The 71229-nt window shown below is 46.7% G+C and overlaps 2 protein-coding genes and 1 pseudogene across 29 annotated transcripts; 2 read left to right on the plus strand and 1 right to left on the minus strand.

Moving 5' to 3' along the window:
• Positions 1 to 20586: 20586 nt before the first annotated feature.
• On the plus strand, positions 20587 to 25399 carry LOC113247361 (cationic amino acid transporter 3-like). Its single transcript, XM_026488365.4, has 11 exons — positions 20587 to 20959; positions 21689 to 21847; positions 22619 to 22796; positions 22985 to 23097; positions 23262 to 23484; positions 23636 to 23775; positions 23875 to 23977; positions 24153 to 24355; positions 24534 to 24700; positions 25004 to 25112; positions 25278 to 25399. The coding sequence occupies exons 1-11, from the start codon at positions 20587 to 20589 to the stop codon at positions 25397 to 25399; spliced, it is 1890 nt and encodes a 629-aa protein (XP_026344150.1).
• Positions 25400 to 35948: 10549 nt separating this feature from the next.
• On the minus strand, positions 35949 to 49612 carry ZNF331 (zinc finger protein 331). 28 transcript variants are annotated; one of them, XM_044380068.3, is made up of 7 exons: positions 49399 to 49574; positions 48655 to 48720; positions 47467 to 47580; positions 46708 to 46807; positions 41664 to 41711; positions 40304 to 40430; positions 35949 to 37751 (listed from the first exon to the last, which is right to left on the minus strand). In XM_044380068.3, exons 5-7 carry the CDS (start codon positions 41670 to 41672, stop codon positions 36415 to 36417), a joined length of 1473 nt encoding a protein of 490 aa, XP_044236003.3. In that variant the 5' UTR covers positions 41673 to 41711; positions 46708 to 46807; positions 47467 to 47580; positions 48655 to 48720; positions 49399 to 49574; the 3' UTR covers positions 35949 to 36414. The 28 variants fall into 28 exon arrangements, with proteins under 28 accessions (XP_044236003.3, XP_044236008.3, XP_057170025.1 ...); XM_044380073.3 differs by having other exon boundaries at positions 46729 to 46807; positions 49399 to 49561; XM_057314042.1 differs by having other exon boundaries at positions 41664 to 46047; positions 46729 to 46807; positions 49399 to 49561.
• An 18529-nt stretch (positions 49613 to 68141) lies between these two features.
• LOC113247415 (vomeronasal type-1 receptor 2-like) lies at positions 68142 to 69087 on the plus strand (annotated as a pseudogene).
• Positions 69088 to 71229: the final 2142 nt, after the last annotated feature.

The following is a 71229-nucleotide window of genomic DNA, read 5'->3' on the forward strand; positions in this document are numbered from 1 at the left end:
CCATTAGAACTATTGAGAGGTAAGCAGTTTTGCTAGTTGTAACACCTACATTTCTCTGTACAAGCCATGTTAACTAGAAAGAAAAGAAGAAAAGAGACATTCACAAAACTCCAAGATATCTACGAATGAAATTAACCAAGAGGACCGAAGACCCCAGGGGCTTCAGTGAGAAAGTCACAGCTTAAAACCGTTCGAGGACATCTTTTTGGATAACATCTTTATGACCTCTGACTAGGGAAGGGTTTTGAAATTAGACACAATGTGAGCAAACCATGGAAGAGAAAAGGATACATTTGACTGCCTTATAATTAAGAAATTCTCTTCCAAGTTTCCTTAAGGGAGCAAAACAAACTGGAAGATCTTGTAATGAGTAGAACTAACAAAGCTATCTTAGCTGTGGTCTTGTGAGTGAAACCAGACGTGTGAATCTGTGAGAAAAAGGCAGGAGTTTCCTCAGAAAAATAAAAAATAGAACTGCGATACCCAGCTGTTGAACTTCTACGAATATCTCCGAGGGAAAGAGACACTATGTCAGAGAGAAGTCTGCACCCCGTGTTCACTGCAGCCTTATTCACGCGGTCAAGACACGGAAACAACCTAAGTGTGTCGACAGATACACGGATACAGAGGTATATGAATATGTATATACAACGCATCAATGGAATGAAGTATTCGTCCAAGAGAAAGGAGGAAATCCCGCCATTTGCAACAACACGAATGGATCTTGAGGGCATTATGCTAAGTGAAGTAAATCAGAAAGACAAAATACTGTATGGTACGACTTATACACGGGATCTAAAAAAGCCGAACTTGTAGAAACGGAATGGGGGTTCCCAGGCACAGGGGGTGGTGGGTGGTGTTGTAACAGGGTACAGACTGGCAACTAGGAGATGAGTCCTGGAGATCGAATGCCCAGTACAGTGATTATAGTCAACAATACTCTAGTATAAACTTCAGAATTGCTAAGTGACTAGATCTGAAATGTTCTCACCCCCTCAAAAAAGGGTAATTATGTGTTGGGATAGAGGTGTTGCTAACCTGAGGTGGTGGTAATCATATCAAATATATAAACGTATCAAATCAATGCATTGTATACCTTAAACTTATACAGTGTTATACGTCCATTATTCCTGAAAAAGAGATCCAAAGCTTCGCTCATGCTGGGCACTTTTCTAAGAGCTTTGTGAATATTTACTGACTCAATTCTCATCGTTCCCCATGGGGTTGGTACAGATGTGTAAACTGAGGCACGGGGAGATTAAGTGACGGGTTTGAGGCTGTGCTATGGCCCATCTCTCGGGAACCAGTGGCCCACCCATACTTAACAGTGTAGTTTATTGAACTGGGCTCCAGGGTTCATGACCGAGTCCTAGCGTTCCTGTTTACCTGCTGTGTGGCTTTGGGGCAAGCACATCATCTCCCTCAATGTTCTCTGTAAAATTGAGACTTCCGGCCATAACTGCTTTATTATTTTAAAAAATATTTTATTTGCAAGTAATCTCTACACCCAGCGTGGGGCTGGAACTCGTGACCCTGAGATCAAGAGTCGCACGCTCCGCTGCACGGACCGAGCCAGCCAGGGGCCCCTAGTTGTAACCACTTTAAAGGGTTTTTTTTTTTTTTAAAGATTTTATTTATTTATTCGACAGAGACAGCCAGCAAGAGAGGGAACACAAGCAGGGGGAGTGGGAGAGGAAGAAGCAGGCTCACAGCGGAGGAGCCTGATGTGGGGCTCGATCCCACAACGCCGGGATCACGCCCCGGGCCGAAGGCAGACGCCCAACCACTGTGCCACCCAGGCGCCCCCACTTTAAAGGGTTTTAACGGTTGATTGTGTGAAAGTGGTTTAGCACGAGCCTGGGAATCAGGTATGTGCTTGGTGAAATGATAAGATTTCCAGAAATCTTAACCAGATTTCTTGGTTAAGCCTCCATTCTATGACTTAATCACCCCATAGGGATCAGAGGCCCCATTTCTGAAGATCAGTGGAAATGTGACACAGCTAACAAGGGGAAGATTTGGAATTCAAAGACAGAATTGGGTTTCCCTCTACTGGGTTTGCCCTTGGAGGACAGCCTCGTCTCCACCACCTGCATCAGCGGCTCTCCACGCCTTCACATGATGTCCTTCAGTTCCCATCCCTGGGCTTACCTTTAGGAAGGTCCCCTGCGCCTGACATCCTGAGATCTGGCTGGTCCTGGGTCAAGAGCGGGCGAAGGTGGCATCACAACTTAAAAACATCCCTCGGCAGCCACACCCAGTCCCACCCCTCCGCCTTTTGTTTTGTTTTGTTTTGTTTTGTTTTGTTTTCCCCAATCCATTAATCTGATCCCTGGGTCCTCAAGCCCCTGGTTGTCTGCTATTTGTCTGATGTGAAGTCCACACCCAGCAGCGTCAGTGTCACCTGGGCGTTTGCTAAATGCAGAATCTCCACGTACTGGTCAAAGGGTGCAAACTTCCCGTTATAAGATGGACAAGTTCTGGTAATCTAATGCACAGCATGGTGACTAGAGCTAGTAATGTTGTATTATAGACTTGATAGTTGCTGAGCCAGTAGATAGATCTTAAATGTTCCCACTGCAAAAAAAGAAGTGGTATGTGAAGGGATGGAGGGTTTAGCTGCTAGGATGGCTAAGCTCTCATGTGGCAACTTGTTGCAACTTGTATATGTGTTAGATCACATCTCACTGCAACCGGAAACAAATGCAGATTGCACAGAGCTGCTGAGACTGAGTCGGCCTTTCCCAAGAGCCCAGGTGGTTGGAGTGCCCAGCAGAGACTGAGCAGCACGGCCCTGCCTCAGGTCAGGGCCTCAGAGCGGCAGGGAGCTCAGGATCACCTGGAGTGCTCGCTGAAACACGGGTTGCTGGGGCCTGAGGATTATGCTACCTGAGGAGGTCCCAGGTGATGGAGCTCGGTGATGGGGACTGGTTGGGTGGCTGTCAATAACAGAGTCACTCTGGCAGCATGCGGAGTGCTTAGTGTATGCCTGACATTGTTCTAAGCACCTACAGGTATGAATTTATTTAATCCACTGAAATCGCATTTTGCAGAGGAGGAAACTGATAAAAAGGTAAATTTAATTGACTTGGCCAGTGTCCCATAACCACTAAATGACAGAGGCAGTATTTTTCCCAGGCCACCTTGCTCTGGTCACCCTGCTTTAATCGCTGAGGTGCTATTGCCCCTAAGTTGAGTTGGGGGAGCCGGGGGACCCACAGGTAAGCAAAGAACAGTGATTTAACACGCATAATTGCATGGAAGGAAACACGCTAAAATAAAGGCGCTGAAGACATGTGAGAAATAGCATTTCTAGTAAGCCTGCTTCTTGTAACTAGATTTCTGCCTCCCTTCTGTCTTGGGCTTCGTGTTTTGGACCAGAAAGCATCCGGCCAGTTCACCTATCATCTCAGCAAGTAAAAAATAATCGCATAATGAGACATGATGATCGGACAATGAGAAACAATCATACTGTTATCACCGTCAGAAAATTAGCCTCATCTGCTGTTAAACGGATTAACGAATAGTGTATCTGAGAGGCAATGAAAACCTCTTTAGTGGAGAATCAGACGCACCAAGCAACAGTGTATGAGCCATAATTTCATCTTCTGGTCGTGTTACACCAATTTTAAAAGAGCCACCATTCTGCTTTGTTTTTCTGGATTTACCTGTTAGGGGTATTTCGCATAAATGGGATCGGACAGCATGTGACCTCTTGCGTCCTGGCTTTCACTGGGCATACTGTTTTCAAGGGGAATCCTTCATTCCTTTTTGGGGCTGAATTATACTCCGTTGTATGGATCGACCATAATTTGCTTCTTTATTCATCTGTTGATGGATGGGCTGTACCTGCTTAACGAGCACATGGATTCTTTTGGGGTAGTGAAAGCATTTTCAAGCTGGATATAGGTGCTTGCACTAAATGCTGCTGAATTGTGACTTTAAAATGGTTAACTTGGGGGCGCCTGGGTGGCTCTGTTGGTTAAGCGTCTGCCTGTGGCTCAGGTCATGATCCCGGGGTCCTGGGATCGAGTTCCGCATCGGGCTCCCTGCTCAGTGGGGAGTCTGCTTGTCCCTTTCCCTCTGCCCCTCCACCCTGCTCGTGCTCTCTCTCTGTCAAATAAATAAATAAAATCTCAAAAAGTCATTAAAAAAATTAATGAAATGGTTAACTTGGGGGCACCTGGATGGCTCAGTCAGTTAAATGTCTGCCTTCGGCTTGGGTCGTGATCTCCAGGTCTTAGGATCAAGCCCAGAGTCGGGGCTCCCTGCTCAGCCAGGAGTCTGCTTGTCCCTCTCCCTCTGCCGTCCCTCCCACCTCGTGCTCTCTTTCAAATAAATAAATAAAATATTTAAAATAAAATGGTTAGGGGCGCCTGGGTGGCGCAGTTGTTAAGCGTCTGCTTTCGGCTCAGGGCGTGGTCCTGGTGTTCTGGGATCGAGCCCCACATCAGGCTCTTCCGCTATGAGCCTGCTTCTTCCTCACCCACTCCCCCTGCTTGTGTTCCCTCTCTCGCTGGCGGTCTCTCTCTGTGTCAAATAAATAAATAAAATCTTAGAAAAAAATAAAATGGTTAATTTTACTTTAAGTGCAGTTCACCTCCATGAAAAAAGCCACTAAGAAAGTGTCCCTTAGGGATGCCTGGCTGTGTCAGTTGGAGGGGTGTGCTGCTCGATCTCGGGGTTGTGAGGTCAAGCCCCATGTCAGGTGTAGAGATTATTTAAATTAATAAACCAAAAAAAAAAGTGTCACATCAAGTCCAGTTATTGGAGGTACAAAGGCCTGCTTTCCCTCAAGCTGTTACCATCAGTCCAAAGGGGCTAAACCCATGGCTTGCTTGTTTCTGTCTTTGGGTAAAGTTTCTCCCCCTTTCTTGGGAAAGGACCAATTGCTGTAGGTTGGCCTCAGGAGAACCTAAATGGTATAGAAAACTTGCTTTTTTAAAAAAAGGAAAGGGGTGCCTGACTGGCTCAGTCAGAAAAGCATGCAACTCATGATCTCAGGGTTGTGAATTTGAGCCCCACGTTGGCTGTAGAGATTACTGAAAACATAAACTTAAAAAAAAAAAAGACGAAAGATAATCTTTATATTCCAAGTTTTTCTCGAAGTAGTTCACTCCTCTTTTCCAAGGTTTCACTGCCCTTTTTATTTATTTATTTCACTTCATATTTTATATTTTATTTATGGTATTTTAAATTTTGTTTTATCTTGAATTTAATTTTCTATTTTATTTATTGTCTTTTATATTTAAAAAAATTTTGTATTTTAATTTTGTGTTTGGTTTATTTACTTGGGCTGCGTACCATGCACTTTATTGACGGCAGTGACAAGGTGCCACTCCCTAAGCCCTCCCCCGCTCCAGGGGGTCTGGCATGGGCGCGGTCAAGGATTGAGATTCTCTGTGTGTTGGGGACTGAACTGGGCCAAGGACTTCCCAGCAGCCGAGGGCCTCTGTCTTCCTTTTGAGCTCTTGCTAGGGCCAGTGGTGCGGGGCTCTTACGCCTTAGAGGCCACACTGTAGTCAAATTCGTTGTCATACCAGGAAATGAGCTTAACAGGTGCCAGACCCGGCCGCAGATGCGGAAGAGTGGGCGTCCCTGTTAAAGACGCAGGAGACCAGCTGGTCCTCCGTGTGACCCAGGATGCCCCTGCGGGGGCTTGCTGATGCTGAGCCCACCACCTTCTTTCTTCAGATGGCAGGGCAGATCCAGGACCCATGTTGACTGGCCGTGAGCCAGCGTCCCATTCAACTCAGGGATGACCTTGCCAACAGCCTTGGCAGTGCTGGTGGACACAGGAGGGTATTCTGGGGAGCCCTTTGCTCCTTATGCACGCAGCTTCCCAGAGGGGCCATCCACGGTCTTCTGAGTGGCAGTGATGGCATAGACCGTGGTCAGTCGAGTCCTGCCGTGATGCCAGAGTTGTCATGGATGACGTTGGCCTGGGGGGCCAACTTGTTGGTGCAGGAGGCATTGCTGACAGTCCTCAGGGAGCTGTCCTACTTCTCACGGTTCACGCCCATCACCAACATGGGGCATCAGCAGATGGGGCAGAGGATGAGAGAGGATGAGCCTCTTGGCTGCACACTTCAAGTGAGCCCCAGCCTTCTCCAGGGCAGTGAGGACTCTGGCCGACTCCACAGTTTGTTCGGGCCCAGATTCACCCCACATGATGCCCTTGATCCTGGAAGATGAAGATGGGCTGTTCATTGATGAGAAGCCTTGACTGTGCCGTTGAGCTTGCGGTGGGTGGAATCACAGTGCAACGTGTGGCCCGTGTAGCTGGGGTCAGTGAAGGGGTCACTGGTGGTGACGGTATCCCCCTTGCCAGAGTTAAGAGCAGAGCTGGCGACCAGACACCCAATACGGTCAAATCCATGTACTCTGACCTTCACCATTGTGCAAAAGTCACACGTCTCAGAGACGGCCACTGACAACACAAGAAGATCTGGTGGCCTGTCGAATGGAAGGAGCAAAGGGCCGGCCTAAACTTTTAAAATTCAATGGTTTCAGAAATTCCACCTGAGTCTGAAAAAGCACCCCTCAAGGATAAGCCTGCAGCTTCAGGGGGACAGGAAGACATTAATGACGTGGAGTTAGTGGTGTTTTCACCCATGCCCGTATATCGTCAGCCTCTGTGGACTTTTAAAAAATGCCTGGGGCTCCACCGCAGGTCAGTAACCCAATCTCTGCAGGTGGGGCCTGAGCATAAAGATTTGCCTGCAGTCTTCCAGCCGTTCTAGAGCCCAGGTAGGGCTGGAAATTGCTTCATCATCAGAATTATTAAGCTGGTGTCTCCAGGAATTCACCTTGGAGCCTGGGGGATCAGGTGTGCCGCAGAGTACTCGGGACATCCGGTGACAGCAGCACTCTTTAGCTAACACTCATTTTTGTTTTTTAATTTTTTTTTAAAGATTTTATTTATTTATTAGACAGAGAGAGACACAGCGAGAGAGGGAACACAAGCAGGGGGAGCAGCAGGCAGAGGGAGAAGCAGGCTTCCCGCTGAGCAAGGAGCCCATGTGGGACTCGATCCCAGCACCCTGGGATCATGACCCGAGGCAAAGGCCTACGCTTAACCGACTGAGCCACGCAGGCGTCCCCCTAGCTAACACTTATTGCCAGTCCCAGGAAAGGAGGCTGGACACTACCCCCCCAAATCAATGGGATTAACCTCTTATCAGTGCCTGGCTCAGCCTCTAATCTTATCATGGCTCTCAGATCTTTTATAATCTGAGGCAATCCCCGGCCCACCTTTCCCTGTAAACCGTTTTCCCGCTCCTGCTGGAATCAGCGGTCTGACTTCAGCTACTCCCGCTGGCATTTTTCTTTTTCTTTTTTTTTTTTAAAGATTTTATTTATTTATTTGACAGAGATAGAGACAGCCAGCGAGAGAGGGAACACAAGCAGGGGGAGTGGGAGAGGAAGAAGCAGGCTCATAGCGAAAGAGCCTGATGTGGGGCTCGATCCCACAACGCTGGGATCACGCCCTGAGCCGAAGGCAGGCGCCTAACCGCTGTGCCACCCAGGCGCCCCAGCCGCTGGCATTTTTCAGTGCTCTTCTCTGACTAATCTTTCACACTCTTGCTCTAAAATTCCTGAGGATTTGGTTTTCCCTCCCGCGTGAGTGGAGGGTATTTACCCATCCACATCCCGTTGGTGGGTGGGATATGTATTCACTGCTCTTCAGTGCTGAACGTTGACTATTGTTCACCCTTCGTCCTTAAACAGAGACATGAATTTGAAACATCCATTAGATGCAGCGTCTGCTGCCTAGACCCATGCCTCTTGACTAGGTCTTGTCCTTGGGTAGACCTTTGGTGATGTCTGGAGACATGTTTGGCTGTGACGCCCAGGGAGGGGAGGATTCGACTGCCATCTAGTGGGTTAGAAGCCAAGGATGATGCGAAAAGTCCCGCAGGGCACAGTACAGCCCCCATGGGGAACACTCATCAGTCCCCAAGCGTCAGGAGTAACAAGGTTGAGAAACCCTGCCTTAGACTGTCCCATCCGCTGTAATTCCTTAGTGAGGTTATCTAGCCTCGTCTTGATTCCCCCTGTCTGTAGACTGAAGACTAGAATGTTCTACCGGAGAGTCACATGGCTTCCTTCACCTTCCTCTAAATCTCTGTCACCTCCGCAAAGTAGAAATAAGCACAACAGATCCCCCTCCATCTCAAAATTAAAACAAGTAAATGCTGTCCCTACGTATCCTATCTTAATGGCATCCATCAGGCTTCATCCCTCTGCACTGCCTCATTTTTCTTTAGCACACTTATCATTTCTTGGCATTACATTTCCTCTCTCTTCATTGCCTCTCTTCTTTACCTGAACGTAATATCTATGAAATCAGGGCTTCTGTCGTTCCCCACTGGATTCACCCATTTGCTCAACAGGTATTAACTGGCTGATGATACCAGTCACTGTTGTAGACACCAGAGATCCAGGACGTACAGACAAACCCACATCCGTTTATGGTTGAAGGAGATTGCATCATGTTTTAGGGGAGAGTGCAGCTAAAGGACCGGAATGTTCTGAGCTGATCAAGCAGTCAGTTAACGGTCCATGTGCTCTTCAGTAATGAAGGAGCTCCAGATGCAAGTATCTAGGGAGACAGGAAGGATCAGAGTCATTGCCCTCATGGAGGCTTTTTATTTCCCGGCGGGGCACTCTGCTGATAAGTTAACAAACGTAGGGCAGTTCATATTTTGAGAAAGCAATGAGTGCCGGAGGGAACAGAGCAGGATGAAGCTATGGAGTATGCCCGGGGAGGAGTGCGGGGTCAGAGCAGTATTCTGCTCTCATCAAGGACGCCCCTCATTTTCACGGGAGGGAATCGAAGGTTGAGAAGGATATATCCCGATGCATATACGAGGGTCCTAATCTTCCCCAAATAATTGTCTCGAAAGACCCCTCAAGATGGTTCCATTTGGAAAGTCTCCCCCAGTTCATTTCCAGGGTGACGCAAAGGCTGCTGGTTTTGGGCGGACGCTGCCCAGTGTCCCGGCTGGTGGTACGAGCTCCTTGCTGCTTCTGTGCTCCAGCAGCCCCAGCCACGTCCAGTGGTGTCTGTGGTCGTGAGGACACTCCCGGCCTCTCTGGCAAGCGTCGGTTACAGAGCGCTTACACAGGGATTCTAGGTTCCGCAGCAAGGCCACGCCTTCCACGACGGAACTGCTTACTGTTGGGGACGCGGCTCCTGGAATGCTGAGTCCTGATCAGTCTTGCGCCTCTGAACGTGGGACATCAAGGGGCCACCCAGACAGCAATGCCCATCATGATTGGGGTGCGGTTAGAACCCCGAGGACTGGGTCCCATACCGGGATGGGCGCGGCAGCTGTTGCTTGCGTGTGGAAGACGTGCCTGGAGGAACTGAGCTGAGAATCTGGTCCAGAGAGCACGGGTAAGTCACACGAAAAACTGGCATCGGATCCCGGTGTTTCCAACGCAGTTTCATTGGTGCTTCTTCCTCAGGGCACACCACGGTCTCCCGGGGTTTCTTGAGGGCAGCTGAGAGAGGGGAGACCTGCAGCCTGGCTCACAGGGTCCATGGGTCCACGCGGGTGCTCCTCAGAGGTGGCCCTGCGGTCGTCGCGATTGGGAATTCTGGTCGTCCCAGCGACCAGAGCTGTGAGCGGTACCCACGGCTTCCCACTCTGCACGGAGGGAGACCTGGCCTGAAATCAGGTTGTATATGGACTTCTGGGGCCTGGAAAATTGAGTGGCTTATTAGTCAGGGAAAGGAAGAAGGTTGAAAGATGGGCGTCAGAGCGATGTGTGGACAAGGCAGCTCCGTGCCCAGTGAAAAAGCACACCGAGCGTGTAGAACTTTGTGTCTGCTGTGCATGCCCTTCAGGGAGCATTCAGCACAGAGAAGGCCCTCGCCAGCTAGGTAGAGGTGCTCTGTCTAGTGGACGTGAGGTCTCAGAGCCGTGCTTGCGTCTTGAGCCCTGACGTGGGCTCTTATAAACCACCAGCTCACACCGAGGGTTCGTGTTGTGCTGCAGAGGGCGTCGATCCGCGCGTGACTGCGAATCCGTTCGTATCCTGGAGCGCGTTCTGCAGAGCCAGCTGCCACAGCGGGGTGGCCCGTGAAGGGCTCTGGATGACATCCCGTGGGGGTGGGGTGCGCCGGGCCTCGAACCGACAAGGCTCAGTGTAAGGTGCTGTGTCCCTAGTAGCTGGAACACACGACTCTCGCCCTCGAGGGGTGACGATGGGATTGGCTTTCATCACTGTCATTTCTGAGGACTCACTTGAAGAATTTGTGCTTCCTGTCCCTCAACCTCAGCAGCTGTTGGTTTTGAGGTGTCTTCATTTTCAGAAGGGCGACACTTCTACTGGGAACCAGGAAGGTTCCTGCCTGGTTACTCTGGGCTTTCTGTGCTAATTAACCAGTGAGCACAGAAATGAGTTACCTGACGGGCATGGATAGTGAACCATGACGACTACCGGGGACTAGGGTTACTGCTACATAATGGGGTCAGGAGCTCCTGTGTCTGGCACCCAGAGGATGCCCTGTGCCCTACAGTCATGGGGACAAGGAAACTGCACGTCTGCGACCCAATAAAAGCAGAGTTACTGAGATAACCCCGAGGGATGGTGAAATAAGACTCAGTCGAATCAGGGATTTTTGATACCCGGCATCAAACTTTATTAATAATTCCAAGGGTACAGATAATTGCAAGACATAAGCAAAGCATGGAGAAAGTCAGAGGTCACCAACACGGCTGCTCTGACCCTTCGTCGTCACATTAGAACGACCCTCGATTTAAGATAGGAGGTCCTCATGTAAGTGATGTGTATTGGGGCCTCACGTACACAGAGGAGTTCCTTTGATTAATGACTTTCTCTCCCGCTGCTCCCATTCTCTGATTAAATTGGAGCACATTTTCCAAAGATCGCTGCCCTTGTAAACCCACACATCCTGGGTGTGTTTACTATGTGTCTAGAAAGCCCAGGTATGTCCTGTGAAAAGCATTTCATAGATAAGGAATCTAGTTTGGTTTCCTCGGATACCACAAGAAGGTCTAATTAGTGTGTTTACAAGCCAGGATAGGAAGAGTGGATTATAGACCAGCTGCTAACTCTCATTTCTAGCAGCCCACGATTCAGACCTTTCAGAAAGGAAGGCCCATAGCCAAACTACGGAAAGAGCCCAGATAATCCATCGACAGATGAATGGATAAAGATGTGTATGCACAATGGAACATTACTCCAATTATATGATCTCACTCATATGTGGAATTTAAGAAACAAAACAGGATCATAGGGAAAGGGAAGGAAAAATAAGACAAAATCAGAGGGAAACAAACCATAAGGGACTCTTACCTATAGGAAACAAATTGAGGCTTGCTGGAGGGGAATTGGGGTGGGGAGGTGGGGTACCTGGGTGATGGGCATTAAGGAGAGCACGTGACGGAATGAGCACTAGTTGTTATATGTAACAGATGAATCACTGACCTCTACCCCTGAAACTAATAATACGCTACATGTTAATTAATTGAATTTAAACCAAATAAAATAATTAAATAAATAACATCAAATTAAAAAAAAAAAAGGAAGGCCCAAATCACCCCACCAAACGACTTAGACAAAAATACAGTGCTGACCCACCACAAAAGAGAGAGGTGAGTAACCCTAGTGGTCTGGGGTCCAAGGTGCGGTGGGAACTGTGGCGTGTTCCACTAAGCATGTTGAAGTAGGAATTCCGTGTAGTCTGTGGCCGGATCCCAAAGGACTCGACGACTGTGTGGGCTTAAGGTGGGAAGGAGTATACTTGAGAAGTGCAAGGCTTGTGCAGTCGCTCACGTCGCATCGTATCCCCTTGGTGCACCTGGAACGTCGGTCTGGGCTTCGATGTGCAGTCTCATGCAAACACGGACTCCCCTTATTCTGCCATAATCTTACCTCAAGCCTGGGCCATTCATCCTTCTGTGTTCATCCCCGGCGTCTTCTCTGGGGCTCTTTACCCCATAGAAAATATTAACCCAGAACTGCAGGACGTCGGTGCCTCTGAGGAAAACTAGCCAGTGGGGGAGGGGTTAAACTTGGTACATAAATACCCCAAGCCCCCATCTTTCCTGCAGGGGATTATACGAGGCATCATGTATGCTCCTCAGTAGAGTTCAAAGGCAAGAACCGCCCAGCATCGCTCACACCATGGATCCCAGTCACTTACCCTTATGTCGGCTCCCTTCCTGCCCCCATCTTACTCTCCTTGCTACCTCCTCCTCGTTTGGGGGGGATCATTTTCCAAACAGACATCTTGAACTCAAGTCCCTGTATCAGGCTCTGATCTGGGGAATCCAGATTAAGGCAAAGAGGCAGAAGTGAAAGATCTCCATCTCCCTTAAAAAAAGTCAGTTATGGATAAAATCACGAGAGTACAAAAGACTCAGGGACAGAAAAACGTAAAGAAATGTTAGTGCCATTGCTTTTGCAACTCTTTTCTCTCTCCCCAGTTCATACCGCCTCCAAATTCTTACACTACACTTAAAATAATTCCTCTAGGGGAAAGGTTTGGTGCATCAGAAGTCTATCGACGTGTATATGGTGAAGACAAGAGCTGCTCATTTGGAAATAAGTCCCTCCAGTGACCCCAGGTCGTCCCACGTCCTTCTGCAAGTCAGTTCAGGAAAACCTATCTGTGGTGATCCCTGTTCCGATCCAAGACTATGCAGTTCATGGGTGAGGTCGCAAGTCAGTAGTAGAACTTGGGAGTTCAAAGTGCCAGGGCTGAAAGAAAATAATAATAATTAGAAAATAAAAATGAAAAAAAAAAAAAAAAAGCCAGGGCTAGGGTGTGACATACCTTGGAACTGGGAACCAAACGTGAGCTCTGGTAGTTCCCAGGCTGGCCTGCAGGGATCCCGTGGCCACGAAACAGACTGCAGCGTCCACAGAAGGGGAGGCAGAAAAGGCACGTGTGCACGTGGAACAGAATGTGTGGCGGGGGGATGTTTCGGGGGCAGGAGGTGTAGACTACGTGGGTGAAAGATTTGCCTCGATCTTGGTCATACTGGCCTTGACTTACCATCTAAGAGTTTACTGCTGTTCTTCCTGCGACAACTTTTGTCTATCTGGATGGAGTCCGTCCCCTCTTAGACCAGGACTGGAGAATGTGCGGAGGGTGGGCTGCACCTGGAGAGTTCTCCTCATCCTTCAGGAGGCAGCTGCTGCCTCCGGGCACTGACATTTGGTGCACATCTCTTCATCCCAGATGAAATGAAGAGGACCCCCCACATTTGCTCCTAGCTAGGTATTTCCAGATGGAGTAAAGGAGACGTGAAGTAGAAGTGAAGAGATTGCAAGAAAGAGGAAAGATCAGGAGCTCTGCAGAGGGTGGAAAGGAATGAATCCATCCTGGAGGCTCTTCTGCGGAGTTCCATAAGGGCCTTGTGGTGTGGTCAGCAAGATCCAGCTTAGAGAACTCTGAATATGATCTGGAGTATGGGTCCTCAGGGATTATCTTAAAGGGTTTTTGGGCCTTGGAGACGCTGAGGAAATCCCTGGGTTGGGGTCAAGAGTGCATTCAATAGACCCATAGTGGGGACGGGTTCTGTACTCAAGAAAGCATCTTGGTCGTTGGAAGCACCTGGTTGAATAGATTCCACGGGAGCACAGAACACATAACTGGTGGGTCTATATATCAGTGGCTTTCCAACATGACCCAGTACACAGACGTATGCATAACCACCCATTTGGACAATTGTGCTTTGATGTTTCTGATTGGCTCTTGGTCTGTGTTTTAAAAAATCTGAATATAACACGCTGATTTCATCATCCACTAATTTGTCATGGTGAGCAGTTTGACAACCACTGCCGGAGTGGGGAAGGACTGTCTTTCCAGTAGGTGGCGCTGGGACCACTGAATATGCATACGGGGAGGGGGGAAGGTTTTGGACCTCTACCTCACCCTATACACAGCATTAATTCTAGTTGGTTGTAGGACTTAAATGTGAAAGGCAGGGCATGAAAGCTTACAGAAGATCATCATGACTTCCGGACTAGGAAATCCTCTCTTAAACGGAAGACAAAAATATTAACCATAAAGGAAAAAGACTGAAATATTTTCTTATATTAAAATTAAGGATTTGTGTTAATCAAGACTATTTAAGACATTCCCTATAGCATAATTCTGAATCTCCATGCATCCTTTAAAAATCAGATCAACAGAACAAATAAAATCACCCATTGCCACACGTTAGGGCATAACAGAGGGATCTTGACCCTATCTTTCCCCATACACAATAATCCAATATGAATGGTTTACAAACCTAAAGTCAGAGGGCAGGACAGTATGTTTTTAGAAGACAACATACAAGAACATTTTGCTCATCTAGGAGTAAGCTAAGATTTACTGAAAAGGACATAACAGAGTTTTATAGTGAAGATACATTAATTAGACTATATTAAGGACTTCTGTTCTTAAAAAAAAAAAAAACAACCAACCTTGAGAAAGGGGAAAGGCAGTCCACGGCGTGGGAAAACATAGGCAACAGCATATAAAGAACTTGCAAATGGGGTGCCTGGGTGGCTCAGTCGGCTAAGTGTCTGCCTTCAGCTTGGGTCGTGATCCCAGGGTCCTGGGATTGAGTCCCACATCCCGGGCTCGGCGGGGAGCCTGCTTCTCCCTCTCCCTCTGCCTGCCTCTTTCTCTCTGTCAAATAAATAAAATCTTTTAAAAAAGCCTTGCAAATCAGTACAGAAAAAGAAAAGGTAATTCAGTACAAGAATGAGCGAAAGACATGGGCAGAGAAAAAGAAGGCAAGAGTGGGTGGCATCATGGCATTACGGCAGCGAAAGCCGTGTATCTGAGCTCCAGGGTGCAGAATTCTGTGACCCCCCGATAAAGAATTCAAGATTGCAGTATACAGATGGATCAGATCAACACCTGAAATTGCACACCTCAAATTCACACAATGCTAATGTGTAAGTTATATCACAGTAAAAAATGAGAACAAAAATTGCCCAAGACCAACCACTGTAGGTATTTAAGAGAATTTCAGGAATTAAATGGGAATTGTATACAATGGATGCTAAGCTTTTCTGAATGAGGAAAGTGTGTGTCATTTGACTAACACCATTCAGAACCACTCCCATGGAACCCAACCTGGGAAAGTCTACAGTAATCTAAAAATATCTCTTTCAGTACCGCTTACACAGCTGTCCTGAGTATCATAAACCTTTCTTTTTGTATATGCGTGAAAGACTTGCCCGTGATCTTGGGGTGTAAACTCCATGTCATGGCACACATCAAGGACCTGTTATAGCCACTCCCTGATCTCTATCCAAACTGATCCTCATTGCTCAGCAATTGGAGGTCGTTGGAAGCATCTTTGGATCTTGTACGAGGATAACAAGTTTACCCAATGGTACCATACCAGAAGAGCATTATATTATAGAGTGTTCTGCGTTGAGTCAGATAAGGCAAGTGCCAAGAAGCCTTCTTTCTGCGTCTGCTGAGTCTCAGAAGGCTTCCCTTTAAAATAATCCTTGACCCTGGGCTTCTGAGTTGGTTTCCACACAACCAAGCACAACTCTCCACAACAGCTTGTATGGCTGGCTTTTTGAAAGTTAGTGGAAGAGTTACTGCATTTAAATCCCATTTTGGTGACTCGTACCCCGCATTTCAGCATGTTGGGGATTTGATTTTTCAACACGTTGGGGATGTCGTAATCTGGTCTGTCAGTCCTTCACCAGCAGCGTCGGCTGCACCGTGACCCTTCCTGCACCCAGGTCTCTCCTTCTTTCTGGGTCTGGATGCTCTGTATGCTCTGCTTTCCCAGCAAACTGAGCTCCTTGAAGAACGGGATCGGGTCACCCTCATCTGTCTTTTCCCGTCCCCACGTGCTAGGTGAGCGATGCTCATTACATGCTTTGGTTGTATGAATTAACAAACATCAGAGCTCCCCTTCTTCTGGTCGGAGCCCAGCTCGGCTTGGAGGTCTCCTGCACTCGAGTGTCCCAGGCATGGGCAGACGGTGGACAGTCAAGGAGCCTAAGAAGACTGGGAGGGAGGAGGGTTGTGAGTGGGTCCCATGTTATATAGCTGCTACTTCTCAGGGGCTTTGATGATCAAATGGATTCAAGCTTTTAAACATCTTAGGAATATATTGAAGGGGTCCAGGACAGCACCCCCCACCCTAGCCAAATGTGCCATATTGTGTGTAGATTTTAAGCTAAAGGCAGTTGAGACCCTGAGGGCTCAAGAGAAACTTTTACTCTTCCCTTAACTACATAGAAGAATCTAAATTGGAGGGTATTTTTTTTTTTTTTAAGATTTTATTTATTCATGAGACATAGAGGGAGAAGCAGCAGGCAGCCCATTGGGGGACTCAATCCCAGGACTCCAGGATCACAACCTGAGCTGAATGCAGACACTTCACTGACTGAGCCACCCACGCACCCCGGAGGGTCTTTCTAGAGTAAAGGTTATTAGCAAAGATAAATTTTGTCTGAGTGATCCAGCCGGATGGCAAGGCAAACATTTAGTTACCAGCTTTTTTTTCGGGGGCGGGGGCAGGGGAGAAAGAGCACGTGTGAGCAGGGTCGGGGCAGAGAGAAAGAGAGTCTTTTTTTTTTTTTTAAAAGATTTTATTTATTTATTTGACAGAGATAGAGACAGCCAGCAAGAGAGGGAACACAAGCAGGGGGAGTGGGAGAGGAAGAAGCAGGCTCATAGCGGAGGAGCCTGATGTGGGGCTCGATCCCATAATGCCAGGATCACGCCCTGAGCTGAAGGCAGACGCTTAACCGCTGTGCCACCCAGGCGCCCCAGAGAGAGAGAGTCTTAAGCAGACTCCCTGCTCAGTGTGGAGCCCAGTGCAGGGCTCGATTTCATGACTCCGAGATCATGACCTGAGCCGATATCAAGAGTCAGGTGCTTAACCGACTGAGCCACCCAGGCACCCCAAAACATCTGCTCATATTGCCCTGTGAACTATATCCCTTCCCTCTGAAATCCCAGACTCCAACCCCCTTCTCCTTCATTCAGGATGACACATATGCCTCATCTTGCCTGACTGTCTTTGGAATTTCCACGTGTATGTGGATTCCCCAGACATACCCTATTAAATTTGATTTTGTCCTGTTAATCTGTCTCATGTCAATTTGGTTCTGCATCCAGCTAGAAGGACCCTTGAAGGGGACAGGAGTTCTTGCTCCCCAACATTATGACCCAGGAATTCCACTTCTGGTTACATATCTTAAAGAATGGAAATCAGGGTCTGGAAAAGATATCTGTACACTTGAGTTCATAGTAGCATTATTGACAGTAGCTAAAACACGAAAGCTCCTCACATGCCCATTGACCATTGAATGGATAAGCAAAATGTGGTATGCACACACAAAGGAGTATTACACAGCACTGAAAAGGAAGGAACACCTAACACACGGTAAAACACGCATGAACCTTGAGGACATTCTACTAAGTGAAAGAGGCCAGACACGACAGGACGGCTATTGCCTGATTCCACTTCTGTGAAGTGCCTAGAGGTCAACCTCATAGAACAGAAACTTGAATAAGTTGAAGGCTGACAGCCAGGGGCTGGGGGAGGGGGACGTGTGAATTGTTGCTTAATGGGGACAGAGTTTCAGTTTTGCAGGATGAAGAGTTCTGGACATGGATGGTGGGGACGGTTGTACAAAATATGAATGTATGTAATATGACTGAACTTTACGCTTAGAAATGGTTCAGGGGCGCCTGGGTGGCACAGTGGTTAAGCATCTGCCTTGGGCTCAGGGCGTGATCCCGGCGTTACGGGATCGAGCCCCACATCAGGCTCCTCTGCTATGAGCCTGCTTCTTCCTTTCCCACTCCCCCTGCTTGTGTTCCCTCTCTCACTGGCTGTCTCTATATCTGTCAAATAAATATGTAAAAATAAAATCTAAAAAAAAGAAATGGTTTAGATGGCAAATTTTATGTTACGCGTATTTGACCGCAATTGAAAAAAAAGGCTTAAAACTCTGTGGAACCACGGGAGCGTCCCTGTCGGACAGCATTGTTGCAGAAGGGCCCTGCCCCACCCGTCCCCACCCCACCGACCCAGCAGTCAGAGTTGCCTTGCGTGCCTGTGGGCTCCCAGCTTTGGTGTTAGAGCTGGATGAGCTCCCGCCCGGCTCGGCGGAACTCCGCTCTGCTGACTGACCCCGCACGCGCTCCAGGGTCTGCTCCCACCCCCCGGTAAGCTTTGGGTGACCCCTCTTCTGTAGGAGACCGGGGGCACAGTGCAGACACTCCTAAAGAGAGCTGCAACCCAATTGTGGGGTGGAGGATGGGAGAGCCCGTCTTCTGCATAGAGGGAGCTGGGAGCTGTGTGTAAGGGGTGGGGGTGGGGAGGCTGGATATTGTCCAGGGGCTCAAAGACTCGGTTTCTTTGACTTGTGTTCAAACGGTAGTGAAGATTAAACCTTACAGGGGGTTTGTGATCTTAGCCTCGCATTTGGTCATCCGTTTGGTACCCGTGGCAACGCAGTGAGGCTGCTTGCATTATTAACACCGGCAGCATTTTATTTTATTATTTTACTTATTTAGATTGTATTTATTTGTTTGAGAGAGCGAGCACAAGCAGATGGAGGGGCAGAGGGAGAGGGAGAAGCTGACTCCCTGCTGAGCAGGGAGCCTGATGCAGGACTCGATCCCAGGACCCTGAGATCATGACCAGAGCTGAGGGCAGACGCTTCACCAACTGAACCACATAAACGCCCTATTGGCAGGATTTCAAAAAAAATGGTGGTAAAATACACATAAAATTTATCTCCTTAAGCCATTTCTTGAATGTACATTGTGCAGCCGATCTCCAGGACTCTTTCAATCCTGCGAAATGAAGCTCTGTACCCATTAAACAAGGCCTCCCCCCCCATCCCCGTAACCTGTGGCAACCACGGTTCCACTTTCCGTCACCATGAATTTGACGACTCTCAGTCCTTCTAGAAGTGGAACTTCACAGCGGCCTTTTCGTGATTGGCTTATTTCAGTTACCATGACGTCTTCAAGATTCATTTTTTTTTTTTTTCTGGCGAAAGAGAGAGCGAGTGAGCGAGCGAGCACAAGCAAGGGTAGGGGCAGAGGGAGAAGCAGGCTCCCCTCTGGGCAAGGATCCCGATGCAGGACTCGATCCCAGGACCCTGGGACCATAACCTGAGCTGAAGGCAGACGCTTCACCGACTGAGCCATCTGGGTGCCCCAAGATTCATCCATTTTGTAGCATGCATCAGAATTTCCTGTCTTTTAAAGGCTGAGTAATATTCCGTTGGGGGCGCCCAGCTGGCTCCGTCGGGACAACATGCAGCTAGCTCTTGAGCTCGGGGTTGTGAGTTCAAGCCCCATATTGGGCGTAGAGCTTACATTAAAAAAAAAAAGTAAAAAAAAAATTCTTTGTATGTATACACCACGTGGTTTATCCCTTGCTGGTGGGTGGGCGTCTGGGATGCTCCCACCTTTTGGCTCTTGTGAATAATGCTATGAAGAGGGATGTACACAGAGCTCTTTGAGACCCTCCTTTCCATTCTTTTGGCTATATATCCCTGGAAGTGGAGTTGCTGAGTCATATGGTAGTTCCGTTTTCGATGGTTGGAACACCCACACCTTACCCACAGCAGCCGCACCCTCTTAGGCTCCTCGTAACGGCGCACGAGGGTTCATCCGCAGCGTTAGGGAAGGAAGGAGTAGATGGCCACGCGGTGGCACACTGGTTACCGTGGTGCCGAGATCCTTTGAATCTGCTTCCTGGCTCGTGAATCCTTGCTCTTCACCAAAACGCCGAACTTGTACTTTGGATTATCGTCGGCAGAAGCCCCTGACATAACTGGTGTTGACTGGCTCAGCCTTGCCCCGCAGAGCAGAGCAGTGAGGAGACCTTCCGTGCCCCAAAGGAGCAAGCAGCAGGCCTGTCTCTCCTGCCTCGGAGACAAGGTCGGTCCTCCCTCCCTCCAGGCGACTGGGAGGTCACTCAGGTCTCCTGCTCTGCCCTACCCAGGCTAGTCCGTCTCTCCCTGCAAATTCCGTCTCATTCTGCCCCAACTCAGGACTCCAGTTCCATTTTACCCTGCAGGTGGATGAGGCAAGCTGTTGGGTTGCACGATCCTTGGTGTAGACGTGTGTGGAGTGGGAGCTCTCGGATCGCCAAGCCCTGCAAAGCAGGCGTCGCTTCCCATGTAACGAGGGAGGGAGGGAGCAGGGACAATAATGATGATCTTTCCCTGTTTTATGGAGGGGAGGTAGCTCGTGCGAGATTGGATGGCTGATGTGAGAACCTGGATGGTCTGGCTCCCGGGGTCAGGCTCTTGTCCCCTCAGCTAACAGGGATGACTTTCCCGTCCTGCGAGCTTTTGCTTGCTTCTTTTCAAGTGACCCTCCCAGTAACTTCAAGACGTACTAAAAGTCATACTTACGTTTGAGAAAACAGGAAACGGAGGCGCAGAGATGGGTGACTGGCCCAGGTTGTCCTGTCACCATGCTTTGCGGGATCGGTCTTCTATCCGACGACTCCCAGGGCCACGGGGGATGGACATTCCTGACGGTATTCTCTTGTTTTCTCTGCAGATATTGGCCTCCTCCTCCACTCCTCCACTCCACCGAGGATGCTGTGTCAGCCTGTTTGCCAGTTTGGCCGGAAGCTGGTGCGCCGGCGGCCCCTGGGGCCGAGAGAGGGGGCTGAGAGTCGCTTGGCCCGGTGCCTGAGCACCCTCGATCTAGTGGCCTTGGGTGTGGGCAGCACCCTGGGAGCGGGCGTGTATGTCCTGGCGGGCGAGGTGGCCAAGGACAAAGCGGGGCCGGCCATCATCATCTGCTTCCTGGTGGCCGCCCTGTCTTCTGTGCTGTCCGGGCTCTGCTATGCAGAGTTTGGGGCCCGTGTGCCAGGCTCCGGTTCTGCGTATCTCTACAGCTATGTCACAGTGGGACAATTGTGCGCTTTCATCACCGGCTGGAACCTCATACTGTCCTATGTCATTGGTGAGATGGCAAGGGAAGGTGGGGGGAGCGAGGGACTCAAGGTCAGGGAAAGAGGCACGGCCTTGGGGCTTCCCTCTCTGTCGTGAGCACTTTGTTATTCGCCTTGTGGGGGGAGGTGGGTTGTAGCGCAGGAAAACCCCAAAACTTCATTCTACTCAACTCTGTCCTGCTTTCCTAGAACAACAGGAATGGGGGCTGTAGGACGTGGGGAGGCAGAGCTCCGGTGGGAGAGAGCGAGACAAGTTTGGGAAGGCAGGGGCGCCTGGGTGGCACAGCGGTTAAGCGTCTGCCTTCGGCTCGGGGCGTGATCCCGGCATTATGGGATCGAGCCCCACGTCAGGCTCCTCTGCTATGGGCCTGCTTCTTCCTCTCCCACTCCCCCTGCTTGTGTTCCCTCTCTCGCTGGCTGTCTCTATCTCTGTCGAATAAATAAATAAAATCTTAAAAAAAAAAAAAAAAAAAGTTTGGGAAGGCAAATTCCCCCTGTCCCTCCCAGCTTCCCTCTTTTCTTGCCTGACATAATCTCGACCTCTTTCTAACCATATTAAATAGTTGACCTATTTTATGAATCATCTGTGTCTGCTCTCCCCACCCCACGAAAAGAAACTCTAAGACATTAGGCATTTTGTCGGGCTTCTTTCCCCCATCCCCCCAAAAAGATATCCCATGGCGCATAGCAGGAGTTCAGTTTATGTTTGCCCGTGAACATTCCTCCTCCTACCCCCGCAGGTGCCGCCAGCGTGGCCAGGGCCTGGAGCTCCGCCTTTGACGACCTGATTGGGAACCAGGTCTCTCTGCTCCTGAAGGGAGGTTTCTCTCTGCAGGTCCCCCACGTGCTGGCCACGCACCTGGACTTCTTCGCGCTGGGCCTGGTGCTGCTGCTCACTGGTGAGGCATCGTCTAGCGTGGGAAGAGCGGGGGGTGGCGGGGGAGCCATGCACGGAACGGTGGGCGGCACTGGAAGGGAGGGTCTGTGATGAGAGACAGGAAGGCAAGTCTTAGACCTCTGCTTCTGTCCCTGGGCGTTACTGACATTTTGGGCTGGATCAATGTCTTTGGTGTGGAGGGCTGTCCTGTGCATTACGGGTGCGCGTATGTGTGTGGGTGTGTTTCAATCATTGCTGGATGCTGAGTAGCGTCCCTGGCCTCTGCCACTCCCTAGATGCTGGTGGCACCCACCCGCCAAATCGTGACAGTCAGAATGTCTCCAGACATTGCCAAATACCCTTGGGGAACAAAATCACCCCCAGCTGAGCATCATTTCCTTAGACTGACAGATTTCTTCCTTCGTACTGAGACCAAAGGTTTTTTTAATCGAGGTGGAATTCACATCACATCAAATCAGCCACTTCGTTTTATTGCCAGCTTTACTGAGATTTAATTGACCTACGACATCGTGCAAGCTCCAGGTGTACATCATGTGTGTATCACAGGCTGGTTACCACGATAAGGAATTAACCATCTTCGAGGGCACAGTGTTGGGCACCCCCATGTCGTTCCAAACCCCAAAAGCACCAGTACCCCCAAGAAGGAACCCTCTTGGCTACTAAGCAGGCACTGCCCATCCCCTGTCCCCCCCGCCCCTGGTGACCACCGGTCTGCTTTCCGTCTGTATGGGTTTAGTTATTTTGGATATTTCGTATTCCGTCTTTCCCGCAGGACTCCTGGTCCTGGGAGCTAGTGAGTCGGCCCTGGTTACCAAGGTGTTCACGGGCGTGAACCTTTTGGTTCTTAGCTTCGTCATCCTGTCTGGCTTCATGAAGGGAGATCTGCACCACTGGCAGCTCACTGAACAGGACTACAGACTGGCCATGTCTGCATCCAATGACACTTCTAGGTTAGGCGGGCACCCCTGGCCATGGTAGAGTGCGTGGGGAGTACAGCTGGGAACACGGTGGGGAATGAAGCGGAGTATGGTGGGCTGGTGGATCCAGATGGTGAGGGAGGACTTACGGTATCGACTGAGCCGTCAGTAGAGATGGCTGAACACGTCCCCGTGTCCTCCCTTGTTCTTTCTCACCACAGCCTGGGCCCTCTGGGCTCTGGAGGGTTTATGCCTTTTGGCTTTGAGGGGATTCTCCATGGAGCAGCGACGTGTTTCTACGCATTCATTGGTTTCGATTGTATTGCGACGACAGGTGACACGGTCGTTCTGCCCCATCAAGGGTGTGGGCACAGTTGGGCTGCCCTCGGGCAAAGGGTTGGTAGGGGGGTAGCCTGCTTCTGAAGGTGGAAGAGGGAAGAGGATTTTGTGCCTTCACCCCCGTATTTTCCTGACCCACAACGTCTGCCCATCCTGCAGGGGAAGAAGCCCGTAATCCTCAGCGTTCCATCCCCTTAAGCATCATCATCTCTCTCTTCATCTGCTTTTTGGCGTATTTTGGTGTCTCGGCGGCACTCACCCTCATGATGCCCTACTACCAGATTCATCCCGGCAGCCCCCTGCCACAGGCGTTTCTCCATGTGGGATGGGCCCCTGCCAGATACACCGTGGCTGCTGGAACCCTCTGTGCTCTTTCATCCAGGTCAGTGTCTGCCTTCTCCCTGTCTGGGAGATTCTCAGGTATCCCAGCACTTGGGCTTGAGAGAGGAGAGGGAGAGACACCTGGCCCCATGCCGGCTGGGGTCTGTCCTGCCCCTCCACGAGCTCACGTACACTCCCGTTGTCTCCTCCAGCCTCCTGGGTACCATGTTCCCCATGCCTCGAGTGATCTATGCAATGGCCGACGATGGGCTCCTTTTCCGGGGACTCGCCCGGATTCATCCCCGCACACACACCCCCATCATGGCCACCATGGTGTCTGGAATTTTTGCAGGTGAGGAAACAAAACCCACTCCTTCCATCGGTTTCCTTACCTTGGATATTTCCAGTGGTTCCTCATCCCTTCCCCCATCTCGTTTGTGCCTCATTCTAGCATTCATGGCATTCCTCTTCGAGCTCAGTGATCTTGTGGACCTCATGTCCATTGGGACCCTGCTTGCTTACTCCCTGGTGGTCTTTTCCGTTCTTGTCCTCAGGTGAGACTCCACTGCGTCTTGACTGGGGGTTCTTGGACTCATGGGGGTTGGTGAGGAGCTAATCCTCTTCTGCTCCATGCTGCCTCCGTGTACTGCGGCACCCAGGGCGGGAAGGCTGCCTGATGTTGGATGAGTGGGGGCTGGTGTTCATATTGCCTCGATACCTCTCATTCAGGTACCAGCCAGACGAGAATTTCGGCAAGAACGAGAAAACAGAGGTGGAAATAGCTGAGATCAAGCCTGCCCCTCAAGCAGGTTCTTCGGAATCTGTACCTGAAGCCGGACCCCCACAGGCTCTGGCGAGTCTGTGTAGCCCAGTCAACACCACCCCGACTCTGAAATCTGGCCGCATTGTCTATGCATGTGCCTTACTGCTGGGTGAGCAGTGGGGTTTCTGTCTGTGGTGGGAGGGGGTGGGAGTTTGTGTCTTTGGGAGCCAAGGAGGAGGCTCAGCGAGATGGTGGCCCTTCTTGACGGGGGCAGTTTTGGGGTGGGGTGGGACCCAAGGTCTTGACATTGGAGTTGGACCTGTTCTCCTGCACCTTGCCCCGTGCAGCTCTCCTGCTGACCATCCTGGGCCTGCTGCTGGCCCAGTGGCCCAGGCCTGTGCTGTTTGGGGACCCGGCGTACACCACAGGGGCTGTGCTGCTGTTGCTGCTCATTACTGGGCTCACGTTTGTCATCTGGAGGCAGCCCCAGAACCCCGCTCCTCTTCACTTCAAGGTAGGTGACTGACCGTGTGTCCCCAGACGATGCACCTTGAGCGAATGAACTCTGTCTGCTTTGAAGTCTACCACTCTTGGCTGGGTCAGGGAAGAAGGTGGTCCGTTGCTAAAACAATGAACTGTTCCCTGACCCATACTCAGTACTTGATTACCTCCATTGACCAACACCCACTCCCTCGGGAACGCCCAGTGGGATAGGAGTAGGCCCTGAAGGTGCCGCGTAGGACCGGACCCCGGTGGCGTGGGGATCTCCCCTTCAGACATCTGTGCTGTGTTCAGGGTGCACTGACTTTGCCCGCAGGTCCCTGCTTTGCCTGTGCTCCCACTGCTAAGCATCTTTGTGAATGTTTACTTGATGATGCAGATGACCCCTGGGACCTGGGCCCGATTCGGCATCTGGATGCTGATTGGTAAGTGGCTTTCTGGGGAGAAGAGGCTCTCAAGGGCTACAACTCAGCCCTCTTCCTACTACCTTTCCCCAAAACTGTCTCAGAGGCCACAGTAGAAGGCCTGTTGGGCACTTCTAAGTGGGGGGAAAGCCTACTTTTCCATCATTTGTTTCATTTCTCTACTAGGATTTGCCATATACTTTGGATATGGGATCCGACACAGCTTGGAGAAGGAGAGTGGTCAGCAGCCACCAGCCTCAAGCTTCCCAGCTGTTGACAAAAACACCCCTAGTGCTGAATTAGCTTAACAGGAAATAGATGCTGCGCAGAATTGCTCCACGCACTAGAGGCATCTTCTGGTGCAAGGGAGACTTTGAGCCTCTGTGGAGCGTCAAGTTGGGATGCGTTTAGAGCTCTGTATTCGTTGCCAGGGGACGAAGCTGCCTTTAGTCTTGTTTAATTTTTAAGTAAACTTTTAAAAGCATGCTATACAAAAAATTGCATACTTCATAAATGTGCAGCAAGATGAATTTTCACAAGGTACCAGCAATGTAACCAGCAAACAGAGGAAGGAATAAAAGATACCACCTGCACGTAAGAAGTGCCTTCTTGTGCCTATTTGCAGTGAAAACACAGATTGCCACATGGGAAGAAAACACAGGTTTCGCCGCTATATTGTGTCAAGAATTGTACTTTATTATTTTTTAAAATTTAATTAAAAAAATAATCTCTATCCCCAACGTGGGGCTCGAACTCATGACCCCAAGATCAAGACTCGTGTGCTCTACCCACTTGAGCCAGCCAGGCGCCCCCAAAGAATTGGAAGGGAAGAGACACATCTTGGAAGTGGTCACAGGAAGCTGGGATAGCTATGTTAATATCAGACAAAGGAGACTCTAAGAGCATAGTATCTGATGAAGTGGATCATTCCATAATGTCCAAGAGAACTGGTTTTTATGTTCCTGCCGGCTTTATTGAGATATGATTGATTTATAACCTTGTGTAAGTGATCGTCTTTCTTTACGTTTCCGTGGTACTCTTAGAGTTACACAGTCGGGTTGATGAGGAAAAGTTGTGAGTTGAAGAAAACATCATTGCCAGAAGTGGGGCGGTGTGGGAAGTAATGGTGGTTGATCCCTGGGTGCCCTTGGTTGAAACCAAAAGTCAAGACATCAGAACACAACACTTGAAACTGAGATTCTAGATGCTGAAGATGTCGGAGATAACCAAGGGCAGGATTGCCTGTGGGGTGAACAACTCAAGGAGAGGGACCATTGCAGGGATGGAGGTCAAGAAACTGAGTAGCAAAGTTATTCGGTGAATTTAAAAACATAGATGGAGGAGGATTGACAGCATTAGAATTATCGCCGTTTTGCAAGTCCTCGCGAAACGACGGGGCTAGGCGGCATTAGTTAACGGGGACAAATTAAGGGGAAAGTCGGATGCGAAAAGGTTATCATTGTCACTGCTAACGTGAGACCACCAGAAACACGTGTATCCCAGCGGGCTGCAGTAGGCAACAGAGCGCGACCCATAAAGGGGTGTGACAGCAAATCAGAACATCATCAAGCCTCTAGGACCATCAGCTCGTAGAAGACATAGGGGATAGGGTCACATGGCTACTGAAAACGCAATCAGCCAAAACCGGAACGTGGGCAATTCTCCAGGAAAAAGAAAAATGAAATGAAAGGACCCAAACCAGAGAGTTGATTGTTTCCGACTGAATATTTATGAGACATGAGAGCCAGATGCTGACGTTGGGAGGGTCCGTCTACCTTGTCTTTTGCCAGGTAGAAGTCGTAGTCTATCACCCAATTTTGTAGGGTCTGATAGAGGTATTGGGGCTGTTTTTAAAATGTGTGAGATTTTGGATGGGCTTTAAAGACCTCAGCTGTGGGGGCCGCAGGCAAGGGGGTGGGAAAGCGCTGTCTGGATCCGATTCAGAACAAGTTCACTGTTCGATAAAGACTGTGAGAGACGGTTGTGCAAATTTGATTTAAAGGATATTAAAGAGTTGATTATTGTAAATTTCTAAGACCTATAAAAGTGGTTGCTGGAGGTCGACAGTGTCTCGTGTCGAGAGTAGCGGTGACAAGCTCCTCAGACGTGAATACTGTGCTTACTCGCAGGGGCCTTGTGGGCGGGCCGGCTACTGTGGTTCCATGCAGTTCCGCAGGCGACAGCCCGTGCGCAGTGGGTGGAGGACTTCACAGGTGCCGTGGAAGGGAACGTGGAGGGTAGCTGGCTGACAAAGGCAGCCCTAGGGAGCAGACGGTGCTGGCGGCAGTCCCCCTTCTGCAGGTGTTATCTGCTCACGATGGTGCTGGGAACGCAGTGCTGGACGTGAGAGCCACGCTCATCTGCTTCAAGATACGTTTCCTTCATGTAGGGGATTCCACTGATGGTGCAATGCTCAGAGACATATGTGGCTCTCCCTTCATGGCGTACTGCTGGCCCTGTCCGTGCCTCGGCATCCCCACCAGAACGTGGGGACAGAGTGTCTACAGATAGGACTGCCTCGGGACTTAGTCCACACAAAGCTCCCTGCATGGTGGCTGGCACATGGTGCTCTCGCGGGGGTCACTGAGCACAATGACTAAGGACGTGATCTCGGAGGCAGCCTGGCCGGGCTGGAGTCCAGCGTCACCGCGCAGTATTGGTGTGCCCTCGGGCAAGTTACTTAACCTTACTGCATCTCCGTGTCCTCATGGAAAATCAGAAGAACGATGATACCTACGTCATAGCGTTATTGTAGTCGGTATTGAATGTGAGTTTTAGAGACATTGTCGCAGGGATGAGTAATGTGGGTTTTGGTGCCAGGGTGGTGCAGAGCACCACCTTACAGGAGCGGTGGGTAACGCCCTTGACCTGTACGTTAAAAACATGCTCAAGATCACCACTGGGAGAGCTAGTGGTGAGACGCGTGCGGAGCATGTGGCCGTGATTCATCTCCACTTTATCAAAGTTCAACACTGTGATGCTACCACTGAAATTGTATCTGGATTTTTACTTTCTACAAACGTTCTCTGAAACCTTTCCTTGGGACCCCTGGATCTGTCTAGCATTTATTCAGAAGCCACATTCTCAGTGAAGCCTCCCCTCTATGTCCTGAAAAGATCTCAAATTCCAGACTCCCTCCATCTCCCTCCCCATCTGCAGCAGCCCATCTCTGGTTTACCAGCAAGGCTGGAAGCACGAGGCGCTCCGCCGCTCATGCTTTTTGTCTCCCACTGAGGTCCTGCCTGCAGACCATTCGGTCCAGTTTCACCCCAGACTTGTCAAAGTATGTGTGTGTGTGTGTGTGTGTGTGTGTGTGTGTGTGTGTGTGTTTGTATTGTAGTTGACAATGTGACATTAGTTTCAGGTGTACAATGTACTGATTTGACAAGTCTATCAAAGTATTTTTCTTAACTAAAAATTTTTTGTTTAAAAAGCTTCTTTTAGGGGCTCCTGGGTGGCTGAGTCGGTTGGGCGACTGGCTTTGGCTCAGATCATGGTCCCGGAGTCCCGGGATTGAGCCCTGTGTTGGGAGCAGGGAGCCTGCTTCTCCCTCGGCCCTTCACCCCGGGGACTCATGCTCACACTCGTGCTCTCAAATAAATAAAACCTTAAAAAAAAAAAAAAAGCTGCTTTCAGCTAAATAAAACATACTTTTTGAGCCAAAACACCGCCCAGGCTGTGAGTTCCCAATCTTCTCCTCTACAATCCAGTTCTGCTATTCTGATGTAGAAGCGAAGAAAAGTATCAGTCTTTTTTTGTTGTTGTTGTTATGTTGTTAGTCACCATACAGTACATCATTAGTTTTTGATGTAGTGTTCCATGATTCATTGTTTGCGTATAACACCCAGTGATCCATGCAATACGTGCCCTCCTTACTACCCGTCACTGGTCTAACCCATCCTCCCACTCTCCCCCCGCCCCCGAAACCCTGTTTGTTTCCCGGAGTTCACAGTCGGTCATGGTTCATGTCCCTTCATTTTTCCCTTCCTTCTCCTAATGTCCTCCCTGTTATTCCTTATGTTCCACAAATAAGTGAAACCACATGAAAATTGTCTTTTTGTTTGACTTATTTCACTTAGCATAATCTTCTCCAGTCCCATCCATGTTGATGCAAATGGGGGGTAATCATCCTTTCTGATGGCTGAGTAATATTCCATTGTATATATAGACCACATTTTCTTTATCCATTTGTCTGTTGAAGGGCATCTTGGCTCCTTCCACGGTTTGGCATTTGTGGACATTGCTGCTATGAACATTGGGGTGCAGGTGCCCCTTCTTTTCACTACATCTGTATCTTTGGGGTAAATAGAAAAACAAAGCTGGGGGCATCACATTGCCTGATTTCAAGCTGTACTACAAAGCTGTGATAATCACAAAGACAGCATGGTATTGGCACAAAAACAGACATATAGACCAATGGAACAGAACAGAGACTCCAGAAATGGACCCTCGACTCTATGGGCAACTAATCATTGATGAAGCAGGAAAAAAACAACCAATGGAAAAAAGACAGTCTCTTCAATAAATGGTGCTGGGAAAATTGGACAGCTAGATACAGAAGAATGGAACTTAACCACTCTCTCACACTATACACAAAGATAAACTCTAAATGGATGAAAGACTCCGATGTGAGACAGGAATCCATCAAAATCCTAGAGGAGAACATAGGCAGTAATTTCTTCGACATCGGCCACAGCAACTTCATTCATGACAAGTGTCGGAGTCCCTTAAGGGCTTCTTAAGACCTAGCACTGGGTTGGGCACCGACGAGAGCAGTGGTTAGAAATGCAGGCTCTGGTGTCCAGCTCTGTTGAACCCACTCATTGGCTCTATTTTAGCTGTAGGACTGTTGGATATGTTAGTAAACCTTGCTAGAGATTTGTCAACGTATATAAATGCTCTAATTTTGTTTCTTTACTTGAATTTCACAGTTGGCTAGTTTACTTATTATGTAATAGTTGAAAGGGTATGAAGACTTGTCTAGCAAAAAACAGAGGGTAGGTTTTCCAAGTAACCTGGTATAAACATGTGGAAATGTTTGATGGACCTGCCTGTGACTTTCCCTCCTACCAATCCTGCGATGCCCCCTTCCCTGACTCTCCAGGGGAAGTCAGTGATCAATGTAATTTTCACCAAGGAGACTCTGCGAATAAGAGGAGGTTCTCTGGGAAAGGTGATACGTGTAATACCATAAAAATAATATATTCTTCTAAGTGGAAATGCTGAGTCAAAGCATATACACTTAAAAGTTTTGGCAAATATTGCCAAATTGCAGCAGTAGAGATTAGTGCTGTCCAAACAGATATAAAGAGAGTCACATAGGTAATTTAAAATGTTCTAGTATCATGTAAAAAAAAAAAAAAGTAAAAAACAGGTGAAATTAATTTTAGTAATAGATTTTAGTTAGCTTAGTATATCCAAAATGTTATTTCAACATGTAATAAATGTAAAAATTACAAATGAGGTAGTTTACTTTTTTATTTCTGGACAGTCTGCCAATCCCAGTATATATTTTACACTTATTTGACAGAGAGAGACATCGAGAGAGGGAACACAAGCAGGGGGAGTGGGAGAGGAGGAAGCAGGATTCCAGCAGAGCAGGGAGCCCGACGTGGGGTTCGATCCCAGGACTCCAGGATCACGACCTGAGCCAAAGGCAGATGCTTAACGACTGAGCCACCCCGGCGCCCCTACACTTAGTTTACCAACTAGCCACATTTCAAGAGACCGATAGTCGTACGTAGCCATTGGCTACCATGCTGCATAATGCTGCTCTAGAATTTTCTCCCACGCTCACACGTTGGCTTAGTGCAGCTGTCAGGTAAACTATAGCCCACGCCCCAAATATTGCTCGTGGCCCTATTTTTGTACGGTCTAGAGGCTAAGAGTGGTTTTTATTTTTTAAAAGCTTGTAAAAAGAAAAAAAAAGTACGTGACTCAGAGCATATGTGACCTGCAAAACCTAAAATATTTAGTATCTGGTTCTTGCTAGACAAAGCTTGGCAACCCTGGGTTTGGTGGAACGGAACGTGCTCAGGTTTATTCTGTGCACCTGCTGTGTTGATGCATTCAGATTCACCTTCGCCACCTACGCCTACAAGAGACTGGAAGCATCGCTAGTGCTCTCTGGCTTTTCTTTGTATAATTACTGTATTACTTTTTTCTCTTAGTCAACCTAGCCAAAGGCTTGTCAATTTTGGTGATTTTTTTCAAAGAACCAACTTTTGGTTGCATTAATTCTTTGTACCTTTCTTTTTTAAAGTAGGCTCCACGCCCAGCATGGAGCCCAACAGAGGGCCTGAACTCACAACCCCAAGACCAAGACGTGAGCTGAGATCAAGAGCCAGACGTTCAACCAACTGAGCCACCCAGGTGCCCCTTTATGCCATTTTTCTATTCTCCATTTTGTTTTTCCTCCACTCCAGTCCCTGTTATTTTCTTCCTTCTCCTAGCTTTGGGTTTCGTTTGCTCTTCTTTTCCAGGCTTCCTAGCTTTTCAAATGTAGGGGTTTACTGCTCTGAGTGTCCTTCTGAGCACTGCTTTCCTGGCACCCCACACGTGTTTTGATTTTCGCTCCCATTTTCCAGTTTCCTTGTGAGCTCTTCTTTGACCTGTTTGTTGTAGAGTGTGGTTTAATTTCCATACGATTTTCCTCTCCTTCTGTTGATTTCTGGTTTGATTCCATCATGGTTGGAGGAGATACTAGGATCCAGTGCTTTTCGGTTTGTTGAGACTTGCTTTGTGGCCTAACATATGGTCCGTCCTGGAGAATGTTCTCTGTGTGTTCTGTTGCTGGTGGGGTGTCTGTGAGTTCTGCTTGGGTTTGTAGTGTAGTCTTTTTGTTATTTTAAAATAGATTTAGTTATTTGTTTATGTGAGAATGTGAGCAGGGGGAGGAGCAGAGGGAGAATTTTTTAAAAAAATTTAGTGAGAGACGAGGGGTGGGGTGAGAGAGCACGTGTGTGAGTGCATGAGCAAGGGAGGGCAGAGGGAAGGAGAGAGAGAATCCTTAAGCCGACTCCCTGCTCAGTGTGGAGCCCGATGCTGGGCTCGATCCCATGACTCTGAGATCGTGACCTGAGCCGAAACCAGTAGTCGGGTGCTTAATCAACTGAGCCACCCAGGTGCTGGTCTTCTCTTTTTCAAATCAATCTCTTGCCCAGATGTTCTAACCATGACTGAAAGTGGGGGTACTGAAATCTTTATGACTGCAGAACTATTTCTCTTTGGTTGTCAATGTTCATTTCGTGTATTTTGAGGTTCCTTTGGTGTGTACATAATTGGTGTATGAATTTTATTAATATATGATGTTCTTCGTTTCCTGTAGAAGTTTTAGACTTGAAGCCTGTTTTGTCTGATTAATGTAGCCACTCCAGCTATCGAATGGATGAGGAAGGAATTTGCATTTGTAAAGATATTTTCTTAATGATGACCATGGGGACTGTGACTGACATCTTAAGTTCATAACAATCTAGTTTGAACTGATGCCAGCCTAGAAAAAGTAACAGAGACACTGCTCTCCGCGAGCTCTTACCCAATTCCTGCCTGTCGTTCATGGTCGGTTACAGCTTTATACATTTTGTGCCTATTAACAGACTGATCTTTCTCATGCATTTATCCTTTAAATCATGTAGGAAATAAGAGGGATTACAAACAACAGGTGCATCACTCACTGGCTTTTGTATTTACCTGTGTAGTTACTGTTTCTTTACATGCCTTCAAATTATGGTCCAAGGTCCTTTCAGTTCAGCCTGAAGGACTCCCTTTGGCATTTCTTGTAGGGCGGATCTGTTGGCAAGCAACTCCTTTACCTTTTGTCTTAATTTCTCTCTTGTTTTTGAAGGACAGTTTTGACAGGTAAAGAATTCTTGGCTGGCAGCCTTTTCTTTCAGCACCTTGTATCATTCCTCCACCATGAGATCGCATGAACCCTTGCAACAACTTCTAGACGTATCCTTAATGATAAAGTATGTCTTATGCTCATACATTTGAGAAGGGAATCATCAATTAATGCATCATTGAGGCTCAAATTCATTTGTTCAATAGACATTTCCTGACTGCCTACAACGTACATGGTGCTTACTGTTCAAAGGGGTGAGGAGTCAGAGGTGAGCAAGTCAAAAAAGGTCACAGGATTCAAGAACTCACACTCTAATGCAGAACATAGACAATACCAGGGAACCGGTAGAAACTTCTGTTTTGGATATGCACAAGAAGCAAATGAATAGTGATGTAACGGGGAGAGCTGCATCAAGATGCTTTAAACCTTATTCTCTCAAAAACTGAGCCTGAAGCAAGGATTATGTACTGACGCTTTGATGGGCAGCCAGAAAACACTTGTCGGAACTGCTCTGATATCAGAGTGGCAACCACTGAGAGACTACTCTCTTCAAAACTAGATTAAAAACACAGTCCAAAAAAAGCAGTTTGAAGGTTAACATTGAAATTGTGGAACAAAGGGGGCCTCTGTTGTAAAGGGAATGGAGGTCTGATGTAGAGGATGAAATGCTGAGATGGGACTGGCTACCAGGCAAACAATGGAAACCCTGGCTGAGAAGCACAATACTGGGAACTTTGGCGATTTTCAGGCGAGCAGTGCCAAGCACTAGAAGAGCTGAACCGAGTGGAGGATGTGCTCACGAAGTGACACCGTGTGCTGGAGGCCCATGTTCAGAAAGACACTTAAACTATAAAGTATGGTGTTAGAAATTATATAGGGCATTTGGATAGCATATGCTTCTAACCCTTGATGGACTAGTGGAGTACATGAACGGTTCTGTGGTAAACTGGACATTGCAGGCAATTTTAAGGCAAACTTTGGAGCGCTAATAAACAGGGAAGGTGGCCAGGCCAAGGTTGCACCATGCCACTAGTGAGTCAAACTCTTATATTTTATGGACCTCCCTCCATCCCCAAACCCAGGATTGTACTGCTCTTCGTAAGGGTCATCTTAAAGCTGAAGAGGGACAGAAGCACTGAGATGCTGCCTCCACCCCCTGCCCCTACACACACCAGCAAGGGGTGGGGGTCAGTGTCTTCTGAATCCACACCCTCACCTGTTGCAGGAATGTTCTGTTCCTGGCCTGATGTGCACAGCGGCTGACTCTGCCTGCCCAGTATCTGGTCAGGGTATGTGAGAGTTCCTGATGTTAAAATCCCCAGCCCCAGTCTCTGTGTGAGAGCCTTAGGCGAGCTCCAGGATGGTTAAAAGGCTTGGCTGGCACCTGAGATGTTCCCAGTCCATCCTGCCCTGGGCAGAGTTTCCAGGACAGACTCATGAACCAGTCAGTCAGCGAGACTCCATTCTGCAAAGCCTGTGGAAGTGTTTGGGAGACTTTTCTACCTGGGACTGCAAGTCCTAAGTATGACGGGTCCTGGCGTGGTCAGGACCACCGTGTGCAGCCTCAGCATAAAAGCTACCCAAGAAAGCAGAGCACAGACGCAAGGCAGATACCTTGTTTTGTGAGAGCCTGGGTCCACTGGAGGCTAAAGCCAGTGATTCCTCTGCACAAGTCAATTTTTATTCTCCCCACTCTCCTCTCTTTGGCTACTTTCAATTAGGTTTTTGCTCCTTGAACCAGGAGTCTTGACTGATACACATGCTTCCACTTCCTTCTGCGCACCCAGGCAGTGTTCACCTGTGGCCTGACCAGTACTGCCTCTCCCCCTGGGGCGTCCAGTTTGTCAGTGTGACCTCCACTGTGACCCCCTGTTCCTCTTTATGGCCCCCCCATACCCTTCCAACTTGTCCCCTCACTCCCTCCCTCATCACACTCCTCCCCTTGTCTTCTCCCTCCTCCATTTATTCAGGACAGCACCCACCCACACCTGTGGTCTGTGGATACTGGCACCCCAACCCTGGGGCAAACCACACATAAGCCCTACTTTGACCCCAGACTCTGGATCCCTTGTCGGCCTTTGCAGGACACTCCTCTGTGCTCTAACCACACTGCCAGCCCAGTGCCAAGGCTTTCCTTATGTCTTCCAGGCCACACACATGAGCAGTCAAGTCTTCCAGCTCTTGAAGGCTCCCCTGGACTCTCCTTGAGTCTCCCTGAACCTGTCTGAGCACTAGCCATTCCTCCCCCACACACCAGCCCCTCCCGCCCCTCCCCCAGCTTCTCAACTCAACTCCCGTGGGCTCTAGTCCTTTCCACAAAAGGACCCACTCCCTTCTCTCTAGGACTGAACCCAGGCCCCGGCTCCTCCCCCAGGACACACTCACTCGCCCTCCTTAAGCATCACCTCTTTGCCCCTGCTGCAGGACCTCCAGGATCTGGCGGAGGTCCCGTGTGGTGGCCCCATTCCTTTCTGAACAGGTCACAAGTGACCACCCAGCGAAGTGCCAGGCTCATACGTGATTTTAACGTCAGCTATTCTAGTGATTGTCTAGTGAAATCGCATGGTGGCTTTACTTTGCGTTTCCTTGATGAGAAATGATGTTGAGCCCGTTTTCACTCGCTCACTGACCATTTGGCCATCTTCTTTTCTAAGTGCTTATTTAAATCCCCTCACCCGTTTAAAACAGATTTATTACTGACTTGGGGAATGTGTTTTCTACGTGAGTCCTTTATCAGGTGTGTGGAGAATACGTATTACTTCTCCTAGTCTGCCTGTTGCTTTTTTCTGTCTTCATGGTATCACCTGAGGAACAGAACTTTGTACTTTTGATAAAGTCCAACGTATAAACTTTTTATTTCACGTTTAGCGTCTTCTGTGTACTAAGAAACACCATCCACCCAAGACTGTGACAGTAATCTCCTGTATTTCTTCTACAAGTTTGACTGTCTTTCCTAACTTCTTTGCACCCATAGGGGGTGTTCCCGTAGGAACTCACTAAGAGAGCACTACCGGTAATGATGGTAAGAACAACAACAGCTAATATTTATTGAGCTTACACAATGTTCCAGAGTGTTTACAGGTACCACACTCAGTCACCACAACAGCAGCATTAGGCAGGCATGACTGTCCCCATTTCACACACAATGCACAGGGGTAACAGGTCATTTTCCCAGTGTGTCACAGGAGTCAAGAGGGCGATGGTGATGGTCACAGGGAGGGTGTGTACCACGGTGGGAGGCTTTCCCGCATATGTTACATTAGCAGAGTTATTCCCTAGAACAAATCTGATGTGAGACGGAGCTTGAATGGTAGCGGGAGGCTTCTATCCACTCATTAAACCAATTCAGCAAAACAGAAAAAACAAGAAACAAGTCTACACTGTGTTGTGATCACTAAGAAAAAGTGATTTCTCTGTTCCTCGAGCATGACTATTCTGAGATGCTATAAGCAGGAGAGTGACCAGTGAAGGCTTTCTTATGTATCATGGATTCTCCTTGTGCTGTGGAAGGAATGCATGTTGTATAGAAGCTTCTGCACCTTCTTTTTGTTCAAGAGGTTTTTCAGCAGTGTGAACTCTCTGATGTTCTCTAAGATGGTTTACGTGGTTACATGCCTTCCCACATTCCTTACACTCAAAGGATTTCTCACCAGTGTGAACTTTCTGATGCTGTGTAAGCTGATGGCCATGACTAAAGGCCTTCCCACACTCTTTACATTCATAGGGTTTCTCCCCTGTATGGATCCTCTCATGTTTAACAAGGCTTGACCCATAGATGAAGGCCTTCCCACACTCCTTACACTTGTAAGGCGTTTCCCCCGTGTGGATCCTCTCATGCTGGGTGAGGTGGTAGCCACAATTAAAGGCCTTCCCACACTCTGTGCACTTATATGGCTTCTCACCAGTATGAATTCTCTCGTGTTTAACAAGGCTTGAACCCCAGCGAAAGGCCTTCCCACACTCCTTACATTCGTGAGGTTTCTCACCAGTGTGGATTTTCTGATGCTGAGTGAGATAATTGACTCGCGTAAAGGCCTTCCCACATTCCTGGCATTCATAGGGCTTCTCACCAGTATGAATTCTCTTATGCTGAACGAGGCTTGAGCCACAGATAAAGGCTTTCCCGCAGTCCTTACATTCATAGGGTTTCTCACCACTATGAATTCTCTTGTGCTGAATCAGTTTATACACGCGGCTAAAGGTCTTGCCACAGTCTTTGCATTCATAGTCTTTCTCCCCAGTGTGAAATCTCTGATGCTGAGTGAGCTCGTCACCACGTCTAAAGGCTTTCCCGCAGTCCTTACATTCATAGGGTTTCTCACCCGTATGGATTCTCTTATGAATGACGAGGCTTGAACCCCATCTAAAGGCCTTCCCGCAGTCCTTACATTCATAGGGTTTCTCACCAGTGTGGATTTTCTGATGCTGAGTGAGTTGATTACCCCAACGAAAGGCCTTTTTACATTCCTTACATTCGTAGGGTTTCTCCCCTGTGTGGATTTTCTGATGCTGAGTGAGCTGGTAGCCACGACTAAAGGCCTTCCCACATTCCTTACATTCATAGGAATTCTCCCTAGTATGCAGTCTTTGATGTGGTCTAACAGAGGTATTTTCTCTACAAGTGGGTGTTTTCTCACAGTTGACTACCATTTGATTGAAACAGCCCTCTTGAGGGCCCTGCGGTCCTTCAAACTCACCTTCACACATCCAGTCCAGGCCAAGGGATTTACTTTTTCCATTTGAGTTCCATTTGGACAAATTTATTTCATAAATGCCCTTTTCTGTAGGTAAACTCTTGGTCCCATATGGTGACTCTAAATCTGGAAAAAAAGTAACATTTTATTTCCTGTTAAGGAAAATGAAAACACAAACAAATCTAACCACAAACGAACAACTTCTCTGACAGAAATAAACCTTCTCTAGGAGAAAGGACATGAATCACCTAGGGCTCTCCTTAAACGTACAGTCCACACCTGGCACCACAATAATGAGGAAACACTGGGGACGCTCCTGCTAAAGTCAGACAAGGAAAAGGAACTGCCTGTTAGTTCTTCTATTTCCTGTCAGCTGACACAAGTAAGCAAAAAGCAATCGGAGGAGCAGATCTCAAAAATAAAAATGGAGAAGAGCACGATTTGCAGATGATGTGACGACATACCTGGAAAACCCAGGAAAATCAAATATAGAACTCGTGTGTAGAGCAAGAATATACAGCTGGTCACCTGGGTATAAAATTAATACTCTGAAATGAATATATCTGTCAGTCATATAGTGAAGAGTGATTCTGAACAAAAAGACCCACCATCAAAGGCAATAAAAGGGACAACGTGTAGGATTAACTGTAACAAACACGGTAAACGCCTGTGAGGGAATGTTGAGGGTCCGACCATCAATGAGGACGCTAACTCCAACACGAGGCAAAACCCAGAAACGCTTAAATTCAGGAGTTCATGCTGATGGTACAAAGTGTCAAACGATCAGCTGTGGAGCATGCTAGCCAACCAGGCCTTTATTATAAGAACGAGTCATTTTTCCTTTAAAAACAACGCTTTTATCCACTGTGAACAGTGTCACTACATAACCAACGAGCGGATGGAGTGCAGTTTCTCTGTAAAGAATTAGTAGAGCAAACGGCGCAGTGATGGAAGACTGCCACAGTGAACGCCCGCTGAGCCATGGATCTCGGCACCGAGTGTGCGTCTGAACAGCACAAGATGTCTTGTGATGTTAGAACGGAACAGCAGCCAGGAAGAAGTATTAGCAAAAATTAGATAAAAGGAAAAAAGCACTTGAAGCTAGGATACCAACCAACTTGCAGGAGCTACAAAGGGCACGGGATCATGTTGCCTACACCCCTGCTATTCACGGTGTGGTCCACGGACCAGCAGCATCAGCAGCACGTGAAGCAGGAGCAAAACAGAAGCAAACCGGCGGGAGGGGAATGGGGCGAAGATCGGGTTCACGGTGGTTACTTCTTCCCCAGAGGCTGTCCGTGGCCTTCATAGGGAGCTTTCCAAATACCCCAGGGGCGCACCTGCTCCTGTCTGGCCCGGCTGCTTACTGCAGTGATGGCTTGTCCCAGCCAGACTGGCTGTCACTCTCCTCTGCACCTGTCTCCCTCAGCCATCACGGTTCTTTCTCGCGTTCCCCAAAGCAGCAAGTCTCATCTGGCTTAGAAATGAAAGGAGCAGCTTTCAAAAAAAGAAATGCCACATGGTGTAGAATTTAAGAAAAAAATTATATGCTCAAATTCTTTGGAGGAGCACCTGGCTGGCTCAGATGGTTAAGCATCTGCCTTTGGCTCAGGTCGTGATCTCCGGGTCTTGGGATGGAGCCCCACGTCAGGCTCCCTGCTCAGCAAGAAGTCTGCTTCTCCCTCTGCCTGCTGCTCCCCCTGCCCCCACTCGTGTGCTCTGTCTCTCTCTCAAATGAATAAATAAAATCTTAAAAAAATAACCCCTTTGATGGAGACTTAGTCAAGTTTATGACAAGCTGGAAGTCAAAGTGATAAGACTTCAGAAAAGAGAAAGGATTAAATAACAGGCAACCAGACAGGAAAAGTCTTATTTTAAACTTCTGAGGGCCTTACCGTGGAGGCAAGTACAAGAGGGTAGATGGCAGTGTGGATTCTTGGTTCTGCCTCCCCTGTCTGATCAAGTCACTCCGTGCCTGAGTAAACTCACCTACCAATTAGACCTCGCCACCTGCCTACCTCATAAACTGATGGGACTGGGGTGAAGCGTATCTGCACACACACAGTGCTCCCAGCGACGCCTGGTATAGGCCGAGCACAACACCAGCCATTACTACTATGGCTGTTATTTCTCTAACAGACAAGACACAGCCCGAGACGTTTACCAGACGTTGTCATCCCACGCGTAGCTCAGAATTCAGGAATCCTAACGTCTACCCTCACTTCAGGTACAATGCACAGCTAATGTAAAATGCTTGCTTTGGTTTTACACGAATGCTGTCCATTCAGTCCACCTCCACATCAAGCACAAAGGCTGGTTTACTAGAAGAGATGGGGCTCCCTGAGGCGGGTTCCCAGAGTGCCCCAGGCCATCAGCAGCGCTCTGGGCATGAACATACTAGCACAGTATGACGCTCAGCGCTCTGAAGATGGCCGTGAGATGAACAGCCCAGAACTGGAATTCACCCTTCGGTTACTAAGGAGGAGAGGTGACAACAGGAAGGGCCAGACAAAGGTGGGAAGAGGACGAGGCGACAAAGGGGCGTGATGCCCATTTCAGATGCGACAAGGCTCAAGACACTTCTTGAGAAGAGGAAGCAGAAATTGAACTCGTTTCTCGGAAGTCAGTCCTGACACTGCCAGTGGAGGGAGCTGGCATTCCAGGCGGCAGCAACTCACCCAGGGAGACCAGGTTACTGTAGTTCTCCAACATCACGTCCCAGTACAGGTCCCTCTGCGTGGAGTCCAGGCATGCCCACTCCTCCTGAGAGAAGTCGATGGCTACGTCTGAGAACGTCACCAAACCCTGAAAACACAAACCCACACGTCCCTGAGGACACGAAGGACGGCACAGAAGGGGCTCCACTCTGGGTTGGGCTGGACCCAGCAGCAGACCACAGGCCTGTGTCGTGTGTAGGGCGCGGTGGGGACTGTGACTGAGCAGAGCCCCTCATGTTCCTGAAGAGCCCGCTGCTGCAGAGAAACCCACACCTTTGCAACGCTTCGTCATCCCAAGCCGTCAGGACGCACGAAACACTCCTGCTCACGAGCACGGGGCCCACTGCGGGCCTGCCTCGTAACAACTCGGCAGGTGTGGATGCCTGTGGCATCCTTTCCACCTTCAAGGGAAGGAAAATGCCCAGGGTTTTGTTTCTGCCGTGTGAAGTGAGATGTTACTTCTGAAACTAGAGTTTACGTCTCTGAATGTTCTCAGCCTCAAGGGCATCATTTTGCCAAGGGCTTACGCAGTCTTCCTATCTAAGTACCAGAGCATTTTCTTATTCCACCGCAGGGACGGACTGGACTTAACTCTCAGAGTTGTACACTTTGGTACAACCAAACATCTAAGGTTTTCCCCAATTCCAGGGGTATGTGATCACCTGGGACTCCTATACTGGGTGACCCTCTTACCCATGACTACCCACCACCCCTGGCTTTTCTCTGCTCCTGGTTTAGGTAGTGGTGTCAGATGACATGGACACACGCCGAGGTCTAGACGGTGTGCTCAACAGCACGCACCCCTCATATCCCCTGATAACACCGCAGCCTCTTAGTGCTCAGGCCCCAAGCACAGCCCTAGCCAATCCCAAAAGCCTCATGGAGCTCCAGCTCTCACCACTGACACAGAGACCGACCAACGTGAACATTCCCCTCCTCCCCGCCTGGAAAAAACGTCCATGGAGAACAGCAGGGAGTTTTCGTTTTTGCAGGTGGTCAAACGGGACCACCTTCTTCAACTCCTAAACCACACACGTGACTCAAGTGTTTCTCTCAAGGGCCTCTCCTCCCCTACTGCTCCAGCATGACTCTTGACAAGGTGAGCACAGAGGAGACACTGAGCCCCCAGCTCAGTGGGGATGTGGGCATCAGCCACACAGGTGGGCACAGGGCCGTATGGCATTATTGTTTGCTGGAACAGGAAGAACCGGGCCGTGGGTAATTACATGGGCCTCGGTTGGGCAGGAGTCTTCAGGATAATTCACAGAAATAGCCATAGGACCTAAATATCACATTTCAAGAAGGAAAGAGAAATACTTACGTGCGCCATAGTTTTAGAATCAAGAACTGATCAGTCCTCTTGGGGTTTCTTTTACCAAAGACACAAAATCCAGAGAAGCCACAGATATACGAGAAAAAAAGAGGCATTAAAATAAGTGCACCTTGGTCCCAGAATGACTTAATACAAGCTTCTTGCTCCGTCTTTGCTTCCAAACTCCCCCACCCCGGCTGTTTCCTCCCACAGCACGCACACATCAACGTGCCACATCCAGAGAGGATGAAGAGGAATCTAGACAAAAGGCGAAAAAGCTCTCCCTGAAACCCTACGAAACCCAGCTGTGCACAGAGTAGAATTTTTATTTGTTTTTAACTTGAAGTCAGACTGACTTCATCTGTCGTTTCTCAGTCTAACTTGAAATTGTTTTTAAAGTAGGTTCACCCCTCACACGGGGTTGAACTCACGACCCTAAGACTGAGTTGCATTCTCCACCAAACGAGCCAGCCAGGCACAATGTTACGTGAGTGTCAGGCATACAACACAGCGATTCCCCAAGTCTGTACGCCATGCTGTGCGCACCATGTGTGGCTGCCATCTGTCACCACGTGACGCTATCACAGAGCCACGGACTGTGTTCCCTATGCTGTGCCTTTCCTCCCCGTCACTCACTCCACCACTGGAAGCCTGGGCCTCCCTCCCCTCTGGCAACTATGTCTGTCTGTTCTCTCGATTTATGGGTTTGTTTCTGTTTTTGTTTGTTCATATGCTTTATTATTTAGGTTCCACATATAAGTGAAGTCATACGGTTTTTTCTTTCTCTTTTCATTTGGCATAATACTCTCTAGATACATCCATCTTGTTGCAAATGGTAAGATCTCATTCTTTTTTTGTCGTGTGCCCCCAACTTCTAAGAAGTAATCTACGTTATACCTGATAGGAATGTCTTTGTTTTGGGTGCAGATGGCCATCCCTAACCAGTCTTAGGGCGGGAACTGGCTACACCAAGAAGACCAACCAGGTGATTCAGGGTGTGTACTTTGGGTCATGGAATATCAACTGGCCAGGGGACTGAGATTGACATGCAGACAGTGAGTCAGTCATGTCTGGATGATCGATCATTCAATCAATCAACTGTGCCCACGCACTGAAGCTCCAGTGCAAACTCTGGGCCTCGAAGCTCAGGTGAGCTTCCCTGGTTGGCAGTACTCTATGCATATTGTCCTACCTCGATGCCAACAGAGCATCCAGTCCTAGCTCCAGGGGGAGGGGACACTGGAAGCTCATGGTGGGGACACTCCTGGACTTTAGCTTAAGTGCTTGTTTCCCTGGCTGGTGTCAATCTGCATCTTCTCCCTGGAATTAACTGGAACTCTGAGTAGAACGGCTCTCAGTGAGTTCTAGGGATCCTTCGAGTCCTGAGGGTGGTTTCAGTAAAGTCCTGAACATGGATTTCAGTGTCAGAACTGAGGGTGATCTTGTGTGTATACTGTGCCCCCAAACCTCTCAGTCTGGCTAACTCTGGGCAGGGGCGCTGTGATCCCGAACCTGAGAGGGGGTGTGTTTAGGGTGCTTGGTCTGACTCTGAGCAACACCCCACTCCCTCCAGCCGCACCATCCAGGGTGGAGGGGCTGCACCATCCATACTGGAACCTCTCCTGGCCTCTAGGCAGGGTGAGGTCGGTCAAGATGAGGCAGGTGGACAGGGTGGAGAGGGGAAGCCCCAGGCAACATTCAGCACCCCGTGCCCAGAAGAGCTCACTGCAGAAATACATGCAGAAGATTGGTGTGAAAGAGTAAAGGACCATGAAATGCTAAGTTGGAAGACATCCTCACAAGACACGAATGACACTTCAGATACACTGTCAGCAGAGAAATCAGGCTACCAATATACTTGTGAAATTCTACATACGAACATGTGTGCATATGTATATATATACACTGGACGCGAATATATAGAGTACATATAGCTGTATCTAGACAGATCGAGAGAAGAGACACACAGACAGAAACAAACCAGAACACCAATAGAGAGATATAAAATAGAAATAGAGAAACAGAAAGAAAAAGCCTGGAAGTTATAGATCCCTTGTGCAGAAAGACAGTAACGAGCAGGTTTGAAACTGCATGCAGGACTGGCCCTTGGCTGGACTTCCAGAGGGTTCCGCCGTTCCCTGACAAGGCTCACTGCTCTTCAACTGTTTGTATAAACGATGTGGTTTACATTGCTAAGCCCTTGCTTTCCTCTGAGTCTGGAATGTTGGTATGTGCAGAGAGAGGGTGCCTCGGTGACTGACCCCCTAAAAACCCTGGCCTCTTGACCCAGATGAGCTTCCCTGGTGGACAAGGCTTTGCACGTGTTGCTGTAACTTGCGGCTGGAGGAATCAAGCATGTCCTCTGTGGCTGCACTGGGAGAACGCTCTGGGAAGCATGCGCCTGGTTTCCTCCCAATGTTGTCTGTCCCATGTGCCTGTCCCTCTGCTGATGGTGCTGTGTATCCTTTCATTGTAATAAGTCCTGGCCCTGAACAGGACCACCTGTTGAATCCTGTGCGTCGACCTAGTGAATCACGGAACCTGGTGGTGGTCCTGGTGACTCTGAACTGGGTGTGTAACAAGAGCCAGGCATTTGCCTGACATATACGTTTGTGCGTTTCTTTTCAATTCATAAATGATAGACTCTCAGAGCTTCTCTTCAGTTTCCTTGTGAGATATCTTTGCATCATTTTACGCACAACTTTTGTTTCCTTTCGCTTCCTACTACCTAAACCAACTCTTTGATGTCTACCCATACCCACATATGCCGGGGCACCGACTGGAAACATGACTAAGATTCCAAGGGACGTCCTGTACATACTGACGGCTGTCTTGGTGGGGGGTGAACTTGACTTCTGAGCTTGTCCTTCCAGCCATGCGTCCTATGGAATGCTAGGCCACCGGACCCTGTTCCCTTCACTTTGCGTCAGTGTCATTAGAGAAAACATGTAAGGTATAAAACTTAGAAAACAAATTCCACTGTATTCCACACAGAGCCCACGTGTTCAGAATTATCTGGTCATGACCTGACAACAGTGGCCACAGCGAGAATGATGTCCCCTTCCCAGCACCTCTCAGCGCACAATCACCTAGAAGTCTCCACAGGCCTTGACCGCAGGCTGCCCTGGGCTTCCGTTGTTTCCCTTTCTGGCTGGCTCATAAGCAATGTGCAGGTAACAATGTCCTCTTAGTCATCTGTCGTTCCAAGTACTCCTATCATATTGTAGGCACTTAACAAAAGTAAGGTTTTAATGCAACTTCTACTTTTTGGAACTTATCCCAAGGAAATAGGTACAGGAGTGCACAATATATATCAGAATGTTCAAGGGGTATGTTCCAAAATATCTTTTGAGATAAGTGTAGATTCACATGTAGTCGTAAGAAATAATACAGCGGGATCCCATGCCCTTTGCCCAGTGGACCCCAATGGTAATACATCACAAACCTGCAGTACAATAGAACCACCAGGACATTGATACTCAGGTAATCCAGCAATTTTATTCAGATTTTCCAGAGAATCATTTTAAAAAATGAAAAAAAAAGGGTAGGAGTATCTCACAGTAGAGGACAGATTAAATAAATTATGGTCTGCTATAATGGCATCTAATATATTTACTAATAATGATATTTATACTATTTCTCTGAGAAAGAAATTTAGGATGAATTCCTAAGTGAAGAACGTAGGTTTAATAACGTATGCATTATCTGGGGGGAGAGCACTTGGTGAAAGTAAGAATAAGGCCCTGTGGTCTGACTTTCAGGATGTAAATCTGAGCTCTGACCATTACTAACCTCACACTGTTCCCCATGGTTAAGACTGGGGTAGAAGTAGTACCTGCCAGGTAAGACTGCATCGAATTTTTAGAAAGATAATCTACATAAAACTCAACAATATTAAGTTACTTAATACAAGTTAGCAGTTATGACTGAAAATCAGTAACGTTACACAACCCCTAACCTGATTTTATAGAAAAAACTCAAGCCTGAATTTTCCTTTCTTCTTATGCTAAAACATGCTTCTCATACCTGCTATCTATATAAACCACGGTAACTAAAAACTTTCAGAGCCTCTTAAAAATGAAATTCCTTTAAATTGACATTAGCAAAAGGAAAAAAAAAAAGCCTAAGGCGTATATGGAGAAAATGTTCCCTCTCTACTAGTAGAGAGGGACAGACATGATCTGCACAGAAAATCCAGCTCAGAGAATGTAAACTGAGGGGCGCCTTGGTGGTTTAGTCAGTTAAGCGTCCGACCCTTGGTTTCGACTCAGGTCTTGATCTCAGCATTGTGAGAGCGAGCCCCCCATCAGGATCCATGCTGGGCGTGGCGTCTACTTGAGACTCTCTCTCTCTCTTCCTCTCCCTCTGCTCCTCCCCTGCTCGCACTCTCTGTCTTAATAAAATGAAGTAAACGTAAACTGAGAAGATGCCAAATTGAGAACATTAGCCAGTGGCCGGATCTTGTATTCCATGTGATATGGAAGATTTCTGTGAACACTTTAATTTTTTTAAAAAGCAATCTCTCTACCCAATATGAGGTTTGAACCCATGACGCTGAGATTGAGAGTCACATGCTCCACTGACTGACCCATCCAGGTACCTCTGTTTATGTGAACGTTTTAAACTACTGTCATCTTACATTTTTCTCATGTATCTGCCCATAGAAATGTTATGGTACAGTTCATATTTGTAATAAGTCAGTGACTCCTGTCATGTTCTGTGAAAGAAAAATTCACATCTGAGAAAATCAAATTCTGAAAGCCTGTCTTTACTGATCATTTGTTCATGGGATTAGTTTCAAATGATGTCTTTCTAATCCTTCAAGGTGCAAATGTGTGAGAGGTTTTTTAAAGCCAGTCGGGGGTCGCTGGAACGCCTCTCCTTCACACGCACACAGGTATCACGTCACCCACAGCTGAGTTGGATTCCTCTATAAACTAAGATCTGGAGAGTGTTTGGCTCAATTACGTATCAGTAAGCAGGATCCAGTGCTCTAGAGACAAACCACACACATATGCATGGGGTGGGGGGGAAAGGCTGGAAACATACATACCAAAATATCAACAGCAATTACCTCTGGGTGGTACAGCTATGGGTAATTTCGAGTTTCTTCTTTACGAGCTCCTTAGGAAACTGAACCTTTTGCTGCAGGCCTGTATTAATTCCATGATAAGAAATATGATTTAAGATAGTCCCAAATTTAAAACAAATCAACAAAGCAAAAGTCCACAGTTATGGGGGAGTGGGTATACTGTGGTCATCAGGGGAACTGTGGACGGATAGGCCTGTGGCAGGCAGGACAACTGTCTCCCAAACATGTCCGCGTCCTAACCCTGGAGCCTGTGAATATGTTACATTACATGGCAAAGGGGAGTGAGGCTGCAGGTGGACTTGGGGTCGCTGGTCACCTGACCTCAATACAGGAAGGTATCCTGAAGCATGCCAGGTGGGCCCAATGTAATGGCAGGGGTCCTTCCAAGCAAATGAGGGGGTGAGAAGAGAGAAAGATGTGACCACCAAGGCAGGGTCAGAGTGACTAGGCTCTAGTAACAGCGCTTCTGAAACATGTAGCTGTCATTTGGGGAGACCTGGTCTTTGAAACAGGAGTGACTTCACAGTAGAGAAAACGGACAAACCACCTCAGCGAGAGGACCAAGTTCACACTCAGCAATCATAAATCATGCTGACAGTTTGTGTTTTTGCCATGACATGATGAAAGCAGTGATCTTCCACCCCCAACACCGTACGCCCAGTCCAATCATGAGAAAAGCATCAGGTTCCAAGAGAGGAGCATCCTACCAAATACCTGTACCTCTTAAAACCTTCAAGGTCATCAGAAACAAGGGAAGTCTGAGAAACTGTCACAGCCAAGAGGAGCTTAAGGACACATGACAATGAAATGTAACGTGATCTCCGGGATGGCATCCTGGAACACATGAAGAACGTCATGTAAAAACTAAGGATATCTGAATAAAGCACGGACTTCAGTTAACGATAACGTATCAAAACTGGCTCACCAACTGTAAATAATATCCCACACTAATGTAAGCTGTTAACAACAGGGGACAGCAGGTACAGGGTACCTGGGAATTCTCCATACTAACCTTGCAATTTTTTCCCTGCCAATCTAAAACCATTCTAAAAATTAACAAGATCAATTAAAGAAGAAGAATATGGAACCGTACGTGGCCCACAAAACATGAACTATTCAATACATGACCTTTTAGAGAAAAAGTCTGCCAAACCCTGCTCTAGTTTCAGAACTCACACTCAACATCAAACCATGTTGCTTCTCACAGTTCATATGAAGATGCAACTGAAACAGACTGAAGCTGTCAGACCTCCAACAAGATGTGGATAATACAACAAATTTCTATGTACTGATCACTGAAAAAAAAAAAAGAAAAACTCCCTGCACTGATGACAAAGACCTTTGCGCAAACCCCACTTTTATTTATTTTCTTATTAAAATAATGGCTCAATTCCTTTGAATTTCATTTTAGTATTTTTAAATTTTAAGTAGGCTCCTTGGCGAAAGTGGGGCTGGAACTCACGACCCCGGATAAAGAGCTGCACGCTCTAGTGCTCCTTCAGCACATTTGGTAAGAGTTGCACACTACCGACTGGGCCAGCCAGGCGCCCCTCAAACCCCACCTTTAAAGCATCACCAAGCTGGTAACTTTGTCATTTACTGGCCGAAACAATCAAACCTTCTCTGTTCTCACTGTGCTCTGAAAGTCAGGCCTCTGCGAAAGACCGAGGATCCCATCTTAAAACAAGTATCCTCCTGACCAAATCCCAGGTTCAAATAAAGCACAACACGAACCTCCCCACCGTTCTTCGGTAATGCGTTCTGCGCATACACCTGCAAGGCCCCATCACACCTCTCCGGAAAGAATGAGTCACTGCTGGGAAGAACATTTCTGACCAGGGAAAGCAAATATCCTGAAGTCCTATAAACACAAGACATTTACTGAACAAAAAGGTAACTCATCTGAACCTTGACTTTAAGATGTGTAACAAGTCGTCTTCCTCCTCAGGATGCTTGTTCCGGAGGACGCCTGGCCTGGGGGAAAGAGGAGACACTAGGGCCTTTCTGGAGCACAAGCTGGATCAGAAAGCACCCTCCAGGCCCACACAGCCCAACTAAAACCAATCGGAGAACCTGGGGACTAGGCCGCAGTAAGCGGGGTTCTGAAATACGCAGCAGCCCCCTGCCCGCATCCCCCCTTTCCGTCCTGCCTCTCAGGGAGTCTGGAAAGAGAGCGCTTCTCGTCCTCAGGACTGATCCTGCGCCCTTTCTACTGGTCACTTTCTCTGCGGGGTTCGGGCTCTGCCCTCCCTCCGGGGCCACTGCCCCTGCGTGGGCCTGCGAGGCCGGAGAAAGCAGCCGCGACCCCAGAGCTGCAGGCTAGACGGTCCTCCCCAACCCACGGTCCCCCCACCGGGTCCCGCGGCCACCCCCGCGGCGGCGCAGGGGCCCCTCCCACCGCCGCGCAGTCGCTGCGAGCCGCGCCGCCCCACCCCACCCCCACACACTCCCCGAAGTGCGTCACAGCCCCGGAGCCGGAGTCTCTCCCCTCCCCGGGGTCCCCGGGCCCCGATACCCCTGCGCACCCCCCGTACTTCTCTCCGGGGCTGCGGGCCCGGGCTCAAAGTCCAGCCTCCTCTCCCGGGGCGCCCTCCTAGCCGCCCTTCCCGCCGCAGCGCGCGTGCCTTCCCCGCCAGGAGGCCAACCACTCACCGCTCGGGGCCCACGACCCACAGGGCGTCGGGAGGGGGCGCAAGGCTTGAGATCAACTCGGGAGCGCGTCGGCGGAACGCTGAGCCCAGACAATCCTCGGCGCAGTAAGCTTCTTCCAGCAGGCACCTCGCTGCGCTCCGACTCTGGGGAGGAGGCGGCGCACGGGCCCTCTGGGAAATGTAGTCCAACAGCCCGGCAATACACGGAGCTGGACGCGCGGTGGTCCACTTCCCCGGCATGCAACCCTACGCGGCCCCCCCAAGGAGCTGTGTCTCACAGACTTCTGGGAAATGTAGTTCAGAACAAATAATTGCGTAGGGACGGGAGGCCGGCCCTGCTCCCAACATGCATTTCGGCCGCTTACGTAAGGGTAGCTAGTCATCTGTGTGATGTTACTCGTTGCTAAATGATTGATATGGGAGTGATTGAGACTTGTCCCTCAGATCATTATTTGAATTATTAAAAAAAAAAACCCAACAACCCCGTTTTTCTAATTCTGTCATTCCTTCTACAACCATTAACTGGGATATTTCTATAAAGTAAGGCTTTCCCTTCGACTATGTGGTTCCACTCTAGTATTGATCCCTTGTAAAGGCAGCGTATTTGTCTCTTTAATTGATGCTTTCTAGAGTAATCAGTCTTTTAAAAAGCTACCTTGAATGATGATAAGTTATTTCTGGCTTTTCCTTGTAGGCACACTTTATTTATTTATTTATTTATTTATTTATTTATTTATTTATACAGATTTTATTTATTTGAGAGAGAGCGTGCACCAGTCGGGGGTGGGGCAGAGGGAGAAGGAGAAGCAGGCTCTCCAACTAGCAGGGAGCAGGGAGCCCCACCTGGAGGTCGGTGTGGGGCTTGGTGGGGGGCTCAATCTCAGCACCCTGGGATCATGACCTGAGCTAAAGGCAGAAGCTTAACCGACTGAGCTACCCAGGCGCGCTCTTGTAGATTTACTTTATTCTTTCTCTATCCCAGATGCAGAATTAGCCACTTCTTCAAAAAGCCTTGATGCCTGTTACTTGGAAATGACAGTAGAGAACAAAAACTCTGTACTCTTGGGTGGACACTGCTTTTATGTATTTCCAGTGAACAGAAGTAGGAAAATAATTCTTACATTCCTATTCAAGTATTTTCGAATCAAATTTAACCTTATAGCATTGTTCCCTCAATCTGTTAAATCCCAACTGATGTAGGAAAGACGTTAGGGTTCAAAGCTGAAGCCTGAGAAAGAATTCTTGAGACCTCTTTGTGCGATAAAGTGGTTTTAGTAAAGCATGGGGACAGGACCCATGGGCAGAAAGAGCTGCACTGGGATCATGAGGAGTGGCCCATTATGTACTTTAAAGTTGGGAGGGGGTTAGGGTTAGCGTGGGTCTCTAAGGACTTTTGGAAGCAAGGCTTCCAGGACCTTGAGGGGGCTAGCTGTTGTTGGGAAAATGTCATTTATTACTGTCTAATAAAATCTGAGTCATGAGACTGTCCGGGTATATATTGGTGGATCATATGCTTGGGGGATGATTGCCAACATGTATCTTGGGAGGTAGAGATAAAAGAAGTTTCCAAAGGAATTTCTATATGTTAAATTAGACTCACAGGATCCTGGGGGTTGGGCTAAGATTGCCTTTTGCCCTTAGCAAAGTATTAACATCGAGGCAGCAGAATTCCTCGAGGAATGTCACTCTGCCTGTTTCAAGGACTTGTCAATGGGCTGTAGACAGTAAGGAAATTTAATATTTTTTCTTCTACCCTTGTTTCCCACATCATCAACTTTATAACTAATTATTTCCTGTTACCTATAATATAAAGGAAATACTTTCAAAATAACAATGTCAATAGTAGTATCTGTGCTGTAACTAAAGAAAATCTGAAATGTTCTCTGTAATTCCTTTTGTCTTTAGAATGGGTAAAGCCAATGGGGCACCTGGGTGTCTCAGTTGGTGAAGCATCTGACTTAGACTTGGGTCATGATCTCAGGGTCCTGGGATTGACTTCCATATCGGGCTCTGTGCTCAGCAGGGAGTCTGTTTGTCTCTCTGCCCCTCCCCCTGCTCGTGCTCTCCTTGTCTCTCTCAAATAAATTAAGTAAAAGACTTTATTTATTTGAGAGAGTGACTGAGAGAGAGAGAGAGTGTGCGTGTACAAGTGGGGGGAGGAGCAGAGGGGAGAAGCAGACTCCCTGTTGAGCAGGGAGCCAGTCACGGGGCTTGATCCCGGGACTCTAGGATCATGACTGGAGCCCAAGGCAGACGCTTAACTGAATGAGCCACCCACATGCTCCTAAAACCTTAAACAACAACAACAACAACAACAACAACAATAAAAACAAAAAGAATGGGTAAAGTCAAGATAGTGTACTGTTTCTTCATCAGTAGTGAACTATTTAAAAATTATGTTGGAATGACAGAGTACTTATTTGGAGAAAGATCAAATTCATTCACTATCTCAAATTATATATCAGAATAAAGTACAAATGGATCAGAGATGCAAACGTAAAAAAAAAAAAAAAGCCCTCAAAAAGTTAAAAATAGAACTACCCTACAACCCAGCAATTGCACTACTAGGTATTGATCCAAAGGATACAAAAACAGTGATTCAAAGGGCACATGCACCCCAATGTTTATAGCAGCAATGTTCGCAACAGCCAAAATATGGAAAGAGCCCAGATGTCCATTGACAGATGACTGGATAAAGAAGATGTGGTGTATATACACAATGGAATATTACTCAGCCATCAAAAAGAATGAAATCTTGCCATTTGCAATGATGTGGATGGAACTAGAGGGTATTATGCTAAGTGAAATAAGTCAGTCAGATAAAGACAAATACCATATGGTTTTACTTATATATGGAATTTAAGAAACAAAACAGATGAACGTAGGGTAAGGGAAGGAAACTCCAGGAAACCATAGTGATAACTCTAAGAACCATAACTCTAGGAAACAAACAGGATTGCTGGAGGGGAGGTGTATGGGGGGATGGGGTAACTGGGTGATGGGCATTAAGGAGGGCACCATTGAGCACTGGGTGTTATATGCAACTGATGAATGACTAAATTCTACCCCTGAAACCAATACTACACTATATGTTAACTAAATTGAATTTAAATAAAAAAATTAAAAAAAAATAAGTCATAAACATGATAAAAATGTGTCCATAATATGGAAATAAGGAGATCATTCCTAACTACAATTCAAAATCCAGAAGCTGTAAGAGATACGTCATAAAGTGTTGAAAGCAAAGGACAAAGAAAAAAATCCTGAAGCAGTGAGAGAAAAGACTCAACACGGTGAGGGTAACCACAGCAGGGCTAATGCCTGGCACTTCATCAGCAGCAGTACACAAATGAAGGCAACGGAATAAAATAGTCAAAGTGCTGAAAGAATAAAAAAAAGTCAAACAGGAATGCTATATCCAGCAGAACTACCATTAAAAAATTAGGGCAAAATGAGCACACTTCCATGTGTATAATAGGCAAAGAACTTTTACAACTTATGAAGAAACCAACCCAATTAAAAAAGAAATGGGAAAAAGACTTGAATAGACATGTCACCAAAGATATATGAATGGCTCGTAAGCAAATGAGAACACGCTCACCATCACCAGGCATTAGGAAAAGGCGAATCAAAACTATAACGCGGTCACACCCCTACAATGGCTACAATACGGAAGAGCGGAAGCGTTGTTACAAAGCCCGTGGAGAAACTGGAGGCCGAATGTACTTCTGCTCAGAATATAAAATCGTAAAGCACCTTCTATTTTTAAAAACATCTGTATTTTTAAGGGAAACGTATTATTTTCTAGAGTGTGTTGCAAATCCTGACTGAAAAAGAAAACAATCTGGGGGCATCTGGGTGGCTCAGTAGGTTAAGCATCCAACTCTAGATTTTGGCTCAGGTCATGGTCTCAAGGTCATGAGCATTGGGCTCCATGCTCAGCGGGGAGTCTGCTTGAGATTCTCTCTCTCCCTCTCCTACTGCCCCTCCCCTCTCTCTCTCAAATAAATAAAATCTTAAAAAAAAAAAAAAAGAAACAATCTGCATAACCGGTTTCAATATGCAGATTAAAAGGCACTGGAGGTCTCTGAATCTAATAAGGTCTGATTCATTTTGAGCCAGATATAGTTCCAATGTGATGTAAACTCTTTTAAGGAAGATAAATTAACTTGTTCACATTATAATATTAGGCTATTAAAAAAACAACAAAATGAGGGGTGCCTGTATGGCGCGGTCAGTTAAGCCTCCTCCTACTCTTTGCTTCCGCTCAGGTCATGATCTCAGGTTTCTGGGATAGAGGGAAGTGTGCTTCCCCTCTCTCTCCCTCGGCCCCTCCCCCCCACGTGTTCCCCCCCAATTAAATAAGTAAATCTTAAAAAAAAAAACCTGAACAAAATGAAAAAAGAGTAAATTCTAACTTGAATCTCCTTTAAATGCATAATGTAAAGATATAAGTATGATTTTAGCCATTTAAATTTAGCCGGTTAGTACTTAATATTAGCCAAATTTACTTTATTCCATTAACGAAAAAAAGATTCCATATTAAAACACTGATTAATGCAATACATCAAAATAACAGATTTAAACAAAATATATTTGAGCAGTGTAGCTCCTTCAGTAAGATATTTAATAATTAAATCATGCCAAATACAACATAAAAAATTATTTTTCAGTAAGAACGTTCCAGCAATTATGATCAGCAGTCAACACTGGGAGCATTTTCATGAAAGTGAGACTGAGACTAGGGGCCCAGTCAGGGTTCTCCCCATTCACCACCACACAGGACGCCTGAGCTGGGACCCAGAGGAAACAGGTAAAGGTGGACACAAGACAAGGAAAGCAGGAGGCTAAAACTTACTACTCACAGATGACGTGATTACATACCTGAAACAGCAGAGATTCTATTTTGACTGTTAGAGTAATGAGAGAATTGAGAGTGTGGGGGAGGAAGACCTTCCTCTGCCCTGTGGTCCTTCTAGCTGGACTTGGAATCAAATTGACATGAGACAGATTAACAGGTGTCCGTACAGGGAATCCAAACCGACATGAAAGTCCAAAGACAACAAGGCACCAAGAAGCTAGGAAGAGGGGTAGGGGAGAAAACTCATTAGCAAGGTGAAAAGAGAAGTTTGGAAAAACAAGATTGTTCTGTTATGCAGATGAGGGGCCTCGGTTAATACTTGTCTTCCTGTTGCGGGCTCTCCTTTCCAATGTATATTGAGGCAGTTAAGGGGGAGGCAGAGTGCCTTTCCTGCACCTGCTGGGTTTTCATTACTTTTAGCTCAAAAGAACCTTTATGCCAAAGTGGCACATTTTGGAGCAGTCTGCCCTGGACCCCTACAAGAACAGAGAGCAAATCCTTAACATAGTGACATCAGTCTTTCTTCTTTACTAGTAATTAAAAAATAACGCAAACAAAAATGAAACAGCTTGCATTCCCATCAGCAGATATACTGTGACCCCTTCTTATGAGGCATTTCTAGATTTGTGTGAAGAAGCCATAAAACTTTATGAGGGACATAACAAATATATGATTAAAGACTGAAAAACCTATCACTATTGATATTTAACACATAACTTTAGGCAAGAAAAAAGGCTGTTGGATATTAGGTGGTCTGGTTAAACTAGTTTTTGACTGTTAATATAAAAGATCATCACTAACCTTACTATTATAAATTGAATCGTGCTCTTTCCCAAAGAAGATATTAAGTCCTAACCCCTCGTACCTCAATGTGATCTTACTGGAAGTGGGGTCATCGCTGATATAATTAGTGAAGAGAAGATTATCCTGGGGTAGAGCAAGCCTCTAATTCAATATGACAGGTGTCCCTTTATAGAGACATGCATCTTGTGAAGATGAAGGGTTGGAGCGATGCCTCACATGCCAGGGAAAGTCAAACACTGCTCACAAAGGCCAGAAGCTAGAAGAGCCAAGAGGAAGGATTCTCCCCTACAGGTTTCAGAGGAAACAGGGCCCTGCAGACACATTCCACACTCAGGACTAGGAATCAGTACATCTGTTTTTGTTCTGAACGTTTCTGTTGTTTTATGCCCACCCTATTTGTGGTATTTTGTGAAAGCAGCACTAGGACTCCAATATGCTTAGCAAATACACAATGAAATAGTGTAAAATTATTTACTAGATACTCAAGAATATTTTCAATATATAATTATTATAAAACCCTTGAGACCTCATCTGAAACGATTTAAAGGAAAGACACTGGAAATTTAAAAAAAAAATTAACAAATTTGGAACCAAATTTAAATGAAATTTGAGGATACAGGGATGGAAAAACAAAACAAAACCAAACCCATGCCCCCTCCAGGGGGAAAACCCTTTCCAGTGGGGCACTGGGGCTGTACACACACAGCTGAGAGGAGTTCAGGAGCCTCCATTTTGACCTCAAACTTTCTGGTTGGGTTCTTCTTTCGAGCTCCACTCTCAGCTTACATGGAAGACCCTGAAGGCAAAACATCCTGAGTGAAACTGAAACGAACTACCCCCTCAAGCAGTAAGGGCACCCCTCAGCCAGCAAGTCCTCACCCATGATTGACTCACAGACACCATTGCTTTGACTTCCATTGCCTACCTGCCCTACTCACCTACCCACCTTTGCCCTACATTTTCCTTAAATACCTGGGAGTATTTTCAGCACTTTGGAGACCGTCTTTGAGAGACTACTCTGCTGTCTTCCCGCTGTCCTGAAGTAAATCCCTTTCTCCTTTCACCACCACCGGTTTCTCTGCCTTTGAATTTTGTCAGCAGGAGTGGTGGAACCTGGTCTGTTTGGGACCCCAGTAGACGTGGATCCCAGCGCTTGGCTGTGATGTGGGAAACAGAGGCAGAAGAGAAATTATTAAATTCCCTTACTACCTACAGCCCACTGACAAGTCCTTGAAACAGGCAGAGTGACATTCCTCTAGGGACTCAGATGCCTCAATGTTAATACTTTGCTAAGGGCAAAAAGCAATCCTAGCCCGACACCCAGGATCCTGTAAGTCTACTTTAACATATAAAAATTCCTTTGGAAACTTCCTTTATCTCTAAACCACCTGAGAGAGATGTTGGCAGTCGTCCCCCAAGCATATGACCAACTGATAGACATCTCATGACCAAGGTTTTAGTAGACAGTAAAATGACCCTTTCCCAACAATAGCTGGCCCCCTCAAGGTCCTGGAAGCCTTGCTTCCAAAATTCCTTAGAGGCTCAGGCTAACCCTAACCCCCTCTCAACTTGAAAGTAAATAATGGGCCACTCCTCACGATCTCGGGGCAGCTCTTTCTGCCCACAGGTCCTGTACCCATGCTTTAATAACACCACCTTTTTGCACAAAGACGTCTCAAGACTTCTCTGTTGGCCTTCAGACACTGAGGTCTTTCCTACGTCAGCTGCTCTTGCACAGCTGCACTTGAGCCACACCAGGACTAGCTCGGTTATGGGATGAGCCTGGCGACGGAACAAACACGACTTTTTACGGACAGGAGCCTGTCACCTTCCGCAGAGAGAGCAACAGTGAAAAGAAGCCCCGCGGAAGACCGGTGGCGATGCTGTGGGGGTGGTGCCTCAGGACAGGGTGAGGTCTGCAGAAGCCCAGGATCAGGGAGGAAACCCGGCAGGGGGCGGACACTCGGGGGGAGGGCCCGGCGGGAGGGGCGAGAATCCGTGCACCCAGGGGGGACGTCACACGAAACCAGGTGCGTGAGGACGGTCGGCCAAGGGTACCAAGCAGAAAAATTACGAGGCAGGTGGTGTCCCCACGCCAGACGCAGAGAGGGAGCACGGATGGCCTCCGGGCAATTTTAAACGGCAACGGACGCGGATGCCAGCTCTCCGATGGTCCTGGTGGCGGCGGGGCTCACCACCGGAAAACGCCGGGGGCTTTAGTACTCTAGCGACCCCTGCACCCACGAATGGACTTCTGCGCACTGAGGGGCAGCGGCGCTCAAGCCTGAACCGGAAAGACAAGTGTCCCTCCGCAGGGAGACTGCCACTTCTCCGGATCCGTTTCCGGGTCTGCCGGAAAGTGCGTAAGGGCCGTGCTGGGAGGGGGCGTGGGGCGGGGCCGCGTTGGGGGGCGGGGTCTGGGAGGGGCGGGGCGTTTCTGGATCTGCGGAACCTAACTTGGTCTTCGGGTTTGGATCCTTTGTGTTTCTCTGGTGTAATGCAGAGCAGGGTGCTTCCTGCCTGTTCTCCGTAAATGTTTCCAACAAATTAGTGTAAAAGCTTAAGGTATGTGGACACTTACCCTGGAAGCTGAGATGTTTTCCTCCTACTAGGCTGGAAAGGGTTTGAGTCTGAGTCTGAAGCTGCCGTTGCTAGCGGGTGAAGACGAGAGGGGGCGCTGGGACCTCGGCGGGGATCCGTGTAGACCGTGGCTCCACCCGGGATAAGCTGCGGCCCGGACAAGGAGAATGGCTGATTCAGGTGATGAAGGACTGGAGCTGTCTGTCCAGGGGACACAAGCTGGAAGGGGACTTGCAAACTGTGCCCCTGCAGAATGTAACCCACTTGCACCAGAACACGGCTTCTGTTCTTCACCACCTGCAGGGCAGACAAGCAACCAGGGGGTTCAGGTCCTGCAGCTTTCAAGGGACAAGGATGGTTGGGTGGGTGGGTGGAGAGGACTCTGATAATTTAGCTCACCAATCTATTGCTTTGAAACATCAATTAGGGGCACCTGGGTGGCTCAGTGGGTTGAGTGTGGGTCTTGTGATTTCAGCTCAGGTCATCATCTCATGGGTCCTGGGATTGAGCCCCTTATAGGGCTCGGTGCTCAGCCGGGAGTCCGCTTGAGAGTTTCTCCCTCTGCCCCTCCCCCAATACGCACAGGCTCTCTCCTCTAAAATAAAGAAATCTTTAAAAAAAAATCAATTAAAAAAAACTTAAAAAACAGATACTAGTTTCTTGGTTCATCCGTCTCCAGTGTTGATCTGTTTATTATGTGCTGGAGGTGAGCCATAAATCCATGTATCTTGAAATAAAGTTGGATTGCATCTACTTTTTTTTTCAGTTCGCTGAAATTTTCTTTTGACCTAGTAATCCCACATTTTGATAGATGTTCTGTTGTTACAGAACCTGAAGTTCAGCTGCCCGTGGCTCAAAAGGCCAATACCCAAGAGACAAAAGATGAGTATTTTTTTTTTTTTTAAGTATGCTCCACACCCAGCAGGTAGTGCAAGGTGGGGCTTGAACTCGAGGCCCTTCGATCAAGACCTGAGCTAAGATCAAGAGTCGGAGGCTTAACTCACTGAGCTACCCACATGCTCCCCAAGAGATGAGTATGGACTGGAAAGGAATGTGAGCTTTATTCAGGAGTCTGGCCACCTGGAGAGAAGGCAGACGCTGATGGCACCAGCCACAGGTATTATCTCAGTGTTGGAATTTGTACAAGGGGGTCTGGTTCCTTATGCCCCAGAGGTTGTGCAACGGGGTCTGATTCCTTAGTGCCTGAGGGTTACACAGGGGGTCTGGTTTCTGTTTCCTGAGGTGCAGAGGTGCTCTGCTGTTTCTAGGAAAGAATGCATGATCTATAGATATTCGAAGACAGGATAGTTAATCAATCATGAAGGCTAAGGGTGCTTGCTATAGTTTAAAGACTGCTAGGTTGGCTGGAGGGGCCGAGGCAGCTTCACTCTGTGAAGAAAGAGTATTTCTTAGGGGCTCCTGGCTGGCTCAACGGGTAGAGCATGCAACTCTTGGTCTCAGGGTCGTGAGTGTGAGCCCTACATTTAGGTGTAGGGCTTACTTAAACCAAAACACATTGTTTACCAAAAGTGTAAGAAGAAACAGTACTTAAATACAAATATTTTATTGTAGAGAAATATCATAAGCTATTAAATAAAAGCATTTCAGCAGAGAAAAAAACTAATGAGTTTGTAATTCTCTCCAATTGTCAGAGGGAAAAATGTACCAAATACATCAATCCTAGGGCACCAGCATTCCACTGAAAGGAAACCAGATTTCAAAATCTTTCACAGGTTTCAAATTTCTCACTGGTTTCAGAATCTTTCATAAGATTTCCTGACAATCTGGTGAGATATGGGCGTGTTAATTACCTTTAAAATAATCAACTCTCCTCAAACAATGAAAAGAAAACATACGAAGATACAAAAGCATGAAAACAGAGAATATGATGCAGACTGATGGAGAAGTGGTCCCAATTCTTTTTTAAAACATGTATTATTGAAGTAGAGTGGTCATACAATGTTACATTAGTTTCAGGTGTTCAGCCTAGTGATCTGACAATTTTGTATGTCCCTCAGTGCTCACCATGATAAATTTATTTTATTTTATTTTTTTTAAAGATATTATTTATTTATTCGACAGAGATAGAGACAGCTAGCGAGAGAGGGAACACAAGCAGGGGGAGTGGGAGAGGAAGAAGCAGGCTCATAGCGGAGGAGCCTGACGTGGGGCTCGATCCCATAACGCCAGGATCACGCCCTGAGCCGAAGGCAGACGCTTAACCGCAGTGCCACTCAGGCGCCCCACCATGATAAATTTAATCACCATACAGTGTTAATTACAGTATCATTGACTGTATTTCCCATACCGACTTATTTATTTTATAACTGGAAGTTTGTACCTGTTAATCCCCTTCACCTATTTCACCCATTCCCCCACCATTTCTCTCAGGCAAGCACCCATTTGTTCTCTGTATTTAAGAGTTTGGTTTTTTGTGTGTGTTTGTTTTGTTTTTTAGACTCCACATATAAATGAAATCCTATGGTATTTGTCTTTCTCTGTCTGACTTACTTCACTTTGCATAATACCCAGTCCTGATTGTTTCTTTCTGTTTTAGTCATCTCTCTATCCAACAAGGGGCTCGAACTCACAACCCCACGATCAAGAGTGCATGCTCCACTGACTGAGCCAGCCAGGCACCCCAACCCTGATTCTTAATAGCAAACATCATTCCCATCTGACAGCTGCTTCTAGAGCCACACCATGATACTTTTCAAACTTCCACGTTCATAGGAATCCCCAGAGAAGATATTATAAGATATATTAGAATTTGACAAGTACTGATAGGATTTTCAATATGGTCATCTAGGACAGCACATCTCGAAATCCCTGATGCCAGGCATGGGATGCAATTCCATCAGAATCTCTGGTGTGGTTTTTGAAACTCCGCAGGAATTCTAAAGTGCTGCCTGGTTTGAGAAACAACACCTAGGATGTCTTGAGGCAGATTCAGTCATGGACTGTTTGTGTTTCTTCTCCAGATTGCTTGAACACAGCCTTTGGTCCAAAGGAAGCCAGAGTAGCCCTCTCCGTCTGTGATCATATAAGGTCCATAGAGAAATGAGAAAGCTGGGGAGCCTGGCTGGCTCAGTCAGGACAGCATGCAACTCTTGATCTTGAGGTCGTGGGTTCAAGCCCCACATTGGGTGTAGGGATTACTTAAAAAAAAAAAAAAAGTTCGTTCTATTGTGGCTGCTTATGTCTGCATCAGGAGCTGTAGACGATCCAGAGAATAGGGAACTCTGAGTGCTGACATAGGGAGTCCACCTTCCCACCTCCAGGTAAGAGGGCATCTTTGGGGATTATCTCTTATTGTGGTGTGGGTTAATACCAGGTGTGGGGAGGGTGGGGACAGAGGAGAGGGTCGTGTGTTTGGGGGCAGAGTATCTTTTTAGAATTAACAGTGATAAAGGAAATTTTCAACTTTTAGTGTTTGTGGGTCCTGCTCCTGGGCTCCCAGGGAAGCTATACTGTAACATTTACCAAGGTCAAAATGACTCGGCAAAACCTTGGAGCATGGGCTCTATTTCTGCCTCGAGTATACATTGTACATCTGCTTTCTTAAAAACAAAACTGGAGGGTATTATGCTAAGTGAAATAAATCATGCAGCCTTGCAGATACTAAAAGTAGAAGATAAAGTCCGTAACTTTCCGGAATGTGTTTTGTCATGATGATCTGTAACTCTTCATGTACCAAAAAGCATATAGCCCTGCACTAAATGTTACTTCCCCCGAGCACTCTCTACTTTGTGAAGATTGTATATCCTGGGCAGCTGTTCTAATGTGAGCACAAATAAAACTCTTTTCCTTTCCCTTTAAAAAATTTTTTTTTCTTCTTTCCAAAATGCTATCTTTCAGAAAGCTTGATTTCTTTCCAGTTTTCCTGTCCCGCAAAAGTCCTATTTCAGGTCCAGCTTACTCATTTTTCTCATTTTGGGTAATTAGATGTAACACAGTTACGGCCTTAACATCTCTGAGTATTCTCTCCTGTGATATCATGACTTATACAAAATATATATTTGGTCATTCAGATAACCAAAATTTATTTCACAGATCTATCTGGTTTTCATCCGCAGTTCCTAAAAACGCTTCAGAGCTATAGAAGTGAAACGAGACTCCTTATTAATGGAGGTGACTTTCGGGCTTCACCCAAGGGCAGGGGCTAGTTGCCAGGATCACAGGATCAACCTGTGATTAGAGGGTTGGAGATTTTAGTCCCACCCCCTGACCTCCGGGGCGGGGACAGAGACTGGAGGTGCAATCAGCCAGTGGCCTGTGTCTTAGTCAATTGTGATGATGTAATGAAGCCTCCATAAAAACCCAAGAGCCCATTTTCTGGAGAGCTTGCCTGCCTGGGGAGCTTCAATGCCACCATGTGCCAAAGAGTAAAAGCTCCTTTGTCTGATCCCTTGCCCTAGGTATCTTTTCATCTGGCTGTTGATTTGGTCCTTTAAAAAAACTGGTAAGTAAGTGTTTCCCTGAGTTCTGTGAGCCGTTCTAGCAAATTAATTGAACCTAAGGAGGAAGTTGTTGGCACCTCCAATCTGTAGCCTGTCAATCAGAAGCAGAGTGGCAGCCTGGGGCTGGCAGCTGGCATCTGAAGTTGGGTTGGGAGATGGGGGTTGGAGAGGCCATCCTGCAGGACCAAGACCTTAACCTCTGCACTCCGATGCTGTCTGTGGGTAGATAGTGTCAGAATTCCTTGGTGTTGTGTGGGTGGGAACCCTGCACCCTGCCATGGTGGGTTCACAAACCCTAACAGATATCCCTAATGAATACATTCTCAATGAGAAATAATCAAATAGTTTGACAATATTTGGAATATGAAAGTATCAAAATTTATTCATTTAGATTATTTATTGAGCACATGCAAGCAGAGGGAAGGGCAGAGGGAGAGAGAGAATCTCAAGCCAACTCTATGCTGAGTGCAGAGTCTGCCACGGGGCTCCATCCCATGACCCTGTTATCATGACCTGAGCCAAAATCAAGAGTCGAATGCTTAACTGAATCAGCCACCCAGGCACCCCTAAGATACAAGAATTAAAATAGAAAAATAAAAATACTTTCTATGTATTTTTTTTTAAAGATTTACTTATTTATTTGAAAGCAAGACAGCTGTGCACCTGCAAGCGAGGGTGGGGGAGGGGAGGGGCAGACTCCCAGAAGAGCAATCCTTGGGGGTTGCTCCATCCCAGGATCCTGGGACCACAACCTGAGCCAAAGGCAGACACCCAACTGACTGAGCCACCCAGGGACCCCACATTCTATATCTTTTTAACCGATTAAACGGGTAGAATGTGTGTGTGTGTGTGTATGCACACACACACACACACACACACACACACACATATATATAGTGTAGTTAAAGATTAAAGCAGTTCATTATTGTCATTAGTATTGTATTTTATTTAATTTTTAATTTTCCAGTGTATTGATTGATGGAATACATGAAAACATGCATATCTATCGCTTAGTGGTCTAATATGTGGTGAGTATTTCTAAGTATCTCACAAGAACTAAAAATATGTTTCTCTGTTTTTCTTGCATAAGATTTAATATGTATTAGGTCAGACTCATTCTTTCGTTTTTCCATTATTGAATCTTTATTACTTTGTACCAGCTTTATAATGTGAATATGGATAGAGCCATATTAATATGTCTCTGAAAATTGAGGAAATACACATTTTACTCCTTTGAGAATGACAGGCCAAAAACTCCATGTAAACAATACGACTTCATGGCTCAGCCCTGCAAATGGCTAGTCCTCCAGTGCTTCAAGAATCATGGAAGACCCCACTGTTGCCACATTCCTCACCCCTGTTTCCTGCCAGCATGTCCAATTGGCATGTGCACATACTAGGCAAAATCTCCCTGGGTTCCTGGGTCGCTCAGTTGGTTGGGTGGCTGACTCTTGGTTTCCACTCAGGTCATGATCTCAGTGTCCTGTGACCTAGCCCAGCATCGGCCTCCACACTCACTCATCATGGAGTCTGCTTGAGGATTCTTTCTCCCCCTCTGACCCCCGCCCTCAAATAAATAAACAAATCTTAAAAAAAATATATTTATTTAAGGTTCTTGCCTTTCTTTTCAGGGCTCCATAGCTCATTTCCTTTCTTTTTGGCATTGAATAGAATCTGTCTGCAGGGACCACAGTTAACTTACTTATTCTTTCACCTCCTGAAGGATGTCTTGGTTGCTTACAAGTTTTGGCAGCTATGAATAAAGCTGCTATAAACACTTGCATGCAGAACTTTGTGTGGACATAAATGTCCAACTCATTTGGATAAATACCTAGGAGTGAGATTTCTGGATCATATGAGAGGCCGTTTAATTTTGTAGGAAACCCTCATCTGTCTTCCAAGGTGGCTATCCCATTTTGCATTTCTCACCAATGGTGAATGCAAGTTCCTGCTGTTCTGTCTCCATGCTAGCGTTTGGTGGTGTCGTTTTTGGAGTGTACCTCTCAAATGTACATGTAATGTATCTCGCTGTTTGAATTTGTGACTCTCTAATGTATGATACGAGCATCTGTTCATACACTTTTTTGCTACATGTGTGTCTTCTTGGTGAGGTGTCTGTGTAGATCTTTTGCCCATTTAAAAAATCAAGTTGTTTGAGTTCTTATTGTTGAATTTTAACAGTTCTTTGTATATTTTGGATCATGGTCCTTTGTCAGATATGTCTTGTTTTCTCCCAATATCTGGCTTTCTTCTCATTCCCTTGACAGTGTCTTTCATAGAGAAGTTTGCAATTTTAATGAAGTCTGACTTTGCAATTATTTTTTCATGGATTATGCCTTTGGTATTATATCTGAACAGTTATCATAGAACCTGAGGTCATCTAGATTTTCTCCTGTTATCTTCTGGGGGTTTTATAGTTTTGTGTTTTACATTGAAGTCAGTGATCCGAGTTTATTTTTTGTGAAGGATGTAAGGTCTGTATCTAGAGTGATTGATTGATTGATTTACTTGGGTGTGCATGTCTACTTGTTCCAGCGCCATTTGCTGAAAAGACTATCCTTTTTTTTTTTTTAAGGTTTTATTTATTTAATTGTCAGAGAGAGCAAGAGCTAGCAGCACAAGCAGGGGGAGCAGCAGGCAGAGGGATCCCAGGTCCTGGGATCATGACCCGAGCGGGAGGCAGACGCTTAACTGACTGAGCCACCCAGGCGTCCCAGAACTATCCTTTTCCCATTGAATTGCCTCAGCTCCTTTGTGAGAGAGCACTTGGCTGTACTTGTGTGAGTCTATTTCTGGGATCTTTATTCTGTTCTGTTTATTATTTGCCCATTATTTTACTGGTGACATACTGTTTTAATTAATGTAGCTTTATATTAAGTCTTGACACAGGGATGTGTCAGTCCTCTGACTTTTTCTCCTACGTTGACATTGGGCTGGCTTTTCTGGGCCTGATGCCTCCATCTACAGACTTGAGAATCAGTTCGTTGATACCTACGAGTGATTCCCTGGGATTTTGATTGGAATTTCATTGAATCTACAGATCAGTTTGGGAAGACCCGACATTTTAACAATATTGAGTCTTTTTATCCATGAACATAGATATAAGCTGTGCTCGATCATGCCGTAGTATTTTATGGCAATATTTGCAAATAATATTTCATAACTTTGGGTCCCTAGGCATCTATGAGATTTGTGAAATACTTGTGGTAATCTTTGTAAGATTTCTGAAAATTATTAGGAAGTATTATCCTTCAGTATTTTTGGGTCGCCTAAATAGCAATGGTTCATCTAATATTTGAGAGCAGTGAGTTGCTCTTGATAAAACTGTATGACCTCCTACTGTGTGTGTGAGGAACCTCTTTTTTTTTTTGTTTTTTTAAGATTTCATTTATTTATTTAACAGAGATAGAGACAGCCAGCGAGAGAGGGAACACAAGCAGGGGGAGTGGGAGAGGAAGGAGCAGGCTCATAGCGGAGGAGCCTGATGTGGGGCTCGAACCCATAACGCCGGGATCACGCCCTGAGCCGAAGGCAGACGCCCAACCGCTGTGCCACCCAGGCGCCCCTAGGAACCTCTTTTATAAATATTGCCATTTATCCTATAGACATCGCTCAGCTTAGAATTTGTATCTCTTTTTGGGTCAATACTGATAAAATATATATTCCTAGAAATATCCACATCAACTAGACTTTTTTAAACCATTGCACGGAGTCTTGTGAAACATCTCTAGTTAATCATTTTGTACCGCTCTTCTCTTCCTGAGGAATCCTTGTCAAGCCTTCTGTATCCTCCCATCTCCTTCCTTATTTTGCGGTTCTTAGGCTGGGCAGAAACAATTATTTTGAGGGGGTGGGCAGCGAACTTCTTAGGGAAGCACAGGGTCCAGTGAAATACATGTGGAATCAGGGCCAGCCCCTCCTTTCTGAGGTCGGAACATTTCCTGCTTCTGCCACCTGAGACCCTGTCTGCCTCCAGCTGTCGTGGAAGAAAGGAAGTTTCTCCCATACACTAAACTTGTTTCTTTGCAGAGCCTCTCTAGGAACTTATAATTGTTTCTGGGAGAAAGTTTTTAAAAAGTAGTCTCAACTGTCTCATTGCATAGTGTCACCAAGACTGCTGGTGAAGTGATAATTGTTGTTCTGTGGGGAGGTGAGGTCACAGAACCACAATCTTAGCAGAACCCGTATCTTAACTCTGGCTGCCTCCCTCCCACACACAAGCAGGGCGTGTCGTGACTGTCCCACTGAGCCCACATCCTGGCAGCAGGAAAGACTGGGATGAGTATGACATGAGGATGTCAGTCCGAATGACACAGTGTGTAAGGGAGTGAGGTGTATCAGGGTCTGTGTCTGGGTTGGTCCTCATGGCTGGAAAAAGGATTCTTCCTGTGTAGAAATTGGTGTGATGTCAGAGTGTACAGGTAGGCACCATAGTTCCTGAGGCACAGGCTGAGTTATGGAGGGACTGGAGGTCTGAGGTCCTACACCACACTCACTGCTTCTAACACAGTTTAATGCATATCCCTCCCTGACCGAGATTGGTGGAGTTTGTTGCAAGTAGTAGCAAACACTGATGTTTACAGTCCTCAAGACTGCAATTCAGAAATTAATATGCTACCCACGCTTTGCTATGAAACCACAGAGAAATGGACATATTTGGTATAGTTACCTCATTAAACTTCTGTGCATGTGATAATGAGTTTCATGGAGCTAAGCCCATCATTCGTATCTCAATGTGGATAATGTGATGAGTGGCATTTGCAGAACCGTAATTGTTTTTCTTGTATTTATTCTTGATGCATCTGGTAGAGATAATAATTATGTCTTTCCTGAAAATATTTGTAATCCATTGATCAAGAAAGGACAATTTTCCCCTGTGAAGTTAGGACAGGAGACTTTGAGAAAAAGGTAACTTCACATGGGAGGGATTTGGAGAGCAGAAAAATTAAGGACTTCAGCATATTTCAACTTAAATGTGTCTTCTTGTATTTTGTTTGGTTTTCAAAGTTCTGATATCGTTTTTAGGCTCATCCTTGCATTTCTCCTATTCGATGCCTTGAGGTTCCATTTTGCATGCTTGTTTTGTATCTTAGTATCTTTTTCAAATTAATTAGTTTCAGTTATTTTTTTCAAAAATCACAGCTAATTGCATGTTCTTTAATTAGAAATAACTTAGCTCCTACTCTAAATGTTTTATCTATCTCTACATGTTTTATTTAAATTACAGATCCCATAGTTTAGGGCAAAAGTGAAATACTACACAGTAATTTCTATTGTGGGTTCCACTGGCAAAAAAATAATATGATTATTTCTGTTGCTATACTAACATTGGTCCAGATTTGGTAAATCCATTTTGTACATGGATAATAGTCAGGTCCTTATTAAGACGTTTTCATCTTCATTCACAAACAATGATGGTTCATGGAACAAATATTTTAACAAAAATCAGAAATTGACACAACCAAACCTAAATTAAAATAAATTTCAAATATGGTAATGTATGCATGCATATATGTGGATTATTTAAAGATAGAACAAGGTAGGGGCACCTGGCTGGCTCAGTTGGTGGAGCTTGCAACTCTGGATAATAAGAACTCAGTTGTTAGTTCGAGGCCCATGTTGGGTGTAGAGATTACTTAAAAAAAAAAAGTCTTAAAAAAAAAAAAAGATAAGGCCAGGTAGCTCTGAGAGTGTAGCATGATGGTAAACAAGTTTATTGCAACCTGGCCATTGCAATATTTAAATGAGTCATATAACCTCATTTTAATTAAATTCTGCTTGTCTGTAAAACATACAACTGTAAATATTAAATAATTTACAATAGGTAAAGCATGAGTAAGAGTGACTAAATGAGCACTATCTAAAGAAGTACATCAAACTTGGGAAATCATTTGTATTTGAAAGAAATTCTCAGGAAAAAGTAGTAGCAAGGGGAGAATTTTTGAATTTATTTTTCACAAACAATCAGCCCACAGCTCATGTTTTCATGCAGAGTCCTCTCTTTGTGAATGCGAACACTGAGCCCTGGAGAATGATAGAATGGCCTTAATGGATGGGAAATTTGCTGTGATCTTCCTATTCCAGATAGTCGTTGGAGCCCTGGGGAACTTCATGCCCTTCTGTCTTATACATCATCCCTTGACTTAAGGGGATACAGGTCGAAGTCCATAGATTGGATTCGCAGGCACTTGACTTTAACCAACTCCTTGGTCATTCTCTAGAGAGGAATCCCAGAGACCATGGCAGCTTTTGAGTTGAGATATTTTCTCAATGACTTTGAAGGCAAAGTTGTTTTCTTTGTTCACAGAGTGTCCAGGGGTGTGTCCGTTGGCACCACGTGCCTCCTGAGTGTCTATCAGGCCATCACCATCAGCCCCTGGAACTCCAGGTGGGCAGTGCTGAAAGGGAAAGCTCCCAAGTACATTGGCCCCTTAAATGTCCTCTGCTGAATCCTGAACATAATGCTAAAGATTACGGTTCCTGTGTACATGACTGACAGATGGAGCAACAAAAACACTCCCCAAACTGTGGATTTTGGATACTGTACTTCTACACTTCAGGACAAAAACACAGACTTACCATATATGGTATTGATATCCTCCCATGATGTTTTGTGCTTGGGACTCAGAACTTGGGCCAGTGGGTTTATGGTTTCCACCCTGTGCAGGCATAAGCAGCAGGTCCAGCACATTTATAGGACCAGAGTGTCCCCCAGAGCCTCCCCCAAGATCAGAGCCACCCAAAGCACCCTTCTCATGGTGAGCACCTTTGTGTCTTTCTACACACTCTCCTCCATCATTTACCTGTATTTTTCTATTTTTTTGCAAGACCAGTTGGTGGCCGAAGAATGCCTCCCCCCTAATCAACGCATGTTTTCCAGCTGCCTGCCCCTTTGTTCTTAAGTCATGACCACTGTGTATCCAGACCCTTCTCTGTGTGCACAGGAAGAAATACACAATTTCCTCCTCTCATCAGAAAAATATAAACTGTCTGGTTTGCACTGTGTTCAGCTGCTTCTATACTCATCCTTCAAGGACTCTTCAGCAAAATTAGTCAGTCTCATTTTACATCGAGTTTTGAATAAGACAGACATTTCTGCTGCAGCAATAATTAGTGAATAATGGCCACTTGTAAATGAAATCCTATGTAAATATGTAAGTACTCATGTAATTGCATTTTATTAATGGCTGTAGTGGAAAAATTCAGAGTCTAATAAATAAAATAATCCCGAAATAATATGGAGATACTGGAAATGTCTTTGTACATTGGCTTACACATTTAGCCATGTGATAGTAAGGCCAGTGCCTTTAAAAGGAATAATGTGTGGGATGATCTTTCAGAGAATTCAGGCTAGAGGGTTCTGGGTTCTGTATTGTGATACAAATGGCCTGAGGTAAAGCTGGGGGAAAATTTTAGTTGTGAAGGACGACGACCAGGTTGTACAAATTGTGTCTTACGTCCTTTGAGAATGGTCTGCGTTTGAAATAAGAAAACGTGTGTGGAGAAAAAGAACCTATTAAAAATATTTTCAATTGGACATTGGAATTGTGAACTCTAGGGGATAAAGGAGAATCTTGCAGGAGGATATGTTAGCTGATGTTTTAAAAGGGTAGAGGTGGAAAGCAAACATTAAATAGACGTTTTATATCTGTGATAAAAATGAATCGATGTTCAGGGTCCTTAGAAGGTAGATTGTTCTGGGTTAGGTCTTGGGGCCAGCTGGCAGATTTCAGGGTGGGTGTCTGCATTTCCAATTTGAGGAGACAAGCTTACAAAGAAAGTCTTATCAAGCTTGGATTAGTAGAGGAGTAGCGATTTGGAGACCAGAGACACGAATCTATTGAATCTATTTTGTTTAATGAGTTTTCCTGCCTCTGAAATCACCCACCAGAGCAAATGGACACATTCAAAAGAAATGGTAGATATCAACTCACATGTAATGTAAATATCTGTGAATAAATTAAATTATAAGGGGTTGCAACTTTATTTTTTTTTAAGATTTTATTTATTTATTTGACAGAGAGAGAGAGAGAGCATCAGCAGAGGGAGAGGGTGAAGCAGGCTTCACGCTGAGCAGAGAGCCCCGACTCGGGGTTTGATCCCAGAACCCTGGGATCATGACCTGAGTAGAAGGCCTATGCTTAACCGACTGAGCCACACAGGGGCTGGGGTTGCAACTTTAAATTTTTTATTTTGGAATCAGCTTAATTTTGCAGAAAAGTAGCAAAGAACATACAGAGAATTCCCATCTTCCACTCAGTCTGTTTCCCCTGTTGTTAACATCTTATGTTTCATGGTACCTTCCGGAAAACTAAGAAACCAACACTGGCACCACACTGGAAATTGAATTGTAGAATTTATTCTTATTTCATCAGTTTTAAGACAAATTTCTTTCCTTTTTTTTTTTTTTTCTCTTCCAGGATCCAGTCCAGGATACCACATTACATGTGGCCAACATGTGTCTCATACCCCCTCTTCTCTCTGTCAGATTCTCCATCTCCTAGGTTGCTATGAACTTGACAGGTGTGTGGAGGACTGGCCAGGTACTTTTTAGAATACCTCTGAAATTGGGTTTGTCTGATGTTTTTGTCTGATTAGACGGTGTTTATAGATCTTTATAAAAACATCTCACAGCTCATCTCATCACATATCACATCAGAGAATTCATGCAATTAACCATTACTTATCACTGGCAATGTTAACCTCCATCACGTGGTTATCAAGTGTTGGTAGCGTTTTCCAGTTTCTCCACTGTGAAACTGCTATCTGCCCATCGCCATTCTGTATGGATTGGAAGGGAGTCAATAAGTTTAGCAGGTGAATTAATCTCCACCTCTTAGAAAGAGGAGTATCTGGGGCGCCCCAGTGACACAGTTGGTTAAGTGTCAGACTCTATTTCAGCTCAGGTCTGAGATCAAGCCCTGTGTTGGGCTCTATTCTCAGCAGGAAGTCGGCTTGAATTTCTCTCTCTCCCTTTGCCCCTCCCCACCGCTCACTTTCTCTCTCTCTCAAATGGGTAGATAAATCTTTTTTTTTTTTAGATAAATCTTTTAAAAAAAAGAGGAGTATCTGTGTATAATATTTAGCATTCTCCTGCAAGAAATATTTGTCTCTCCTCCCTCCTTGA

This window comes from Ursus arctos, unplaced genomic scaffold (genome assembly GCF_023065955.2).
Source record: "Ursus arctos isolate Adak ecotype North America unplaced genomic scaffold, UrsArc2.0 scaffold_19, whole genome shotgun sequence".
Lineage (NCBI taxonomy): Eukaryota > Metazoa > Chordata > Mammalia > Carnivora > Ursidae > Ursus > Ursus arctos.

Coding starts and splice junctions, on each gene's coding strand:
- LOC113247361 (XM_026488365.4), top strand. CDS start 20,587: ATGCTGTGTCAGCCTGTTTGCCAGTTTGGCCGGAAGCTGGTGCGCCGG. Junction 23,485..23,635: donor CTCTGTGCTCTTTCATCCAG/GTCAGTGTCTGC, acceptor TGTCTCCTCCAG/CCTCCTGGGTACCATGTTCC. Junction 24,356..24,533: donor TGCATGTGCCTTACTGCTGG/GTGAGCAGTGGG, acceptor TGCCCCGTGCAG/CTCTCCTGCTGACCATCCTG.
- ZNF331 (XM_057314046.1), bottom strand. Junction 37,752..40,303: donor CAGTAACCTGGTCTCCCTGG/GTGAGTTGCTGC, acceptor CTTTTTTTCCAG/ATTTAGAGTCACCATATGGG.